This window comes from Phyllobates terribilis, unplaced genomic scaffold (genome assembly GCF_046119375.1).
Source record: "Phyllobates terribilis strain yellow unplaced genomic scaffold, ASM4611937v1 Scaffold_265__1_contigs__length_2625494, whole genome shotgun sequence".
NCBI classification, from domain to species: Eukaryota; Metazoa; Chordata; class Amphibia; order Anura; family Dendrobatidae; genus Phyllobates; species Phyllobates terribilis.
This window is the reverse complement of record NW_027363025.1, coordinates 1,641,132-1,713,220: the sequence shown is the minus strand read 5'-3', so window position 1 is coordinate 1,713,220 and position 72,089 is coordinate 1,641,132. Positions and strand designations below refer to the sequence as shown.

At 47.9% G+C, this 72,089-nt stretch overlaps 1 protein-coding gene across 1 annotated transcript; it reads right to left on the bottom strand.

Moving 5' to 3' along the window:
- Window positions 1-15,656: 15,656 nt before the first annotated feature.
- LOC141219376 (uncharacterized) lies at window positions 15,657-56,101 on the bottom strand. The gene is made up of 7 exons (XM_073666099.1): window positions 56,037-56,101; window positions 33,575-33,714; window positions 33,266-33,445; window positions 33,070-33,193; window positions 32,889-32,986; window positions 32,602-32,692; window positions 15,657-17,913 (listed from the first exon to the last, which is right to left on the bottom strand). The coding sequence occupies exons 2-7, from the start codon at window positions 33,641-33,643 to the stop codon at window positions 16,385-16,387; spliced, it is 2,091 nt and encodes a 696-aa protein (XP_073522200.1). The 5' UTR covers window positions 33,644-33,714; window positions 56,037-56,101; the 3' UTR covers window positions 15,657-16,384.
- Window positions 56,102-72,089: the final 15,988 nt, after the last annotated feature.

Here is a 72,089-nt window from a genome sequence, read left to right as displayed (position 1 = left end):
AAGTCTTGCATATATACACATGCTGATGGAGTACCGAGTGACCTACCTGCGAGAGGTAGAATAGTTGAATCTCGCTAGACTGCGAGTGGAAAGATAGCATCATCTGAGCAGCAGAAGATGGCAGCCATCTAGAAATGGTGAGACCAGACAGAGAAAGGGCCCCCTAAATAACAGAACAGCTACAGCTGAAGTTAGGGACCTTTCAAGATGTCCTGAGAGTAGTGGGCGTGGGTTTAGAGGTAGTGAGACCTCCAGTAACTCAGGTTTGAGAGGCCCATACAAACGACCCAATAGAGTATGGGACAGTACGGAGTCTAACCGGACCTTAGATACCAGGGCGTGTGAGTCGCACTGCTGTATGGACTGCTGGGAGCGGGGGAGGTCTGACAAGGTTACGACCCGGAAAGGTGACTTGACGAAGTCAGTGACAATGACAGATGGTAGGTCCCCAAGGAATGGGTTAATGTCGATGACTAATGTTCCAGGGGCTGAGCAGCGCAATTGTCAAGTACATGGTCTCTGTGTGAACTGTGGGTTATAAGGCGATTGTGTATATTATGTGTTCAACCCCACAAGTTTGAACAGAGGAGGGGGATATGTAATGCAGCGGCTTGCGGCATTACTGTAATGGTCCAGGGTGTATTTTGGCTGACCATGTACCTCCCCCAGGTGACTGGTCACATGACTGTGACATCGCACAGGTCCTGTGCACACAGAAGGTCTGATCACATGACTGTGACATCAGCACAGGTTCTGTGTGTGCACTAGAGGATAATAAAACCCTGGTAGATTTGAGACAGAGGTGAAAGGCGTGAGGCCTGTTCCCATGTGGGACACCGCTAGAGTGTGAGGCCTAGTGAAGGCTGGTGAAGCCTGAAAGGCAGAGGCTGGATCCTTATGTGTAAGCGATGCCAGTAGCCTTGGAGGGCAAGCGGCTTGGAAGACAAGAGTCCTGGAAGGCAGAGGCTGGATGTTGTTAGGTGTGTAAACATACCAGTAGCCTTTGAAGGTACGAGGGCTGAAGACCCCCATCTGGGAAGCTGTAAAGCCACAGCTGTGTCAGAACAAACCTGAAGCAGCTAAAACCTGGCAAAGGTAAAAACACTGATTGATGTGGACATTGATATTGTTACCTTGCTGAAGGCTGTATCTGGAGCCAAGTGGACATATCTGTCACTGGAAAGGCTCTTTGACATTATATGCGTAATATGTTGGCGAGCCACTGAGATGGACTCAGTGATAAGCAGTAGTGAAGTGTAATAAAACTGCTGGATTGTGAAATACCGGAAAGGTGTTGCCTGTTGTGCTTTAATTGACCCGGTGAAGCGAGTGTCCCCCAGCATGATGACTAGCGCTGCCTTACAACTTGCACACGTCTGGCTCATCCTTGGGTACAATTTCAAGATACCTGAAGGTGCCTCGTTCATCTGTACAAACAAATATACGCAAGTACAAACAAGATGGGAATGTCCAGCCATCATACCGCTCAGAAAGGAGACGGGTTCTGTGTCCCAGAGATGAACAAGCTTTGGTCCGACATGTACATATCAACCCAAGCAAAAGACCTTGTGAAGATGATGGCGGAAGCTGGTAAGATTGTGTCAACATCCACAGTGAAACGAGTACTATATCAACATGGGCTGAAAGGCCACTCTGCCAGGAAGAGGCCATTACTCCAAAAGAAAAATAAACAAGCCGGATTAATGTTTGCAAATGCACACAGGAACAAAAACCTTCATTTTTGGAGACCTCCTTTGGTCTGATGAAACTAAAATTCAACTTTTTGGGCATAATGGCTATTGTTACGTTAGGAGGAAAAAGGGAGAAGCTTGGAAGCCTAAGAACACCATCCCAACTGTGAAACATAGGGGGGGCAGCATCATGTTGTGGGGTTGTTTTGCTGCAGGAGGGACTGGTGCACTTCACAAAATAGATGGCTTCATTAGCAAAGAAAATTATGTGGCAATACTGAAGCAACATCTCAAGGCATCAGCCCGGAAGTTAAAGCTTGGGCGGAAATAGGTCTTCCAAATGGACAATGACCCGAAGCATACTGCCAAAATGGTTACAAAGTGGCTTAAGGATAACAAAGTCAATGTTTTGGAGTGGCCATCACAAAGCCCTGATCTCAATCCTATTGAAAATTTATGGGCAAAGCTGAAAAGGCAGGCGAAAGCAAGGCGACCTACAAACCTGGATCAGTTACATCAGTTTTGTCAGGAGGAATGGGCCCAAATTCCAACCAACTATTGTGATAAGCTTTTGGAAAGATATACCAAATGTTTGACCCAAATCATTCAGTTTAAGGGCAATGGTACCAAATACTAATGAAATGTATGTAAACTTTTGACTTTGCAGTAAGTAATAAAAATGCCTTAAAAACATTCTCTCTCTCTCATTATTCTGGCATTTGGCAAATAAAAAAATGATGGTAATCCTAATTGACCTACAACGGCAAAGGTTTATTTTGATTTCATGCCAGATATTGAGAAAAACATGCATATGTGTCTTTTTATATAGTGTATGTAAACTTCTGATTTCAACTGTATATATTGTATCATGTGCCCCCAAAAATCTGCACTTTATTCCTCGTTGGTTTTGAGTTAGTTACTCAAATCTATACCCTTGATGTCAATACAATGCAGTTTTTTATTCTAAGGCCCCGGTCCCACTATCAGTATTCGGTCAGTATTTTTTCTCAGGAATGGGGGATAAATGCAGAATTGGTGCACTTGTTTCTATTATAACTTTTCTCTGATTGTTCCTCACCTGATTTTGGCTCCCACTACTGAGAAAAAATACTGACCGAATACTGACCAAATACTGATAGTGGGGCCGTGGCCTAAGATCGCTAGTGTTTCTACACTGTGTTCCAAATTATTATGCAAATAATATTTTCTCAGATTTTCCCAAATTACCTATATGAATTGCAGTCATTGTAATTTTACAGTCAAATAACTATTAGAGTACAATTGAAAGGTTTTTTGTACAAACTGCCTATGATAACAGTATATTTAGAAAAATAAAAAACTCAAACTGCACTCAAAATGCATGTTCCAAATTATTATGCACAGCAGAGTTTTCAACCTTTTCATTTTAATAAAGAACAAAAAAATGGTCATTTTTGAAATTATAAGCATTAGCAGGTTATTACAAACTGAAATCAAACAGTTTTCAACTCAAAACTTTATTCTAGGTGATGTTACATTTGCACATAGGACCCCTTGTTCGAAAGGAGCTTCTGAACTCTCTCGTCCATTGAATTTGTCAGGTTTTGGATGGTTTCTGCTTTAATTGTTTTGCATGAGGACAGAATACCCTCCCAGAGCTGTTGCTTAGATGTGAACTGCCTCCCGCCATCATAGACACTCCTTTTGATGATGCTCCAGAGGTTCTCAATGGGGTTGAGGTCAGGGGAGCTTGGGGGCCACACCATAAGTTTGTCCCCTTTTATGCCCATAGCAGCCAGAGATGCAGATGTGTTATGTGCAGCATGAGACGGGGCATTATCATGCATGAAATGATCTCGATGGTCCAGATGGATGGAGTGGAGGATGGCTGGTTGATGGACACCCCATGCAAAAACGGCTACGGCGCTAACAAGGAGGAGGTGGAGTAATGTTTTGGGCTGGAATCATGGGGAGAGAGATTGTCGGCCCTTTTAGGATCCCTGAAGGGGTAAAGATGAACTCCATAATGTGTGTTGAGTTTCTGAAACAGCACTTCCTTCCATGGTTCAAGAAGAAGAACCGTGCATTCCGCAGCAAGATCATTTTCATGCATGGTAATGCCCCGTCTCATGCTGCACATAACACATCTGCATCTCTGGCTGCTATGGGCATAAAAGGGGACAAACTTATGATGCGGCACCCATGCTTCCCTGACCTCAACCCCATTGAGAACCTCTGGAGCATCATCAAAAGGAGTGTCTATGATGGCGGGAGGCAGTTCACATCTAAGCAACAGCTCTGGGAGGGTATTCTGTCCTCATGCAAAACAATTGAAGCAGAAACCATCCAAAACCTGACAAATTCAATGGACGAGAGAGTTCAGAAGCTCCCTTCATACAAGATGTCCTATGTGCAAATGTAACATCACCTAGAATAAAGTTTTGAGTTGAAAACTGTTTGATTTCAGTTTGTAATAACCTGCTAATGCTTATAATTTCAAAAATGACCATTTTTTGGTTCTTTATTAAAATGAAAAGGTTGAAAACTCTGCTGTGCATAATAATTTGGAACATGCATTTTGAGTGCAGTTTGAGTTTTTATTTTTTTAAAAATATACTGTTATCATAGGCAGTTTGTACAAAAACCTTTCAATTGTACTCTAATAGTTATTTGACTGGAAAATTACAATGACTACAATTCATATAGGTAATTTGGGAAAATCTGAGAAAATATTATTTGCATAATAATTTGGAACACAGTGTAGTTAGGTAAGGATGAGGTTGCTTTATTATTTAACTTTCATTGCAGGGGACATTGGCTTCAGCTGGAATGGGCATTATGGTAAGTAGGGTTTAATTTAGAACAATAAAAGGTGTCTGTTTATTTAAAATAAAATATTTTATTCATGATGTTGTTGTAGTTATATCACATTTCACTTTCACTATGGTATTAGTAATGGGGGCATCTTATAGACGCCTCTCCATTACTAACCTGGGCTTGATGTCAGCTGGCCTTATAAGCTGACATCAACCCCAGCCCTATAACCCCACTGCCACCGATACAGGGCAGTGGGCAGAGAGGAGGCTAAGTGCCAGAATTGGTGCATCCTATGGATGCGCCACCTCTGGGGCGGCTGAGGGCTGCTGTTTCTAGCCTCGGAAGGGGCCAATATTCATGGCCCCTTCCTAGGCTATTAATATCAGTCCCCAACTGTCTGCATAGCCTTTGCTAGCTGTTAAAATAGGGGACCCCAAGTCATTTTTTGGGGGTCCCCCATTTTAATAGCCTGTAAAGGCTAAGTATTCAGCTGGGGGGCTGATATTAGTAGCCTGGGAAGCTCCGTGGGTATTACCCCCTTCCCAGTCTTTAAACATCTGCCCCAGCCGTCTGCTTAACCTCTGCTAGACTATAAAATTACGGGGAACCCACACCAATTTTTTTTTTAATAAATCCTTTAATTTAACAATAAATGACAAGTACAGTAACCAACACTGTCATTGTACTAATTATATACATGACTGACACCTTTTTATCTATCTATTCTATGTGTATAGCTATTCTTTCTATTCTAAATTGTCGGGTACCGATGTATTGTAACTGTATGTGGCTGATGAATTGCCGGCTTTTAAAGAGACGGGTGCGTGAAAATCGAATGGCACTTGCATGGTTCGAGTGCTGTGCAATTTTTTTCACGCACTCATTGACTTGTATTGGCGAGTCTCGTCCGAGATACGTGGCAAATCGCAGCATTCTGTGAATCAGCCCGATTTCAGCTCAGAAAAAAAATCGCAGATGAGATGTCACTCATTCATTAACATTGGTCCGAGTGCAATTCAATTTTTTATTGCTCTTTCCCAAATAAGGCAGAGAGGGAAAGCGCGTGGTGGATCCTGGGCTGTCATGTGCGGTGAAACCCCGACCACAGTTCATCAATCAAGCGGGAGCGTCACTTGCTCACGTCCGACTGCAGCCGGAACTTGACGTGACATCAGTGGATATCGGAGCCGGCTGCAGCCGGGGTCACGTGATGGCTGGTGAGCGGCCAGCAATAGCGCCGCTCACAGGCAATAAAGAACAAGCAAGGTATTTACAAAGAGACTTGTTGGCACAATTTAAATCCATGGAGGCATTGATAATAGTAGTGGACAACCTCTTAAAGCCCTGGGGGGAGGTCAAAAGGTATCTTTTGGTAGATAGTGACTGGACCAAAAGAGTTGCTACCCGCAGACGTAGGAAGGCTCCTGTCTTTAGGGTGGGGGATTTTGTGTGGTTGTCCTAAAAAAATCAGCGCTTAAAGATCACATCTAGAAAGTTTGCACCTAAATTTGTAGGTCCTTATAAAATTATTAACATTTTAAATCCTGTGATATTTAAGTTCCTATTGCCTGGAAAATCAATAATTCTTTCCATTCTTCTCTTTTAAAAAAAAATTGAGGGGACCTGAAGACATAATTGAGGTGTATTTGGAAGGGTATTGGGAGTATGAAGTAAGGCGAATTCTTGGTTCCAGGTGGGTCAGGTACCGTCTGCATTATCTCGTCAAGTGGAAAGATTATGGTCCTTAAGATAATTCCTAAGTTAATTTGGGGTGTTATGGATAAATTTATGTATGATTATGGAAGTTATATGAAAATGGAACTCCATACTTTTATGTATTAAGAATTGCAGACAATCCAAAATGCCCTCCTCCTGCCCGTACCACATTGTACCAATAACCTCATAATGATCAAACATCCACATACTACGTGGAACATGGAATTATGGAAAATCCCTAATGATTATTGACTAACATATTAATCTGATAATAAGAGCTTGCTAATGATCTTTATTACTTTTAGGGAAATTACAGAATAATAAAAGATAAGTGACCATATTGATTGACCTTTGAACCTTACGTGCAAGACGGACTTAATTGATTTAATTGAGAGTCAGCTTGACTTAATTGTTTACATATTAAAATAATGACCCATTAGCGACAGATGTCAGCCATAATTATGAGATAAGGCAATGAGGTAATGTGTGGAAAGGTCCCTGATTTTTCCTATAAAAAGCCTCTTTGAGGCACTTCTTAGTGTTCATTTGTGATTTCTCTGACCGTATAGATCCTATATACAATTTGACGGCAGACAACCAAGACGAGAACACACACATTTTGTGTGCCCCTAACAGGGGGATCTTCATGCAATCAGATAGACAGATTATTGGGTGGGGCTGGGGAAAACCCAGCAGTCATGGTACACGTTGGTACCAATGACAAAGTTAGAGGGAGGTGAAAAGTCTTTAAAAATGATTACAGGGAATTAGGAGAGAAGCTGAAGTACAGGTGGTGTTTTCAGAAATACTGCTGATTCCATTACGTCACTAGAAAGTCAGCGGGAACTTAAGGAGATAATTGTCAGGAAGAAAGGGTTTGGGTCCATGGAGAACTGCGCTGACTTCTCTGTCAGCTACAGGCTCTACGATAGGGACAGGCTGCACCTCAATGGGGAAAATGCAGATGTGCTGGGGGAAAAAATGATCAGATAGATGGAGGAGCTTTCAAATAGGATCTGGGGGTAGCTGGGTAGCTGTGCAAATAAGGGGATAGAGTAGACAGAGAGTGAGACATTCAAGGAAAGTAAGGAGGCGAGTAGCAGTAATAAATGTGCTAATAGTATTAAATATCCGCAGGCAAATGAAAGAAGTCTTGAAAACAAAATGAATGAATCAGAGACTCTTAGGTCAGCCACAGATTACAGAAACCTGGTTGGATGAAAGCCATGACTGGGTGACAAACAGAGGGTTACACTACATTCAAACGGATAGGAAAGAAAAATAGGTAGACGGGTGGGTATTTTTGTTAAAACCAACTTAAGACCTCAAGCTCAATGACGACATGGGGGGCAGCTTCGACAATGTACAGCACACATGCCCAACTCTTGGTGATTATATTTGACCCACGACACCAGAACCACACCTATGTGGGGCCATTATTCTGCATGGAGGACTTTGTGGGGCCGATTTTACTGTATGGAAAGCTATGTGGGGTCAATCATACTGTATGGAGGACTATGTGGGGCCCATTATTCTGTATGGAGGACTATGTGGGGCCCATTATACTGTGTACTGTGTAGCATCGGCGTCTCTGCCCCCTGCCAGGCTGAGACGCCGTCCCACTCACCTCCGTGCTCCCCGCGCTCCCCGCTCTGTGTTCTCCAGCGCTCCCCGCTCTGTGTTCTCCAGCGCTCCTCTTCCTACTGCCGGCGCGCGCAGCTCCCCGGGCACTGTGCTTAGGGCGCGTGCGCTTTCTCCATCTTAAAGGGGCCGGGCGCACCGTCCTAAGGAGTCCCCGGCCAATAGCTGTGGGTCCTCCCATATATTAGGCACCTCCTCCAAGATGGAGGTGCTCGAGCAAAAGTTGTTGCACAGTGTTTCTTACCTCTGCTTCAGCCCTCAGGTCCCGCTGCTAGCCTTACTACCTGTCCTGCCTGCCAGCCTGTTACCTGCCTGTTGCTTGCCGTACCTGCCAGCCCGCTCACCTGGGAGCACTTGCCTGTTACCGGCCAGTTACCTGCCTGTTACTTGCCGTACCTGCCGGCCCGCTCACCTGGGAGCACTTGCCTGTTACCTGCCAGCCCGCTCACCTGGGAGCACTTGCCTGTTACCTGCCGTGTCTGCCAACCCGCTCACCTGGGAGCGCTTGCCTGTTACCTGCCGGTTACCTGCCTGTCACTTGCTGTGACCACCTGACAGCCTACCTAGAGGCCCCTGCCCGTCACCTGCCGTATCCACCCGTCAGCCTACCTGGAGGCTCCTGCCTGTCACTTGACGTGACCATCTGACAGCCTACCTAGAGGCTCCCGCCTTCCGCCTGCTGTCTCTGACTGTTCATCTACCCAGATCTCTAGTCAGCCTGCCTGCTGTGCTCATCTGCTGTACCGGTCAGTCCCAGCTATCTGACCCGTAGGAGTCACCTGCTCTCTTACAAGGTCGTCCCAAGAGTAGGACCCGATCCCTCTGCTCGGTCCCTCCCAGGTCACGGAGTCGTTAGCCGCCGTTCGACCTGGGTCGGGCCGAGTTGATACTTAGTTACGCCCCTCTGGGTCCCTCCTTGCACCACAGCACAGAGGTTCCACCACCCGGATCCGTAACAGTTTGCTCGGGCCATGGAACCCGGTGGTCCCCAAGCCCCCTCGCTCTCTGACCTGTACCAGGAGGTTTCTCGTCAGAGATCCCAACAGTAAACCATCCTGAACTTCCTGCGGAGTGTCAACTCCCGCCTGGACACACTGACTGTTCCACCTGCGTCCGCCTCGAGTCGTGCGACTCCCGCTCTGGCAGCGCCGCTGCCCACCAATACCATGGCATCCAACCCAGGTCCCCGGCTTTCTGCACCTCCTCGTTTTGGAGGTGACCCCGCTCTTGCTCGGGGTTTCATAAATCAGTGAACCCTGCACTTTGAACTTTTGGCACACCAGTTTCCCTCCGACCGTGCCAAGGTGGCGTTCATCATGTCTCACCTCACTGGAGAAGCACTGGAATGGCTAAATCACCTGTGGGAGAGAGGGGATCCCCTGGTGTCCGATCTATCATCTTTCCTCGTTGCTTTCCGGAAAGTCTTCGATGAACCAGGACGAAAATCCTCTACTGCCTCCTCTCGGCTTCGTATCCGCCAAGGGAGTCTCACCGTGGGCCAATATGCCATATGGTTCCGTACCCTCGCTTCTGAGCTTGCCTGGGACATCGAGGCCCTTGTGTCCATCTTCTGGGAGGGCCTTTCCGGTTGGATTAAGGACGAGTTAGCTGGACGGGACATTCCTACCACCCTGGATGACCTGGTGTCGCTAGCTACCCGGATTGACATCCGTTTCCAGGAACGTGCTAAAGAGACTACCCGGGAGCGAAGATTTCCTCGTCTTGCTCCTACTTTCCAGAGACCTGTCTCTCAATTAGCCACTCCCCGGGCACGCTAGCCCGACCCTATGCAGGTCGACCAGGCCAAGATGGTCGAATCTCGCCAAGAGTCAAGCCGAGCCGAGGGGAGCTGTTTCTACTGTGGCAGTAAGAAGCACTTCATCCGTTCCTGCCCGGTGAGGCCGGGAAACGTCAGTGTCTAGGACCGCTCGGAGAGGTCATCCTAGGCAAAAGTAAACCCTCTCCTTCCCTGACTTTGTCTGTCTCCATCTCCTGGGGAGAGAACCGCTACTTTGAACTTGCACACCTAGATTCCGGAGCTGCTGGGAACCTCATTTCCCAGTCCCTGGTAGAGAAATATCACATTCCCACCAAACCTCTGGCTGAACCATTGGCAGTCGCCGCTGTGGATGGAAAACTTCTCCCGGTGACCATCCTGCTCGTCACTGAGCCTATAACCCTGCAGGTGGGAATGCTGCACTCTGAGAGGATCTCCTTCCATGTGCTTTCCGGTCTCTCTCACTCCCTATTGCTAGGCCTACCCTGGCTTCAGAGACATGAACCCGTGCTGAATTGGCACTCCGGCGAAGTTCTCCGTTGGGGGCAGGATTGCCATAAGACCTGCCTGGTCCCAGTTCGCCCTCCACTCACTCTGGCTAATCTACCCGGCACCTTACTGGTCCTATGCAGATGTCTTCGACAAAAAGGAAGCAGAGACACTGCCACCTCATAGGCCATATGATTGCCCAATCGACCTGGTACCCATAGCCACTCCACCCCGTGGGCGTATTTACCCATTGTCGTCGGCCGAAACCCGGGCCATGTTGGAGTACATTGAGGAGAATCTGGCTAGGGGATTCATCCGGAAATCTACCTCCCCGGCTGGAGCCGGATTCTTCTTTGTCAAGAAGAAGGATGGCTCGCTACGCCCCTGTATTGACTATAGAGGACTCAATCAGATCACGGTCAAAAACAAATACCCCTTGCCGCTCATCTCCGAGTTGTTTGACCGCCTTAAGGGCGCCCGGATCTTTTCCAAGCTGGATCTACGTGGGGCGCATAACCTGGTCCGAATCCGTCAAGGAGACGAGTGGAAGATGGCATTCAATACCCGGGACGGTCACTATGAATACCGTGTGATGCCCTTCGGTCTCTGCAATGCTCCCGCCGTCTTCCAAGAATTGGTCAACGACATCTTCCGTGATCTTCTTTACTCTTGCGTGGTAGTGTACCTGGACGATATCTTGGTCTTCTCTCCGGATCTTCCCACACACCGGAGGGATGTTAGTCAGGTCCTGCTTAGGCTCAGGCAGAATCACCTCTATGCAAAATACGAGAAGTGCCTCTTCGAGCAGACCTCTCTTCCATTCCTGGGCTATGTTATCTCCCAGACAGGCCTACGAATGGATCCCGAGAAGCTCTCTGCTGTCCTAAAGTGGCCCCGTCCCGAGGGGTTGAAGGCGATTCAGCGATTCCTGGGCTTCGCCAACTACTATCGTCTCTTCATCCCGCACTTCTCTTCCCGGACTGCTCCCATATCTGCGCTCACCCGTAAGGGAGCAAATCGCAAGGTATGGTCGCCCGAAGCTGAGGAGGCCTTCCTTTCCTTAAAGGAAGCCTTCTCCTCTGCCGCAGTACTGCACTGTCCGGACTGCAACAAACAGTTCTACCTGGAGGTTGATGCTTCCTCCTCCGGAGCCGGAGCGGTGCTCACCCAAAAGTCTTCATCCGGGAGAATGGTAACCTGCGGCTTCTTCTCCAAATTCTTCCCCTCGTCTGAGCGCAACTACTCCATTGGAGACCGAGAACTGTTAGCCGTTAAATTGGCGCTGGAGGAGTGGCGTTACCTGCTTGAAGGGGCTCTATACCCGGTGATCATCTATACCAGAGGTCCCCAACCTTTTTTGCACCAGGGACCGGCTTTAAGTAAGACCAGTTTTCCATGGCCCGGTGGGGGTGGGGGCGGGGCTTTGGTCATATGGGGGTGGGGTTATGGAGGGGTGGAGCTGTATGGGGAGGATGCTGGCGGGACCTCGGTGTACAGCGCTGCTAAGTAGCAGCATTGTACATTGAGCGTCAGTGTATACAGCGCTGCTGCTTAGCAGCGCTCCACACTGAACACCGGTACCGGGAGCCGCGTCACTGAAGCCAGTCTGCTGCCCCAGCACGCCCCACATAACATGTTCTGCCGGGGGCTTGTCAGTGAGGAGAGCCTGCCGCCCCACCCAGTCAGGAACACACCATGCTGTGCAGGAGGGCCGCGTCACTAAGACCCGCCCAACGCCCCACCCCGTCCTGCATAATGTTCTCTGCCGGGAGCTGCGAGCTGCCACGGCTATGGCAGAAAACATTATAAATCCACACAGAGCGAGCTCTGACCAAGGCGCAGGGCCGCGGAGCTAGCTGTCAGCGGCGCCGCGGACCGGCTGAAAAACCCCAACGGCCCGGTCCTGGTCCGCGGACCGGCGGTTGGGGACCTCTGATCTATACGGATCACAAAAACCTGGCATATCTCCAGAATGCCCAAAGACTCAATCCGCGTCAGGCCCCGTGGTCTTTGTTCTTCGCCCGCTTCGACATCGTCCTACATTTCCGCCCGGCGGACAAGAATGTCAAAGCCGACGCCTTGTCCCGATCCTTCCTGTCCTCCGATCAAGAGGAGGAGCCTATGCACATCATCGACCCCTCCAAAGTGATGAATGTGGCCCCCTTGGATCTGACTCGTCTTCCACCCCGTAAGACATTTGTAGCAGTACCAGATCATGAGAAGGTTCTTCACTGGGGTCATTCATCTAAACTAGCCGGCCATGCTGGCCAAAATAAGACCTTCCTGCTCATTACCCGGCATTACTGGTGGCCTACCCTGCGCAAGGATGTGGTAGACTTCGTCTCGGCCTGTCCGTCCTGTGCCCACAACAAAGTTCCCAGACATCTTCCAGCCGGTCGCCTCCTGCCTCTTCCCATACCTGCTGCCCCGTGGCAGCACATTGCCATGGACTTTATTACTGATCTCCCTGTTTCTGCCGGTTGTACAGTCATCTGGTGGTCGCCGACCGCTTCTCTAAAATGGCCCACTTCATCCCTCTGCCTGGTCTCCCGTCTGCATCCGAGCTGGCCAAGGATTTCTTCCGTCATATCTTCCGTCTCCATGGCCTACCCCTCCACATTGTGTCGGATCGAGGGGTTCAGTTCACCTCTCGTTTTTGGAGAGCTACCTGTAAGCTGCTGGATGTCACCCTGGATTTCTCCTCCGCCTACCATCCACAGTCCAATGGCCAAGTGGAGCGAATCAACCAAATCCTTACCAGCTACCTCCGGCACTTTGTTAACGCTCACCATACCGATTGGGTGGAGCACCTACCATGGGCCGAATTCTCCTACAACAACCATGAGAGCGAATCTACTTCTAAATCCCCGTTCTTCGTGGTCTACGGTCAACTTCCTCGGATTCCGTTTCCCATCTCTGCCTCGGTGGACAACCCTGCCGCAGAGGCTCGTCAGCGAATTCTCCTCCATTTGGGAAAACACCAGGTCCGCACTTCTTCAGTCATCCGAGCGGATGAAGAAACATGCTGACAAGAGACGTCTGGATCCGCCTCAATTCCGCCCGGGAGATAAAGTCTGGCTCTCTTCCAAACATGTCCAACTCAAAATACCCTCCTATAAGTTGGGCCCTCAGTTCATCGGTCCATTTGAAGTTCTCAAACAAATCAATCCAGTGGCCTACAAGTTAAAACTCCCGGCCACCTTACGGATTCCCAACTCCTTCCATGTATCTCTCCTCAAACCAGTTGTGTTTAACTCTTTTTCCAACAATCCAGGTACTCCTCCTGCTCCGGTTTCCGCTGAGGACGTTTTTGAGGTAGAGAACATTCTGGCCACTAAGAGGGTAAGAGGAAAGACCCTTTTTCTTGTGGATTGTAAGGGGTTTGGCCCAGAGGAGAGAACTTGGGAACCCAGGGAGAACATTCATGCCCCGCTTCTCCTTGGAAAATTCCTTTCTGGCCTAAAAAAGGGGGGGGGGGTACTGTAGCATCGGCGTCTCTGCCCCCTGCCAGGCAGAGATGCCGTCCCACTCACCTCCGGGCTCCCCGCTGTGTTCTTCAGCGCTCCTCTTCCTGCTGCCGGCGCGCGCAGCTCCCCGGGCACTGTGCTTAGGGCGTGCGCACGCTCCCTCCCTCTTAAAGGGGCCGCGCGCGCCGTCCTAAGGAGTCCCCAGCCAATAGCCGTGGGTCCTCCTATATATTAGGCACCTCCTCCAAGATGGAGGTGCCCGAGCAAAAGTTGTTGCACAGTGTTTCTTACCTCTGCTTCAGCCCTCAGGTCCCGCTGCTAGCCTGACTACCTGTTGCTTGCCGTACCTGCCAGCCCACTCACCTGGGAGCACTTGTCTGTTACCTGCCAGTTACTTGCCGTACCTGCCAGCCCACTCACCTGGGAGCACTTGCCTGTTACCTGCCAGCCCTCTCACCTGGGAGACTTGCCTGTTACCTGCCAACCCGCTCACCTGGGAGCGCTTACCTGTTACCTGCCGGTTACCTGCCTGTCACTTGCCGTGACCACCGGACAGCCTACCTAGAGGCCCCTGCCCGTCACCTGCCATGACCACCCATCAGCCTACCTGGAGGCTCCTGCCTGTCACTTGCCGTGACCACCTGACAGCCTACCTAGAGGCTCCCGCCTTCTGCCTGCTGTCTCTGACTGTTCATCTACCCGGATCTCTCGTCAGCCTGTCTGCTGTGCTCATCTGCTGTACCGGTCAGTCCCAGCTATCTGACCCGTGGGAGTCACCTGCTCTCTTACAAGGTCGTCCCCAGAGTAGCACCGGGTCCCTCTGCTCAGTCCCTCCCAGGCCACGGAGTCGTTAGCCGCCGTTCGACCTGGGTCGGGCCGAGTTGATACTTAGTTACGCCCCTCTGGGTCCCTCCTTGCACCGCAGCACAGAGGTTCCACCACCCAGATCCGTAACATACTGGTTGGTCCACGACTTTGTCCAAGTTTTTCATTTTGGCCCGCTGCATGTTTTGAGCTTTACATCCCTGATGTAAAATCAGTATGGATAATGTACATGGAAATGGCAATAATGGAAAGCTGCTAATTGGACTTTGCTACAAGCCTCCTAATATAGCTGAACATGAAGAGGATGATATGCTGCAACATATTAAAAAGGCAACAAAAATAAGTCATGGTCAAAAGTGTTGGCTCCCTTGAAATTGTTCCAGAAAATGAAGTAATTCTCCCAGAAAATTATTGCAATTACATGTTTTGTTATACACGTTTATTTCCTTTGTGTGTATTGGAACAACACAAGAAAACGGAAAAAAAAGGCAAATTTGAACATAATTTCACATAAAATAGCTCCGACAAAATTGTTGGCACCTTGCCAAAATTGTGGGTAAACAACTTTGTTTCAAGCATGTGAAGCTTCTTCAAATGCAATTGTGGCAAGTAACAGGTGTGGGCAATATGAAAATCTTAACTAAAACCAAATAAGAAAGGGAGAAGTTGATTCAATCTTTGCATTGTGTGCATATATGTTCCACACTAAGCATGGAGAAAACAGAAAAAGGAGAAGAGAACTGTCTGAGGACTTGAGAACCAAAATTGTTGAAAAATATCAATAATTTCAAAGTTATAAGTCCGTCTTTAGAGATCGGTATGTTCCTTCGTCCAAGGTGCGCAGCATAATCAATAAATTTACAACCCATAGAGTCAAATATGGTGGAGGTTCAAAGGTGTTTTGGGGTTGTTTTGCTGCCTCTGACTGTGTGCAAGGCATCATGAAATCTGATGTGTCAGAAAGCTGGGTTTGCGTCCTAGGTCATGGGTCTTCCAGCATGACAATGACCCCAAGCACTTCAAGAAGCACCCATAAAATGGATGGAAACAAAGAGCTGGAGAGTTCTGTCCTGCAATGAGTCTGGATCTAAATCCCATTGAACACCTGTGGAGAGATCTTAAAATTGCTGTATGGAGAAAAATAATAAAATTTGAGAGTCTTCAGTGGTTGATACCATCTTTTCAGTTAGTCATTAGTCAGTAAGCTTTCGAGACTACTCAGGTTTTTCATCAGACATAGTACAACACAAAATCTGAAGAGCCACATATTTATATGTAACAGGGCACAGGAATAATGCAATAGATAACACAAGTGACGTGAAGCAGAACTATCAGTTTCGGAAAGGGAAAAGCAGTTGTGGCCATAAATATGTGTGGACACAAGTAGATCTATTCTTTTTTTCTTTTTTTGTGTGGCGGTGAGAATTCATCCTTGTTTTAAGTTTTTGCCTTGTCTCCCCTACATACAGACCCCCAGTTGGACATTTGCTACATATAATTAAGTACATTACATTAGTTGTGATGCAGCTGAAAGTACCTGCGATCTTGTGGTCCTGATGTGAGTTGGGAATCTTTATCTTGTCCATGGTCATTATAAATGGACGGGTTTTACATATACAGTTGGTGAGGATGAATTTTGTAAGTTTCACCACAAAGGTGAAAACTATCCTCCCGGTCAGTTTGCTTTCCCTCCCAGTACCTTTTCATTCTAACAATGTTAGGTTTCTGGGAGATTATACTTGTTCCTTTTATTTTTGGTTCTCCTTAGCTTGCCTTCTTTGCCCTATATGAATGTGTTTTTGATTCTCATTCAGGGTTTTCGTATTTTACTTTATACTTTCCTTTCCCCTTGTTGATAGTGTGTTGCGGCCTCCCCTCTGGTTCCTCAGGAGGTATGAGAAACTCCTCAACGACTTATTAGGGAGTTAGATCTGAGGTGGCGATTTTAGTTGTGCAACTAGAGCCTTTCTTGTCTGTACAGACTAGTTGGGTGTAGTTGCGGCATTCTCCCCTGTGTGGGTTCTCCGGTGGTTATCAAGGGTATCTTTCTGTTTAAAACATTTTCCATATTCTGAACATGGAAAAGGCTTCTCCCCTGTGTGGGTTCTCTGGTGCTTAAGAAAACTAGATTTCTGGTTAAAACATTTTCCACATTCTGAACATGGAAAAGGCTTCTCTCCTGTGTGAGTTCTCTGATGTTTGATAAGAGTAGATTTCTCTGTAAAACATTTTCCACATTCTGAACATGAAAAAGGCTTCTCCCCTGTGTGAGTTTTGTGATGTTTGATAAGATTTGATTTCTCTGTAAAATATTTCCCACATTCTGAACATGAAAATGGCTTCTCTCCTGTGTGAGTTCTCTGATGGTTGTTAAGAGTTGATTTCTCTGTAAAACATTTTCCACATTCTGAACATGGAAAAGGCTTGTCTCCTGTGTGAGTTTTGTGATGTTTGATAAGATTTGATTTCTTTGCAAAACATTTCCCACATTCTGAACATGAAAAAGGCTTCTCCCCTGTGTGAGTTCTCTGATGTATATTAAGATATGATTTCTGTACAAAACATTTGCCACAATCTGAACATGAAAAAGGCTTCTCCCCTGTGTGAGTTCTCTGATGTATATTAAGATATGATTTCTGTACAAAACATTTGCCACAATCTGAACATGAAAAAGGCTTCTCCACTGTGTGGGTTCTCTGATGCTTAAGAAAACTAGATTTCTGGTTAAAACATTTTCCACATTCTGAACATGGAAAAGCCTTCTCCCCTGTGCGAGTTCTCTGATGTTTGATAAGAGTAGATTTCTCTGTAAAACATTTCCCACATTCTGAACATGAAAAAGGCTTCTCCCCTGTGTGAGTTTTGTGATGTTTGATAAGATTTGATTTCACTGTAAAATATTTCCCACATTCTGAACATGAAAATGGCTTCTCTCCTGTGTGTGTTCTCTGATGGTTGATAAGAGTTGATTTCTCTGTAAAACATTTTCCACATTCTGAACATGGAAAAGGCTTGTCCCCTGTGTGAGTTCTCTGATGCATATTAAGATATGATTTCTGTACAAAACATTTCCCATAATCTGAACATGAAAAAGGCTTCTTCCCTGTGTGGGTTCTCTGGTGCTTAAGAAAACTAGATTTCTGGTTAAAACATCTCCCACACTTGGAACAAGAAAATCTATTCTCTGCTGTGTGAATTTTTTGATGTTTAAGAAAAGACTTTTTGAGAGGAAAACTATTTCTATATTCTAAATGTGAAAATGGCTTCTTTGCATTAGGAGCAGTTTGTTCTTTAATGCTTATTTTGTGACTTTGATTTTCCTTAGTAGTCGGTAATGAATCAGAAGACAGGACGTGTTTCAAAGGATCAGATGACAGATCTTTGCTGTGAAGGGATGATGGTAAATCTGGAGAAATGTCATTCATTTCAATTGTATCCTGTGGGATTTCGAGATCATCTGATTTAAAAATTGAAGATGTCAGCTGTTCCTCTGATCTCCTGATACAGTCATCTGCCAAGAATAAAACCAATTATTATTTTTTAATAAAAAATCCTTGAATTTTATATTTTTGAACATTTCTACTTAAACGGTCTGTAAAAAAGGCAAGTTATATTCACTTATTCACCAGGACAATGACCATCTAATAGAAAATCTCATAGGATGAACCAGTAGAGCGTGGTGTTCAACTGTTTGTTCATTCTGCCTCCCAAATATGGAGTAAAAGGTGCAGGCTCTGTCCAGCCACTAAGATTAGGGTTGCTGGGACCTGTAGTACCATCCAGTCTGGCAGTATGGGTGTGTGTTCTGTCCAGCTGGATTAATCCGCTCCCTGCTTCAGCAATTTGGAAAGCACCACACACTACTAAAGCTGGAAGCATATTGCCGGAAGCTGCCAGATACAGCCTTGTTCGCCTCTGGTTCAGTCCTCTGTGCTCAGCTCCCGGCTTGTGTATTTGTTCCCTGTTGTGACCTCGGCCCGTTTACTGACTACTCTTGTGTCTTCTGATTTTGTATTTTCTCTGCCCTCTTCTGACCCGGCTACCTGACTATTCTTCTTCCCATCTCACTCCACCAAATAGCAGGTAACACCGTGGCTCAAGCCTAGGGGTCTCTGTGTAGGTTCAGATCCATGTAGAGGGGTTAAAGGGTGATGAGCAAAGTAATTTGTGAAATCTGTAAACAGGGTAGATAGTGACAAGCCTGTTCATGGTAGCCATCTTTTGAGCATTCCTAATAGCTAAATGTCACTCCTTACCTTCTTAACCTGCCATGTGCCCAAACAGTACTGTACAACCGTATATAGGACATTGTCAGAGTCAAAAGAAGTTGGAAAATAATTTGTAAGGTCCATTTGTTTCGTATTATCCTTTGTAAAGGATTCCAAAATTATCACCACATAAAGTGACACACGTCAGATTTGAAAAATGGGGCCTAATTAGGAACACAAAACTGGCTGCAGGTAGGGGTTAAAGCAGAGGATTACTGAAGTCAAAAACTGTGACTATACACAATAACACATCTACTGAAATGATCAAACTGAACAGTCTTCATCAGTAAAAATGAGTAACCAGTGGTGAAACCTCTCTGGGGTATTTGGAGTATGGGGCTCGGTGGCTGTTAGCAATCTAAACTATCATAAGGGACAATATTTTCTATCAGATGAGTTTCAAAAAGAAAAAATAGACATTCAAAGTGAACTTTTTATAATAGTGCAGAGCTGAGGTGTTTTAAATTTAGATCTTGGGCATCTGGAAGAGGCAATGGAGATCTTTTTGAAAGACTACCAGGGAGTAGAGATGAGCGTTGTTCTACTCGAACTGTTCGCCAATCTCAAATTCGAGCTGTTTTGGGCGGTGTTCGAGCCGTTCGGCGAACACGAACAATTTGAGAAAAATTCGGCTGTTCGAGGTTATGTTCGATAACTGTTCGTGCACCAAAATCATAACTGGATTTTTTCTCAGTAATGATGAAAATTAATGTTAATACGCAGCTTGAGTGTACAGCGGGGTGGGGGGAGGGGCAGGGGATGGATCTCTGCAGGAACAATGAAGATCTCCATTTTTTTTTTCTCTTTCCCGCATTTACAGTGGGGAGGTGCAATCTGTCAGCCTATCAGCAGCGCACACACGGAGCGAAGTGCTTTTTTTCACACAAGCAAGGGCATGTGTCATTGGCAGTGTATGTCACATGTCCTTGCCCTATAAGACCAAGCCATTTTCCCCGTCACCACCATTTTCTCACTGCTGCAGCTGCGTGTTAGACGGCACTGCTGTTGCTGTCTGCGCTATACCTTGTTAATTTCAAGCCAATTTTCGCACAAATCTACAGATAGCTTGGGAGTAGGGAATAGTTGTGATTGCAGTCCTTTTAAGGACTAGGTTACAGCATTTCCTACGACTTTTATCAGGCAGGTCTGTGCTCTTAAATAGATAGATTGTGGGAGTAAAGACTAATTGTAATTGGAGTCCTTTTCAGGACTAGGTTACATCAGTTCCTATCAGTTTTTGCCAGGCAGGTCTGTGCAAGTTTTTTTCACAGCATTTGGCTGAATCTAGCAAAGCTAATCCTTTTTGGCCTATTGCAGAGTGTGTTAGTCAGTGGAGTAGCCTATCTGTGTTGCAAGATATACCACCTGTGTATAGAATACCAATTTTTTTACTGCACCTAGTGAAGTAAAATCTTTTGGGCATAGCATCATTCTATTAGTCCATCTATACTGACCTCCATCAGGTTGCAAATTGAATATAATTTTTTTCTGCATCTAGCTCTGAAAAAATATTGGGCTTCTAGCTGTGTGTGGGACTTGTTCTATTAATCCATCTATACAGACCTCCATCAGGTTGCAAACTGAATATATTTTTTTCTGCATCTACCTCTGAAAAAATATTGGGTTTCTAGCTGTGTGTGGGACTTGTTGTATTAGTCCATCTATACTGACCTCCATCAGGTTGCAAACTGAATATATTTTTTTCTGCATCTACCTCTGAAAAAATATTGGGCTTCTAGCTGTGTGTGGGACTTGTTCTATTAATCCATCTATACAGACCTCCATCAGGTTGCAAATTGAATATAATTTTTTTCTGCATCTAACCCAGCCAATAGTTTTGGCCTAATACCACAGTTTGGCCACTCAGCTCTGCTCGGTTCCCATCCATTGTTTTTTTGTGCAAACAACTCCAGAGTTGTTAATTAGTTAACCACAAAAATGAGTGGAAAAAGGCCTGCTGCTGGTGGAAAGGGGAATAGGCGTGTTGGGAAGGGGAAAAAAGGTTGTGTCCGTGGGGTAGGTGTTAAAGCAACAGTAACATCTGCAGAAGAAAGACCATCTTCCAGCCAAACTAAAATGTCTACTTCTTTTAGCGGACAATGTGATAAGATCCCTTTCTTACGGCCACGCCAATCGCTACAAATTCCAGATGAGGCACAAAAACAGCAGGTGCTTCAACGGATATCAAGTGCTCCTTTAAGTGGGCTCTCCTCCACATCAACTTCAACATCACAAATACTCCAGTCCTCAAAGGTGTCACCCCAATCGCACTTGCTTCCTCACAGCTCCCAAATCTCCAGCTGCCCGTCTGAGTATGAGGTAGAACAGATGGTTGAGTCTGCAGAGCTGTTTACTCATACTATAGCTTGGGAATCAGAGGTCGACTCCAGCGCTTCTGTGAATCCAGACGAGGAAATGATCTGCACTGATGCCCAGAATCTTTATGAGTCAGATCCAGGACCAGACGCAGAAGGTTCTGACCATAATGTAGACCCTCATTCCCAAACTGTAACTCCTGTTGGTGGAGACAATGAGGAAGACGATGATAAGACTCAAATACCTGATTGGAGCGACAACTTTAGTTTTTTGTCAGGGCAGGAACAGGTTGGCTCTGAGGACGACGGGTGTGATAAAGCACAGGGTGATGATGATGAGGTTGGAGATCCCACTTACTGTCAACCCACAGTCAGCCAAGAGATGAGGTCAGCAGAGGAGGTGGAGGAAGATGCTAGTGACGACGAGGTCAGGTTGCGCCTTCCTGGACAGAGACGTAGTACTGGAAGCACGTCAACAACTGCATCCTCAAACACAACTCTGCCTCTCACCACAAGTCGTGGTGGCTCTTCAGGTCGCATGGGTGCTAAGCCTTGCATAGCCTGGGCATTTTTTCAGATCGATAAAGATGACCCAACTCGTGTTATCTGTAACATTTGTCAGCAAAAGCTAAGTAGAGGCCAAAAAATACATAGTTTGAGTACTTCATGCATGAACCGGCACATGGACATGAAGCATAAGTTGCAGTGGGAAGCTCAGTGTGCTACAATGTGGCCTAGCCGGCCGGGCCAACCACCGTCTGCCATATCTTGTGCATCCGCGGCCTCTTCATCCTCTGTGACTGGGGGGACAGCAGTCACACCTGTTTTGGGGCGCAGACCTGCCACCTCTTTACCCGCAACAGCCAGCGTGATTGGCAGGTCATCATTTTCTTTGGAGGTGGTAACACCAGCTGGTGTTGAGCGCTGTCCGACATCGATAGCACCACCTTTGGATCAAGGCAACCTAACATGTCCGCCTGCATCTTCCTCACAGACCGGCAGTTTGCCGGGGACACCCTTATCAACCCCTTCTAAGCACAATAGCCAGCTCTCGGTCCCTCAGATGTGGACAAGTAAAAGACCATTTCCTCCTAGCCATGAGAAAGCTAAGAGGTTGAATTTCACCATCTGCAAGTTCTTGGCTACAGAAATGCTGCCTTTCCGCCTGGTGGACACAGAGGATTTTCGAGACCTTATGTCCGTCGCAGTGCCCCAGTACCAGATGCCCAGTCGGCACTACTTCTCAAAGAAAGGTGTGCCTGCGCTCCACCAGCATGTCGCACACAACATCACCGCTTCTTTGAGAAACTCTGTGTGTGACAGGGTGCATTTCACCACAGACACTTGGACGAGTAGGCATGGACAGGTGCGTTACATGTCGCTGACTGGGCACTGGGTAACTATGGTGACAGCAGGACAAGGGGCTGCTGTCCAAGTCTTGCCGTCCCCACGAGTTGTGCGTCAATCCTCTTTATGTCAAAGTTCCTCCACTGCTTCTGCCTCCTCAACCTCCTCTCGGTCTTCCACCTGCACCCAAAGCCTGTCTGGTCATGCCACAAGCTTTCTAACTGCGCAGAAGGGATCCTGCACACCTCCTTACTATGCTGGCAGTAGGGCTCAACGTCATCAGGCGGTTTTTACATTGAAATGTCTGGGAAATGTGAGTCACACAGCTGAGGAGTTGTGGTCAGCTCTGGAGAACCAATTTCATGAATGGTTGTCTCCACTGGACCTGAAACCAGGGAAGGCCGTGTGCGACAATGCTGCAAACCTGGGTGCGGCCCTTCGCCGGGGCAATGTCACACACGTGCCTTGTATGGCTCACGTGTTGAACCTGGTTGTCCAGCAATTTTTAGCCCACTATCCCAGACTAGATGGCCTTCTGCAGAGGGCACGGTCGCTGTGTGCTCACTTCCGCCGTTCGCATCCCGCAGCTCAGCGACTTACATCTCTACAGAAGTTGTTGGGCCTGCCACTTCACTGGCTAAAATGCGATGTGCCTACCCGGTGGAATTCAACTCTGCACATGTTGCAGCGACTGTGGCAGCACCGACAAGCCCTGGTGCAATACGTTCTGACGTATAGCCTGGGCCAACGAGATCCAGAGGTGGGGCAAATCACGCTGGAGGAGTGGTCTCAGATCAGGGACCTATGCACCCTTCTGCACAGTTTTGAAATGGCGACGAAGATGTTTAGTGCTGACGATGCCATTATCATCATGACTATTCCGGTGATTTACATGCTGGAGCACATGTTAAACAGAATTCGGAGTCAGGTGGTGGCACAAGAGGAGGTGGAGGAAGTAGAGGAGGAGGAGTTGTATGCGGAAGGGCTAACATCTGCAATGTCCAGACGGTCGGCAGCACCAAGGCGGCAGGCATGTGAGGGTGGGGGAGATGGTTTTACCAGGGCGCATGGTAGCAGCCAAACTAGTGAGGAAGGTGCAGGAGCCCAGGAAGAAGTGGAGGACGAACTGATGGAAGACTCATCAGATGAGGGAGACCTTGATCACATTTCTGTTGTGCGAGGTTGGGGGGAGAGGACAGAGGAAGGAAGCATGATTGTTACCTCGCCACCAACACAACAGGGACTTGGTGCTCCTGGATGCGCAACACACATGAGTGCCTTCTTGCTGCACTACCTGCAACATGACCCTCGAATTGTGAGAATTAGAAATAATCCTGACTACTGGGTTGCCACACTGTTAGATCCCCGGTACAAAAGTAAATTTGCAGAAATTATTCCTGCCATAGAAAGGGATGCACGCATGCAGGAGTATCAGCAGAGACTGATTGTTTTTATACAAATGCACAAAGCATGGGCAACAAACAAGGAGAATTGGAACTACTAATGCAGGAAAAGAAATATGATGTCATTGGAATCACTGAAACTTGGTGGGACGATACACATGATTGGAATAAAAGGCTAAAAGGATACAACTTATTTGCAAGAAACAGACTTGATAAACGAGGAGGAGGTGTCGCATTGTATGTTAGAAAAGCGTATATCTGCACAGAGATTGAAGTTTCAGAGACTGGGAGTTCTGTGGAAACTGTTTGGGTAAGAATACATGGAGAGAACAACGGAAAGGACACCATTGTAGGCATTTACTACAGGCCACCTGGGCAAGCTGAAGATATGGATGAACTCTTTATGTATCAAATGACCAAGTTCTCAAAAAAATATGACGTAGTGGTCATGGGAGATTTCAACTATCCAGACATTTGTTGGGAATCTCTCTCAAGTAAAACTAACAGGTCAAGCAAATTCTTATCCTCTCTTGCTGACAACTTCATCTTCCAAAAGGTAGGGGAGAAAACAAGGGGATCTGCTACTTTGGATCTAATCCTTATAAACACGGATGAAATGGTTGAGGAGGTAAAGGTGGCTGGGACCCTAGGAGGCAGCGATCATGCTATTATAGAATTTTTGATAACTAGAGGAGGAAGACATGTGAAGACTCAAACTTCAAGGTTAGATTTTAGAAAGGCAGATTTTAAGAGACTCAGAAAGAGAATAGGAGGGATCCAACGCCTGGATGTCCTTAAGGACAAAAATGTCCAGGAAGGATGGGAAATTTTTAAAACTGAGATTCTCAAAGCACAATCGTTAACAATCCCGAAAAGTAGGAAGAATGGGAAGCATTTAAGGAAACCAGGATGGATGAACACAGAACTTAAACACATGCTAAAAAGAAAGAAAGAAATGTTTATTAAATGGAAAGAGGGAGGCATATCTAAAGAAGATTATAATGCAGTCTGCAGATCCTGTAGGGCACGTATCAGGTTAGCTAAAGCTGACAATGAATTAAGGCTTGCAAGAGATGTCAAAAGCAACAAAAAAGGATTTTGGGGGTATGTCAAAAGTAAAAGAAAAGTCAAAGATGCTATAGGATTTTTACAGGATGAAAATGGAGAAATGGTAAGAGAGGATGTTGAGAAGGCCGAACTTTTTAATTCCTATTTTGCATCTGTTTTCTCTCAGAAAGAAAATGTATCATCAACTGATCTTCACTGTCGTTTTAAAGGAATAGAAGAATCCAAGTTATCTGTAAACAGAAAGATTGTGAGGGAATATTTAGCTAACATAAATGAGTTCAAGTCTCCAGGTCCAGATGAATTACACCCCAGAGTACTGAAGGAGATCGTAGAAGAAATTTTAGAACCACTCTCCATAATCTTTGAAAATTCTTGGAGAACAGGAGAAGTCCCAGAAGACTGGAGAAGAGCAAATGTTGTTCCTATCTTCAAAAAGGGGAAGAAGGTGGACCCAGGGAACTATAGGCCGGTGAGTCTGACTTCTATACCAGGAAAGATCTTTGAACAAATTATTAAACAACATGTAGGTAAGTACATGGATAAGAATGAAGTGATTAACCAGAGTCAGCATGGGTTTGTAACTAACAAGTCATGTCAGACTAACTTAATTTCCTTCTATGACAGAATCACTGACTGGGTGGATCAGGGAAATGCTGTAGATATAGTATATCTTGACTTCAGCAAAGCATTTGACAAAGTATCTCACACCATCCTTATTGAAAAAATGACCAAGTATGCAATGGACCAGGCAACTGTTAGGTGGATTCATAACTGGCTTAGTGATCGGACTCAAAGGGTGGTTGTAAATGGCTTCACATCCAGCTGGATGAATGTCTCAAGTGGGGTACCACAGGGCTCCGTCCTGGGACCTGTATTGTTCAACATCTTTATCAATGATTTAGATGAAGGAATTGAGGGTAAACTGATTAAATTTGCTGATGACACAAAGCTAGGAGGGATAGCTAATACTAGAGAAGAGAGAGAGAGGATTCAAAAAGACCTAAATAAACTGGAGCAGTGGGCAGCAACCAACAGAATGGTTTTTAACAGGGAAAAATGCAAAGTACTACATCTGGGCAATAAAAATGAAAAAAGCATATACAGAATGGGAGGAATAGAGCTAAGCAACAGTACATGTGAAAAAGACTTAGGTATACTAATAGATCATAGACTGAACATGAGTCAACAGTGTGATGCAGCAGCAAAAAAGGCAAATACAATTCTGGGATGTATTAACAGAAGCATACAGTCTAGATCACGTGAAGTCATTATCGGACTTTACTCCTCTTTGGTCAGACCTCATCTGGAATACTGTGTACAGTTTTGGGCACCACATTTTAAAAAAGACATAGACAAACTGGAGCAAGTTCAGAGAAGAGCGACCAGAATGGTGACTGGTCTGCAAACCATGTCCTATGAGGAACGGTTGCAAGATTTGGGAATGTTTAGCTTGCAAAAAAGAAGACTGAGAGGAGACTTAATAGCTGTCTACAAATATGTCAAGGGCTGTCACATTGTAGAAGGATCATCTTTATTCTCATTTGCACAAGGAAAGACTAGAAGCAATGGGATGAAACTAAATGGGAGGAGACACAGATTAGATATTAGAAAAAACTTTTTGACAGTGAGGGTGATCAATGAGTGGAACAGGCTGCCACGAGAGGTGGTGAGTTCCCCTTCAATGGACGTCTTCAAACAGAGGCTGGACAGACATCTGTTTGAGATGATTTAGTGAATCCTGCTTTGAGCAGGGGGTTGGACCAGATGACCCAGGAGGTCCCTTCCAACTCTACATTCTATGATTCTATGATTCTATGACTGTTGCAGAATCTTACATGTGCTTTTCCACAAAATACCAGTGGTGCACGTAGTGAATCTCACAGTTCCAACTTGCCAACCGTGGGACCGTCAAGTGTTCAGCACTCAAACCGTAACAGAACCACAGTATCTGCTGGTAACATCAATTTTGCGGAATCATTTCACCACTTTTTTAGCCCATCCTTTGCAAGGCCACAGGAGACAAGAAGTCTGACACATAGTCAACGCCTAGAGACGATGGTACAGGAGTATCTCCAAGTAAACATTGAAGCCATGACTGTGTCACTGGACCCTTGCTCTTTTTGGGCTTCCAATCTGGATAAATGGCCGGAGCTAGCCACTTACGCCTTGGAGATCTTGTCATGCCCCGCAGCCAGCGTTCTGTCTGAACGTGTGTTCAGCGCTGCTGGTGGTGTGCTGACAGATAAGCGCACGCGGCTCTCCACTGATAATGTAGACAGACTCACGTTCATAAAGATGAACAAATCATGGATCCGAAATGACTTTTCTACCCCTGTGTCATCCTGGGGAGAGTAAAAGCTTGATGATTGGTTAAAATCACCCTACCAACCGTTTTAAGCTTTCAAATTACTAATCATGTTTATCTGTATCTTGGCTGGAAAATAATTTGGGCTTTGTAGCAGTGTGCAGCACTGATTCTATTAGGCCATCTATACTAAAGCTTCACCAGATTTAAAATGAATAATAATTTTTAGCTGCATCTAGCCCGGAAAATAATTTTGGGGCTCCGAGATGCGCAAGACACATAAGTGCCTTCTTGCTGCACTACCTGCAGCATGACCCTCATATTGTCAGAATTCGAAGTAATCATGACTACTGGGTTGCCACACTCTTAGATCCCCCAAACTTTTCGATCAACCTTTTCATTTTAATAAAGACCAAAAAAATGGTCATTTTTGAAATTATAAGCATTAGCAGGTTGTTAGAAACTGAAATCAAACAGTTTTCAACTCAAAACTTTATTCTAGGTGATGTTACATTTTCACATAGGACCCCTTGTTCGAAAGGAGCTTCTGAACTCTCTCGTCCATTGAATTTGTCAGGTTTTGGATGGTTTCTGCTTCAATTGTTTTGCATGAGGACAGAATACCCTCCCAGAGCTGTTGCTTAGATGTGAACTGCCTCCCGCCATCATAGACACTCCTTTTAATGATGCTCCAAAGGTTCTGAATGGGGTAGAGGTCAGGGGAGCATGGGGGTCACACCATAAGTTTGTCCCCTTTTATGCCCATATCAGCCAGAGATGCAGATGTTTTATGTGCAGCATGAGATGGTGCATTATCATGCAGAAAAATGATCTTGCTGTGAAATACACGGTTCTTCTTCTTGAACCATGGCAGGAAGTGCTGTTTGAGAAAATCCACATACATTATGGAGTTCATCTTTAGCGCCTTCAGGGATCCTAAAGGGGCCGACAATCTCTCTCCCCATGATTCCACCTCCTCCTTGTTGGCGCTGTAGCCGTGTTTGCGTGGGGTGTCCATCAACCAGCCATCCTCCAATCCATCCATCTGGACCATCGAGCGCTGCACGGCACTCATCCGTGAACAAAACAGTTTTGAAATCAGTCTTCATGTAATGTTTGGCCCACTGGAGCCGTTTCTGCTTGTGTGAAGTGGATAGAGGAGGTCGACAGGATGGCGTATGCACAGCTGCAAACCTCTGAAGGACCCTGCATCTTGTTGTTCGGGGGACGTTGGAGGCACAAGCAGCTTCAAAAACTTGTCTGCTGCTATGACAAGGCTTTCTTGCCGCTGCTCTTTCAACCTGACGTAATTGCCTGTAGGAAAGAGTCCTCAATTTGCCCTTATCAGCACGCACACGTGTGTACTGTGAATCAGCTACATACTTCTTGATTGCCAAGACACTTCATCCTGATCATCGCACAATGTTGATTGTAGTCATGCCTTGACCTAAACACTCCACAATTTGTTGCTTCTCAGCAGCCGACACATCCTTTTTCTTTCCCATTTTGGCAGAAAATGTAGGCTGCTTAATAATGTGAGACAGCCTTCTTAAGTAGTCTTGCCTTTCATTGGACACACCTGCCAAACTAATTAGCACAGGTGTCTGCAATTGCTTACAGTGATATAAAGAGCCCTGACACACATCACCATCAATGAGTTTAACTGACAAACAAACAAATTCTTCCCTTATCATTCCTAAACACTTTTTGCATAATAATTTGGAACACAGTGTACATGTGCTTTTCCACAAAACACCAGTGGTTCACGTAGTGAATCTTACAGTTCTAACTTGCCAACCGTGGTCTGTATGGAGTTGTTCAATAAAGGGCCCAAAATTAAGATAACATAGATGGGAGAGGTCTCTATGAATAGGAATTCCTAAGTATTTGATACCCTGTGAGGGCCAGGCAAAGGGAAAGTTGTACTGGATGGAATCCTGTATGGATTTGGGGAGGGAGACATCGAGGGCCTCAGACTTCGCTGCATTGATTTTAAAATTTGACCATGTAACAAAGTGATCTATTTCAGCCATAACAGCATGGATGGATATATGTGATTGAGTGATATATACTAGGACATCATCAGCAAATAGAGAGCACTTGTACTCGGTGCCTCCCACCTCAATCCACCTAATATTGGGGTTATGGCGAATTGATGAGAGCAGGTGCTCCGTCACTAGGATGTATAAGAGAGGGGACAGAGAACATCCCTGCCTTGTCCCATTGGTGATTGTGAAAGGTGATGAAAATGTTCTGACGCGCCCCCTGGGCCTTGGGACACCCGGAGCCGGACCCTTTTTGGTGGATGCTGGTGGTTGTAGTCTCCGTGGCGGCAACCCGGTTCCGTGGCTCAGGGCGGTCAAACCAGTGGCGGAACTATTTATGTGGTTTTGATGTTTAAATGTCCGACTACGCCACCCATGGATTGCGGTCAGAGTGAACCGCCGCTCCAGGGCAGACCGCTGAGGCTGGTGTTGTGGGTGCAGCAGAGCGTAGCATAACTCCCCACGGGAGGAGTATAGCCTCAGGGCAGTGTATGCGGAGGATGGGGGTGATGGTGCAGGGCAGCAGCAGTAACGACACGGAGTCAGTGATGCAGTCCAGGGCCTTTACTCACAGTTCTTATTATCCAGACCACGTCTGCAGGTAACGGCTGCCCACGTCGTACTGTGCTCACCAGGTGAGGGGCTCAGACAACTCCCAGATAACTTTGGAGTGCTTCACAGGACCCCCTTTGTGTGTCCTTTGTCTGGCCTTTCTTACCAACCCTTCTGTCCGGCTGCCTCGGGCCTCCTCTTGGTAAACTTGGCGCCAGTTTCCCTGACCCTATGTGGTGCCTTCCTAGCGGGTGTAGCGAGGGGCTGCGCCACATAAAATGTCACAGCCTCCTGTTTCTAGCTGAGGGTCGTTTCCTGCCTCCACTAGTTTCGGGGACCGGTCTCCCCCTTTGGCCTGACCCCTCCACGCAGGTGGATTCGGGCGTGCGGTGGCGACTCGCCCGTCCACACCCCTGAGATCCCTTCGTTCCTCGTTCCTGGAGCCTTCTCCGCTCCTCTTCCTTCCTTCTGCTTCTTACAGGCCTGGGCCTCTGTTACTAGGCCCGCCTCCGGAGCAGAGCTCATGCAGAGCCCCTGCTCCCTGCCACTTCTGCTCAGACTTCTCTGCACTGAACTAAGATGGTGCCCACCTTTTATACTCCCTTCTCAATGCACCCAGGAACTGCTTCCTCCCTGCTCCTGCACTACAGGGTTCCCCTTCCTCAGTGTTCCCTCCCCCCACTCCAGCCAGGGACAGGGACTGTCGTGCCCATCTCAGGGGCATATTGGTCGCCCTGCCCCACGGCAATGTGGTGTAATGCATGCAGGTGTCGGGTCCTGATCCACACTACATCCTTACCTGAGAGTGAGATATCACACCTCTGGGTGAGGTGCAATACCTCTGTAGCAACCGAGCCCTCAGGGTGCTACAGTTCCATTTATCTTCAGCCTAGGTGACGTATTGCGATACAGGGCCGTGATTTTGGCTATAAAAGGGTACCCTAGACCCCTACCCCAAGCTTTTTAAGAGAATCATATATGGCGTGCCAGGAGACTCTATGGAATGCTTTCTCAGCATCCAACGAGAGTATCTAATTACAAATTTTTAACTGCATCTAGCCCAGGAAATACTTTGTGCCTAGTAGCAGGGTCTGCTAGTCAGCGGATTATCCCGGCTGTTAAGCAAGCTACACCACCTGTAGTTTGGACACTTCATTTTTTCAAAGGAAATGCTTCGGGACCACGGGATACTCAGTGAAGAGCATCAGGAGGCACCCCAAGGCATAGGGGCTGGGACTGGCAGTAGGATGCCTTGCGGTGGACAGCCGAGCTCGATCCTTATAAAAGCTTTTTAACTGCAGCAGCTTTAGTGGACACTACTGGAGCTGGAATTACGCGGCTGCTGGCATGAGACTTGCCCTCCAATAGATCCTTGTAAATGGATTTAAAGTGTATTTATTCAAATTAGAGAGACAATTTAAATTAAAAAGCTTAGAGCTGCCTCCACCACAGGGGGGCTCGCTCGACCCACCAGCGGACAGGCACCAGTATTGGGAGAGGGGGGCTGGCCGTCAGGGTTCACCACGGCTCTGGCACAAACCCGGCGACACGGAGGTGGCACGGGCAGGAGCGGACTGAACGTGTCGGCTTCTCACTTTTTGGATTTTAGAAGGGCATGACATGCCTATATCTGTGTCTCCCCCTCCTTTTACTCCTCCACCTCTTTTATTTTCGCATGACTATATGTACTTGTCACTTTTCCATGTGTTAGTTGTGTCTTCTGAGCAGTTTGTCAGCTTTTGGACACCTTTGAAGGTGTTTTCTATGTGTTTCTATGTGTTTTTGTTTGCCTGCCATTGGTTTTAACGGTGTTCGACGAACAGTTCGACGAACAGTTCGGCGAACACACGGGTGTTCGACGAACCGAACCGAACTCGAACACTACGGGGGTGGCTCAACACTACCAGGGAGTTACAGACTCACATAAGTGAGGCAGGCCGATCCCACCACAATCAAACTATCATACAGAATGAACCTGTAAAAAAAAGAAAGAATATAAAAACATGTAACATCCCCAACAACAACGTATGTATGAAGGGAGAAATCCAACACTAAACTGGAGTAGCACTCATTTATGGTTGACCATTTGGAGCGAACAAGCTGGAACCCCGAACAGGAACCGGAATTCGAAATGCCGAACAAATTCGCCCAATACTATTTATGATGTGGAGTGAATCCATGAAACCAGGGCTGGAGCCACCACATCTCCTGCAGGCGTGAATAAATGTATATTACAGCCATCAGCCACGCACAGCTTAGAGATATATCATGGCACAGGTGTAATGATTTTTATGTAGTTTATCACAATCCTGTTTGAAGTTAGTTGGTTTTAAAAGAAATTGAAAACTCAGGATAAAGGGAAACTCCGCTGTTATTGTACAGAAATTCACACTCAGCCCTCACTGCACATTTAATGTTGTCGATCATAAAAGTGAAGTTCAGTCATAAAGAGCACATTCAGCAGCACAGAAGGGAGAGAAGGTAGATTCATCCAATAAGATATCAGGGATCTAGGAAGCCAACAGCATCATTACACTCCACTTTTTCTTACAGACCCATCATAATATTTTTCTTCAAGTGATTTTCTAACTTGTCAGCACATTCTACACACGCTGTCATTAGGCTTTGTAGTTTACAGATCTGGGCAGGTAACGGTCAGCGTCTCCTAATCCCAGGGAGTAGGTGGATCCTCCAGGTTGTAAGTTCTATAGAAAAGGGCTTTCACAATTACACAAAGTAATTTGAATATTTTCGGACGGAGGAGAATTTTGTGGTCTAGCGGCAAAATGGTGATCACACGATTGTGATATGGCCGGACCACACCACTGATAAAGAAGCCACAGCCGGTGACTGAGAAGAATCTGTGACTTCTCTGTATTTAGTGGTTACTACTCACCTGGGTAGTCATATGTAGGAATCTCCTCTTTACACCACTCATCACCCCTCACATATGTCTCTATAGTATTAATATGGGTCAGATCTTCACCCTGAAACAAATATTATAAAAGTCACAGACAGAAGGAGAAGTCACAAGTTTGATCGGCTCTAATCCTGTTATCTCCACCGTTCTCATAACACAAATATAAAACATAATAATGGTGGATAAAACAAAACTGAAGACATGACCTTTACAGCCGTTTACACATCATAGGGGAAATCTCATGACACCTTCTCTCCATCTACCTGATGATCCTGAGGAACATTGGGATCTTCTTGTTTACAGTCCTGTGGAAGAAGAGGACGTGGACATCTCTCTGGTGTTGTCCTCGTACTGGATAGATCTGGAGGAAACACATACAGGGACTGAATTCATTCTTTACATACAGATAATTATAGGCCGTGTGTATTTAGTGCTGTCTATTACCTGGTGATGTGAGGGACTGGGGAACCTCCATCATGATGTCCCTGTACAGATCTTTGTGTCCTTCTAAATACTCCCACTCCTCCATTGAGAAATAGATGGTGACATCCTGACACCTTACAGGAACCTGACACATACAATGATACCGTCAAGCACCTAATCACTCCATAGCGTTACTGTATAATGTCCCATGATTCACCTCTCCAGTCAGCAGCTCAATCATCTTGTAGGTGAGTTCTAGGATCTTCTGGTCATTGATGCCCTCATGTATCAGGGGGTGAGGTGGAGGCCCTGTGATTGGGCTCAGGGGTCTTCCCCATTCCTCAGACACAGGGTCCTGACAGTGCTCACTAGAGGTCTTCTTCACTACTGTGTAATCCTAGTTATGGAGAGACACATTAATAAATCTCACTACAGACATTTTCAGAGTCCTCACCTCTCCAGTTCTGTTCATCTGTTATTCCCATAGATAAGAATGATGTAATGTGACGTCATCAGAATCTCTCACCTCTCCAGTAATCCGGAAGAGGATCTCTAGGGTGAGGTGTAATATCCTCTCCACCATCTTGTCCATCATTTTCCTGGATAAATCAGGAAAATTTTCTTATATAGACGATCTTCACTGAGAGGATCCGGTATTTTAGAGATCTGAATGAGAAAAAGATAAGCTGATGGATAAGACCATTTTTCTGCAAACGATGATGCGGAATCCAAAATGTACCATGAGTACACTTTATCCCTTAATCTGGAGTTCAGGTCTATTGCCTGTATATTAAAATCTGTGACATTCGATCAGTACCTTCTTAACTGTAAAAATTGGCCCTTGGGTTTTCCTCTTTTTATGGGGATGGTGGTGGTTATCCCACTTCAATAGTTTATTAGTGCTTGAAGGTTTATGGTAGATGAGTGTCTCTAGAGTCCCATTACAATCCTTCTTGATCAGTACATACAGGAAAAGCAACTGGTAAGAATTGGTGTTGGTCTGCTCCTTTAAACAAAATGTACTTTTCAGGTTATCCCCCCAGTACCCTCACTTTTCTTCCCTTCTTTTGAGGCCTACACAGTCAGACTCTACCGGCCCTTCTCCCTGCGAGTGGCAGTTGTGTATCGCCCTCTGGGCCCCTCCCATCAGGTTGTGGATCACTTTGCCACTTGGCTTCCAAACTTTCTATCCTATGACATCCCCCACCCTCATCATGGGAGACTTGTTAACATCCCAATTGGCGATTCCCTCTCCCCATCTGCCACTCATCTTTTATCGCTAACTTGCTCCTTCGGCCTTTCACAGCTTACTAATTCTCCTACACATAAAGATGGAAATATTCTTTGACCTGATCTTCGCCCGGCTCTGTTCAATGCATGACTTTACTACCTCTCCTCTTCCGCGCTCTGATCACAACCTTCTTTCATTCTCTGTCAAGAACTGTCACCCTGCTCAAGACACCCCCACTTTCCACACTTACAGAAATATACATGCCATTAACACCCAGAAATTTATGAAAACGTTGCAATCATCATTGGCCCCAATCTCCTCCATCTCATGCCCTGACTCTGCACTGAAGCATTATAACGAAACATTGCAATGCGCCCCGGATGAAGCTGCACCTCCTACACAGAGAACAACTCGGCACAGATGGCGACAACCCTGGAACACGCTGCAAACACGTTTTCTTCAGCGGTGCGCCAGGTGTGCTGAACGGCTGTGGACAAAATCTAATCTGACCGAAGATTTCCTCCATTATAAATTTATGCTTGAAACTTATAACTCCGCCCTTCACTTCTCCAAAGAAACCTACTTTAACAACCTCATCATCTCATGTTCCAATAATCCTAAACACCTGTTTGACACTTTTCATTCTCTTCTTAATCAAACAGCACAGTCCCCAACCACCAACCTCAGCACTGACGATCTGGCCAATTATTTCAAAGAAAAAATTGACCATATCCGATAGGAAATTTTCTCTCAATCCCCAAATGTTATGCATGCTCCTCCCTCCAACACTGCATCTTGCTCATTTTCTGACTTCGAACCAGTCACGGAAGAAGAAGTGAAAAGGCTCCTTTCTTCCTCTCGCTCTACCACCTGCACCAGTGACCCTATTCCCTCACATCTCCTTCAGTCCCTTTCTCCAGCTGTCACCACTCACCTAACTAAAATATTCAACCTCTACCTCTCATCTTGTATTTTTCCCTCCGTTTTTAAACACGCCAGCATACATCCATTACTTAAAAAAACATCCCTCGACCAGAACTGTGCTGTTAACTACAGACCTGTTTCCAATCTTCCCTTTATCTCTAAACACCTGGAATGACTGATCCACTCCTGTCTAATCCGCTATCTCTCAGATAACTCCCTTCTTGACCCTTTACAATCTGGTTTCCGCTCTTTACATTCTACTGAAACTGCACTCACTAAAGTTTCTAATGATCTACTAACAGACAAATCTAATGGTCACTACTCCCTGCTGATTCTCCTGGATCTCTCTGCAGCATTTGACACTGTGGATCTACCTCTCTGACCGCTCCTTCACTGTGTCTTTTGCTGGCTTTTCTTCTTCTCCCCTTCCCCTTATTGTCGGGGTTCCTCAAGGATCAGTCCTAGACGCTCTTCTTTTCTACTTATATACCGCTCCTATTGGACAAACAATCAGCAGATTCGGTTTTCAGTACCATCTCTATGCTGATGACACCCAATTATACACCTCTTCTCCGGACATCACCCCTGCATTATTACAAAATACCAGTGATTGTCTTTCAGCTGTCTCTAACACTATTTCCTCCCTCTATCTAAAATTGAATCTGTCAAGAACTGAACTACTCGTATTTCCTCCCTCCACTAACCTACCTGTACCCAATATTGCCATTTCTGTTTGTGGCTCCATCATTACTCGCCAGCAACATGCCCGCTGTCTTGCGGTCATACTTGATTCAGACCTTTCGTTCACTCCTCACATCAAATCACTTGCTCGCTCGTGTCTTCTACACCTCAAAAACATCTCTAGAATCAGAAATTTTCTTACCTTTGACTCGGTAAAAACTCTTACTGTAGCTCTTATTCATTCTCGTCTGGACTATTGCAACTCTTTACTTATCAGTCTCCCTCTTTCTAAACTTTCCCCTCTCCAATCCGTCCTGAACGCAGCTGTCAGGGTCATATTCCTCACCAACCAATACAACGATGTATCTTCCCTGTGCCAGTCATTTAACTGATGGCCCATCCAATACAGAGTTCAATATAAACTTATTGCTCTTACCCACAAACCTATCCACGATTCAGCACCGCCCTACATCTCCTCCCTCGTCTCAGTCTACCACCCTACCAGTGCCCTCCGTTCTGCTAATGACTTAAAACTAAAATCCTCCATAATCCGATTCTCCCACTCCCGTCTCCAAGATTTCTCGCATGCTGCACCAATTCTTTGGAATTCACTACCCAGGAATATTTGATTAATTCCCAATACCCACAGTTTTAAGCGTGCCATAAAAACCCATTTCTTTAAACTAGCCTATCACCTCAACACACTTATCTAACTGTCCCAGTTTTGGCCCATATTAAAATTTTCTTCAAAATCATGCTCATACCATCCATGCACTGAATAGCCTCTGTCTGTACTGTACACATACTGGCTGGCGACCAGTTCATGTAGTGTTATGTACTTACCCTATTTAGTATATTAAGGCGGTATTATACAATATATGTACATTTTACCTTTTGTGTCTCCCCTATTTCCTTATAGACTGTAAGCTTGTGAGCAGGGCCCTCACTCCTTTTAATATCTGAGTTATGCTTATTCTGTAAAGTCTGTATTGTCTGTATAAGTCCTCCCTAAAATTGTAAAGTGCTGTGGAATATGTTGGCGCTATAAAAATAAAAATTATTATAATTAAATTCAGATGTAAATCTAAGGCCCACTCTATTGATGTTGAGTTCCCTGACAAATTCAAAAGATTGTTCACTCGTCCCTGACCAGATGATAAAAATGTAGTAAATATATCTGTACCATACCCCAATATTTGGATGCCACCACTTATCATCATCCCTGAATATTGTGGATTCCTCCCACCAGCACAGGAAAAGGTTAACATATGAGGGGGCACAGGGGCTCCCCATCGCAGTACCCCTGAGCTGGTGGAAGTACTTCCTGTCAAAAAGAAAGACATTATGAGTAAGAGTGAATTTTAGAAGATCCTCCATGAAGTCATTATGTCTGCTACACTCTATTGATCTCGATTTCAAGAAATGTCTTACTCCTCTGATACCGTCCTCATGCGGAATATTACTGTACAAAGCCTCGATATCTAGTAAGGCCTGCTCCCCTACATGCCTGTATACATGCTCGAGGGTCTACATTGAGGGGAGCAGGCAAAGGGAAAACCAATCCCAGAGGGAATATTCCAACTGTAAAACCTCAGGCGGTAGTGGGGGAACATTATACTGTGGGGGGCATCATACATCCTGCATAATGGGGGCATTATACTGTGTGGAGGCATCATACATCCTGCATAAGGGGCATAATGGGGGCAATAAACTGTGTGGGGGCATCATACATCCTGCATAAGGGGCATAATGGGGGCATTACACTGTGTGGGGGCATACTACATACTGCATAAGGGGCATAATGGGGGCATTACACTGTGTGGGGGGCATCATACATCCTGCATAAGGGGCATAATGGGGGCATTACACTGTGTGGGGGCATCATACATACTGTATAAGGGGCACAATGGGGGCATTACACTGTGTGGGGGCATCATACATACTGCATAAGGGGCATAATGGGGGCATCACACTGTGTGGGGGCATCATACATACTGCATAAGGGGCATAATGGGGGCATTACACTGTGTGGGGGCATCATACATCCTGCATGAGGAGCATAATGGGGGCATTACACTGTGTGGGGGCATCATACATCCTGCATAAGGTGCATAATGGGGGCATTACACTGTGTGGGGGCATCATACATAAAGCATAAGGGGCATAATGGGGGCATTACACTGTGTGGGGGCATCATACATAAAGCATAAGGGGCATAATGGGGGCATTACACTGTGTGGGGGCATCATACATCCTTTATAATGGGCATACTGGGGGCATTACACTGTGTGGGGGCATCATACATACTGCATAAGGTGCATAATGGGGGCAATACACTGTGTGGGGGCATCATACATACTGCATAAGGGGCATAATGGGGGCATTACACTGTGGGGGGCATCATACATCCTGCATAAGGTGCATAATGGGGGGCATTACACTGTGTGGGGGCATCATACATACTGCATAAGGGGCATAATGGGGGGCATTACACGGTGTGGGGGCATCATACATACTGCATAAGGGGCATAATGGGGGGCATTACACGGTGTGGGGGCATCATACATACTGCATAAGGGGCATAATGGGGGGCATTACACGGTGTGGGGGCATCATACATCCTGCATAAGGGGCATAATGGGGGCATTACACATCCTGCATAAGGGGCATAATGGGGGCATTACACTGTGGGGGCATCATACATCCTGCATAAGGGGCATAATGGGGGCATTACACTGTGTGGGGGGCATCATACATACTGCATAAGGGGCATAATGGGGGCATTACACTGTGTGGGGGCATCATACATCCTGCATAAAGGGCATAATGGGGGCATTACACTGTGCGGGGGGCATCATACATACTGCATAAGGGGCATAATGGGGGCATTACACTGTGTGGTGGGCATCATACATACTGCATAAGGGGCATAATGGGGGCATTACACTGTGTGGGGGGCATCATACATACTGCATAAGGGGCATAATGGGGGCATCATACATCCAGCATAAGGGGTATAATGGGGGCATTACACTGTGTGGGGGCATCATACATACTGCATAAGGGGCATAATGGGGGCATTACACTGTGTGGGGGCATCATACATACTGTATAAGGGGCATAATGGGGGCATTACACTGAGTGGGGGCATCATACATACTGCATAAGGGGCATAATGGCGGCATTACACTGTGTGGGGGCATCATACATACTGCATAAGGGGCATAATGGGGGCATTACACTGTGTGGGGGCATCATACATCCTGCATAAGGAGCATAATGGGGGCATTACACTGTGTGGGCATCATACATCCTGCATAAGGGGCATAATGGGGACATTACACTGTGTGGGGGCATCATACATAAAGCATAAGGGGCATTACACTGTGTGGGGGCATCATACATAAAGCATAAGGGGCATAATGGGGGCATTACACTGTGTGGGGGCATTATACATCCTTTATAATGGGCATACTGGGGGCATTACACTGTGTGGGGGCATCATACATACTGCATAAGGTGCATAATGGGGGCATTACACTGTGTGGGGGCATCATACATACTGCATAAGGGGCATAATGGGGGCATTACACTGTGGGGGGCATCATACATCCTGCATAAGGGGCATAATGGGGGCATCATACATCCTTTATAAGGGGCATAATGGGGGCATTACACTGTGTGGGGCATCATACATACTGCATAAGGTGCATAATGGGGGGCATTACACTGTGTGGGGGCATTATACATACTGCATAAGGGGCATAATGGGGGGCATTACACAGTGTGGGGGCATCATACATCCTGCATAAGGGGCATAATGGGGGCATTACACTGTGGGGGCATCATACATCCTGCATAAGGGGCATAATGGGGGCATTACACTGTGGGGGCATCATACATCCTGCATAAGGGGCATAATGGGGGCATCATACATACTGCATAAGGGGCATAATGGGGGCATTACACTGTGTGGGGGCATCATACATACTGCATAAGGGGCATTACACTGTGTGGGGGGCATCATACATACTGCATAAAGGGCATAATGGGGGCATTACACTGTGTGGGGGCATCATACATCCTGCATAAAGGGCATAATGGAGGCATTACGCTGTGTGTGGGGCATCATACATACTGCATAAGGGGCATAATGGGGGCATTACACTGTGTGGGGGGCATCATACATCCTGCATAAGGGGCATAATGGGGGCATTACACTGTGTGGGGGCATCATACATACTGTATAAGGGGCACAATGGGGGCATTACACTGTGTGGGGGCATCATACATACTGCATAAGGGGCATAATGGGGGCATTACACTGTGTGAGGGCATCATACATACTGCATAAGGGGCATAATGGGGGCATTACACTGTGTGGGGGCATCATACATCCTGCATGAGGAGCATAATGGGGGCATTACACTGTGTGGGGGCATCATACATCCTGCATAAGGTGCATAATGGGGGCATTACACTGTGTGGGGGCATCATACATAAAGCATAAGGGGCATAATGGGGGCATTACACTGTGTGGGGGCATCATACATAAAGCATAAGGGGCATAATGGGGGCATTACACTGTGTGGGGGCATCATACATCCTTTATAATGGGCATACTGGGGGCATTACACTGTGTGGGGGCATCATACATACTGCATAAGGTGCATAATGGGGGCAATACACTGTGTGGGGGCATCATACATACTGCATAAGGGGCATAATGGGGGCATTACACTGTGGGGGGCATCATACATCCTGCATAAGGTGCATAATGGGGGGCATTACACTGTGTGGGGGCATCATACATACTGCATAAGGGGCATAATGGGGGGCATTACACGGTGTGGGGGCATCATACATACTGCATAAGGGGCATAATGGGGGGCATTACACGGTGTGGGGGCATCATACATCCTGCATAAGGGGCATAATGGGGGCATTACACATCCTGCATAAGGGGCATAATGGGGGCATTACACTGTGGGGGCATCATACATCCTGCATAAGGGGCATAATGGGGGCATTACACTGTGTGGGGGGCATCATACATACTGCATAAGGGGCATAATGGGGGCATTACACTGTGTGGGGGCATCATACATACTGCATAAGGGGCATAATGGGGGCATTACACTGTGTGGGGGGCATCATACATACTGCATAAGGGGCATAATGGGGGCATTACACTGTGTGGGGGCATCATACATCCTGCATAAAGGGCATAATGGGGGCATTACACTGTGTGGGGGGCATCATACATACTGCATAAGGGGCATAATGGGGGCATTACACTGTGTGGGGGCATCATACATCCTTTATAATGGGCATACTGGGGGCATTACACTGTGTGGGGGCATCATACATACTGCATAAGGTGCATAATGGGGGCAATACACTGTGTGGGGGCATCATACATACTGCATAAGGGGCATAATGGGGGCATTACACTGTGGGGGGCATCATACATCCTGCATAAGGTGCATAATGGGGGGCATTACACTGTGTGGGGGCATCATACATACTGCATAAGGGGCATAATGGGGGGCATTACACGGTGTGGGGGCATCATACATACTGCATAAGGGGCATAATGGGGGGCATTACACGGTGTGGGGGCATCATACATCCTGCATAAGGGGCATAATGGGGGCATTACACATCCTGCATAAGGGGCATAATGGGGGCATTACACTGTGGGGGCATCATACATCCTGCATAAGGGGCATAATGGGGGCATTACACTGTGTGGGGGGCATCATACATACTGCATAAGGGGCATAATGGGGGCATTACACTGTGTGGGGGCATCATACATACTGCATAAGGGGCATAATGGGGGCATTACACTGTGTGGGGGGCATCATACATACTGCATAAGGGGCATAATGGGGGCATTACACTGTGTGGGGGCATCATACATCCTGCATAAAGGGCATAATGGGGGCATTACACTGTGTGGGGGGCATCATACATACTGCATAAGGGGCATAATGGGGGCATTACACTGTGTGGTGGGCATCATACATACTGCATAAGGGGCATAATGGGGGCATTACACTGTGTGGGGAGCATCATACATACTGCATAAGGGGCATAATGGGGGCATCATACATCCAGCATAAGGGGTATAATGGGGGCATTACACTGTGTGGGGGCATCATACATACTGCATAAGGGGCATAATGGGGGCATTACACTGTGTGGGGGCATCATACATACTGTATAAGGGGCATAATGGGGGCATTACACTGAGTGGGGGCATCATACATACTGCATAAGGGGCATAATGGGGGCATTACACTGTGTGGGGGCATCATACATACTGCATAAGGGGCATAATGGGGGCATTACACTGTGTGGGGGCATCATACATACTGCATAAGGGGCATAATGGGGGCATTACACTGTGTGGGGGCATCATACATCCTGCATAAGGAGCATAATGGGGGCATTACACTGTGTGGGCATCATACATCCTGCATAAGGGGCATAATGGGGACATTACACTGTGTGGGGGCATCATACATAAAGCATAAGGGGCATTACACTGTGTGGGGGCATCATACATAAAGCATAAGGGGCATAATGGGGGCATTACACTGTGTGGGGGCATTATACATCCTTTATAATGGGCATACTGGGGGCATTACACTGTGTGGGGGCATCATACATACTGCATAAGGTGCATAATGGGGGCATTACACTGTGTGGGGGCATCATACATACTGCATAAGGGGCATAATGGGGGCATTACACTGTGGGGGGCATCATACATCCTGCATAAGGGGCATAATGGGGGCATCATACATCCTTTATAAGGGGCATAATGGGGGCATTACACTGTGTGGGGCATCATACATACTGCATAAGGTGCATAATGGGGGGCATTACACTGTGTGGGGGCATCATACATACTGCATAAGGGGCATAATGGGGGGCATTACACAGTGTGGGGGCATCATACATCCTGCATAAGGGGCATAATGGGGGCATTACACTGTGGGGGCATCATACATCCTGCATAAGGGGCATAATGGGGGCATCATACATACTGCATAAGGGGCATAATGGGGGCATTACACTGTGTGGGGGCATCATACATACTGCATAAGGGGCATTACACTGTGTGGGGGGCATCATACATACTGCATAAAGGGCATAATGGGGGCATTACACTGTGTGGGGGCATCATACATCCTGCATAAAGGGCATAATGGGGGCATTACACTGTGTGTGGGGCATCATACATACTGCATAAGGGGCATAATGGGGGCATTACACTGTGTGGGGGGCATCATACATACTGCATAAGGGGCATAATGGGGGCATTACACTGTGTGGGGGGCATCATACATACGGCATAAGGGGCATAATGGGGGCATTACACTGTGTGGGGGGCATCATACATACTGCATAAGGGGCATAATGGGGGCATTACACTGTGTGGGGGCATCATACATCCTGCATAAGGGGCATAATGGGGGCATTACACTGTGTGGGGGGCATCATACATACTGCATAAGGGGCATAATGGGGGCATTACACTGTGTGGGGGGCATCATACATACTGCATAAGGGGCATAATGGGGGCATTACACTGTGTGGGGGCATCATACATCCTGCATAAGGGGTATAATGGGGGCATTACACTGTGTGGGGGCATCATACATCCTGCATAAGGGGCATAATGGGGGCATTACACTGTGTGGGGGCATCATACATCCTGCATAAGGGGCATAATGGGGGCATTACACTGTGGGGGCATCATACATACTGCATAAGGGGCATAATGGGGGCATTACACTGTGTGGGGGCATCATACATACTGCATAAGGGGCATTGCACTGTGTGGGGGGCATCATACATACTGCATAAGGGGCATAATGGGGGCATTACACTGTGTGGGGGCATCATACATACTGCATAAGGGGCATAATGGGGGCATTACACTGTGTGGGGGGCATCATACATACTGCATAAGGGGCATAATGGGGGCATTACACTGTGTGGGGGCATCATACATCCTGCATAAGGGGCATAATGGGGGCATTACACTGTGTGGGGGGCATCATACATACTGCATAAGGGGCATAATGGGGGCATTACACTGTGTGGGGGCATCATACATCCTGCATAAGGGGCATAATGGGGGCATTACACTGTGTGGGGGGCATCATACATACTGCATAAGGGGCATAATGGGGGCATTACATTGTGTGGGGGGCATCATACATACTGCATAAGGGGCATAATGGGGGCATTACACTGTGTGGGGGCATCATACATCCTGCATAAGGGGTATAATGGGGGCATTACACTGTGTGGGGGCATCATACATCCTGCATAAGGGGCATAATGGGGGCATTACACTGTGTGGGGGCATCATACATCCTGCTTAAGGGGCATAATGGGGGCATTACACTGTGTGGGGGCATCATACATCCTGCATAAGGGGCATAATGGGGGCATTACACTGTGTGGGGGCATCATACATCCTGCATAAGGGGCATAATGGGGGCATTACACTGTGTGGGGGCATCATACATCCTGCTTAAGGGGCATAATGGGGGCATTACACTGTGTGGGGGCATCATACATCCTGCATAAGGGGCATAATGGGGGCATTACACTGTGTGGGGGCATCATACATCCTGCATAAGGGGTAAAATGGGGGCATTACACTGTGTGGGGGCATCATACATCCTGCATAAGGGGCATAATGGGGGCATTACACTGTGTGGGGGCATCATACATCCTGCATAAGGGGCATAATGGGGGCATTACACTGTGTGGGGGCATCATACATCCTGCTTAAGGGGCATAATGGGGGCATTACACTGTGTGGGGGCATCATACATCCTGCTTAAGGGGCACAATGGGGGCATTACACTGTGTGGGGGCATCATACATCCTGCATAAGGCGCATAATGGGGGCATTACACTGTGTGGGGCATCATACATCCTGCATAAGGGGCATAATGGGGCATTACACTGTGTGGGGGCATCATACATCCTGCATAAGGGGCATAATGGGGGCATTACACTGTGTGGGGGCATCATACATCCTGCTTAAGGGGCATAATGGGGGCATTACACTGTGTGGGGGCATCATACATCCTGCATAAGGGGCATAATGGGGGCATTACACTGTGTGGGGGCATCATACATCCTGCATAAGGGGTAAAATGGGGGCATTACACTGTGTGGGGGCATCATACATCCTGCATAAGGGGCATAATGGGGGCATTACACTGTGTGGGGGCATCATACATCCTGCTTAAGGGGCATAATGGGGGCATTACACTGTGTGGGGGCATCATACATCCTGCATAAGGGGCATAATGGGGGCATTACACTGTGTGGGGGCATCATACATCCTGCATAAGGGGTATAATGGGGGCATTACACTGTGTGGGGGCATCATACATCCTGCATAAGGGGCATAATGGGGGCATTACACTGTGTGGGGGCATCATACATCCTGCATAAGGGGCATAATGGGGGCATTACACTGTGGGGGCATCATACATACTGCATAAGGGGCATAATGGGGGCATTACACTGTGTGGGGGCATCATACATACTGCATAAGGGGCATTGCACTGTGTGGGTGGCATCATACATACTGCATAAGGGGCATAATGGGGGCATTACACTGTGTGGGGGCATCATACATACTGCATAAGGGGCATAATGTGGGCATTACACTGTGTGGGGGGCATCATACATACTGCATAAGGGGCATAATGTGGGCATTACACTGTGTGGGGGGCATCATACATACTGCATAAGGGGCATAATGGGGGCATTACACTGTGTGGGGGCATCATACATCCTGCATAAGGGGCATAATGGGGGCATTACACTGTGTGGGGGGCATCATACATACTGCATAAGGGGCATAATGGGGGCATTACACTGTGTGGGGGCATCATACATCCTGCATAAGGGGCATAATGGGGGCATTACACTGTGTGGGGGGCATCATACATACTGCATAAGGGGCATAATGGGGGCATTACATTGTGTGGGGGGCATCATACATACTGCATAAGGGGCATAATGGGGGCATTACACTGTGTGGGGGCATCATACATCCTGCATAAGGGGTATAATGGGGGCATTACACTGTGTGGGGGCATCATACATCCTGCATAAGGGGCATAATGGGGGCATTACACTGTGTGGGGGCATCATACATCCTGCTTAAGGGGCATAATGGGGGCATTACACTGTGTGGGGGCATCATACATCCTGCATAAGGGGCATAATGGGGGCATTACACTGTGTGGGGGCATCATACATCCTGCATAAGGGGCATAATGGGGGCATTACACTGTGTGGGGGCATCATACATCCTGCTTAAGGGGCATAATGGGGGCATTACACTGTGTGGGGGCATCATACATCCTGCATAAGGGGCATAATGGGGGCATTACACTGTGTGGGGGCATCATACATCCTGCATAAGGGGTAAAATGGGGGCATTACACTGTGTGGGGGCATCATACATCCTGCATAAGGGGCATAATGGGGGCATTACACTGTGTGGGGGCATCATACATCCTGCATAAGGGGCATAATGGGGGCATTACACTGTGTGGGGGCATCATACATCCTGCTTAAGGGGCATAATGGGGGCATTACACTGTGTGGGGGCATCATACATCCTGCTTAAGGGGCACAATGGGGGCATTACACTGTGTGGGGGCATCATACATCCTGCATAAGGCGCATAATGGGGGCATTACACTGTGTGGGGCATCATACATCCTGCATAAGGGGCATAATGGGGCATTACACTGTGTGGGGGCATCATACATCCTGCATAAGGGGCATAATGGGGGCATTACACTGTGTGGGGGCATCATACATCCTGCTTAAGGGGCATAATGGGGGCATTACACTGTGTGGGGGCATCATACATCCTGCATAAGGGGCATAATGGGGGCATTACACTGTGTGGGGGCATCATACATCCTGCATAAGGGGTAAAATGGGGGCATTACACTGTGTGGGGGCATCATACATCCTGCATAAGGGGCATAATGGGGGCATTACACTGTGTGGGGGCATCATACATCCTGCTTAAGGGGCATAATGGGGGCATTACACTGTGTGGGGGCATCATACATCCTGCATAAGGGGCATAATGGGGGCATTACACTGTGTGGGGGCATCATACATCCTGCATAAGGGGTAAAATGGGGGCATTACACTGTGTGGGGGCATCATACATCCTGCATAAGGGGCATAATGGGGGCATTACACTGTGTGGGGGCATCATACATCCTGCATAAGGGGCATAATGGGGGCATTACACTGTGTGGGGGCATCATACATCCTGCTTAAGGGGCATAATGGGGGCATTACACTGTGTGGGGGCATCATACATCCTGCTTAAGGGGCATAATGGGGGCATTACACTGTGTGGGGGCATCATACATCCTGCATAAGGCGCATAATGGGGGCATTACACTGTGTGGGGCATCATACATCCTGCATAAGGGGCATAATGGGGCATTACACTGTGTGGGGGCATCATACATCCTGCATAAGGGGCATAATGGGGGCATTACACTGTGTGGGGGCATCATACATCCTGCTTAAGGGGCATAATGGGGGCATTACACTGTGTGGGGGCATCATACATCCTGCATAAGGGGCATAATGGGGGCATTACACTGTGTGGGGGCATCATACATCCTGCATAAGGGGTAAAATGGGGGCATTACACTGTGTGGGGGCATCATACATCCTGCATAAGGGGCATAATGGGGGCATTACACTGTGTGGGGGCATCATACATCCTGCATAAGGGGCATAATGGGGGCATTACACTGTGTGGGGGCATCATACATCCTGCTTAAGGGGCATAATGGGGGCATTACACTGTGTGGGGGCATCATACATCCTGCTTAAGGGGCATAATGGGGGCATTACACTGTGTGGGGGCATCATACATCCTGCATAAGGCGCATAATGGGGGCATTACACTGTGTGGGGCATCATACATCCTGCATAAGGGGCATAATGGGGCATTACACTGTGTGGGGGCATCATACATACTGCATAAGGGGCATAATGGGGGCATTACACTGTGGGGCCAGTAAAGGGGTCCTGTACTATGAGAACAATACGTTTCCTCCCTTCCTGTCTCCATAGTTGGGCCGTATGTATCTGACGCGCCCCTGGGCCTGTGTCGCGCTGCGGTGCGCACGCGGGCGCTTACCCGGAGCCGGATCCGTGGAGGGTTGTAATCTCGTGGCGGTGACCCGGTCCGTGCCCAGGGAGTCAAACTAGACGGCAGTCTATTAGTAGTAAATAGTTGATGACTACGCCACCCGTTGAGTGCAGCCAGGAAGCTGCTGCTGCAGGGCAGACCGCTGAGGCCGGTGGTAGGATTGTGCAGCGTGATAGTATAACCCCCAACGGGAGGGGTATGGCCTCAGGGCAGCCGACGTGGATGATGGGGGTAGCAGGAACCACTCAGAGACGGTACGGTGTAGTTCAGGGTCTTTACTGGTAACAACGACAGACCCTCCCGGAGTACTTGCTAGCAAACGGGGCCTGGTCAGTCTTTGAGCAGATGGGATCTCCCCTGGCCAGGCGTAGTTGTAGGCCTCCCAAACTGACTGTACTCTTCTGGCTACCTTGCTAGAAGCTGATGTAAGTAGCCCACGTCCCTGAGTGTACCGTGTGGTGCTCACCCGTATGGCCGGTGACTCGGGGCCTTCTAATGGCTTCCGCTCCACGATGGCGGTGCTGGTCCCACGCGTGTGACCGTGCCTTCGGGCTTCTGGGCCAGAGGACCTGAAATCCCCTGCCCGACAGATTCTGCTGCTGGGTAGGAGTTAGTCCCCACAGCCTCGGACTCCGGGTCCGGTAAAGAATCTTCTTAGTCAGGGCGAGCTCTGTAGCTGCCAGCCCCTGACTCCTTGTAACTCTGCTGTTTCCTATGCTGCTTCTCTTCTCCACTTTCCTTGTCTGACTCACCCTGCCTCAGCCCCGGGTTTATACAGGGGAAGTTCTTCCCCTCCCAAGACTGGGCAGGAGGTGTGGCATGCACAGGATCCCTGACCAAAGGACCTCCCACCTGCTCTCAGACATAATATCTCTATCACTGTGGCAACCAGACCCCTGGGGTGTCACATTTCCCCCTAGTGAAATTTAGTACTCCGGGACTAAACACATTTAGAAAAACATAACAAAGTATAACAATAACAATACTATAAGAAAAACATATAAGATGGTTACGGCGTGTCCGCAACCGGATGCAGTCTTTGAAGAAAAGCAAAGGTGTCCATTTCACCAACACAGGGAGACGTAACCAGGTAGGGGTCTGTCCTACCCCGAGTCCTTAACAGTCTCTAGTCCATCCTGGGTTACGCTCCAACTATATACAAGGATTCCCGGTAAATCCACCAAGGTTTCCTAAAAATAACTAGAAACACAAAATTATACACAAGCAACAAGACACAGAAAAACATAAATAAAACAATTTATACACTTTAAATTCTCCAGCGTGCGGGTAACTGGCCTCTAGTGGCCCGAGTGGACCTACGGAGCTGACTGTCTGGCCCTGAACTACAGGGTATAGGAGCTGTCAAGGGTAAACTGGGCAGCTGTCTACCGGCTCTTTGTCTCACTAGGGGTACGGCAGGCTCACTATAAGCAGAGGGTTGATTCTCCTGTTCTGCTTGTGTGGAGTCTTCTGCCTCCTGGACCGGCTGTTCTTCCAGCTCTACCCGTTGCTCCGTAGGTTCTTGGGATGATGGTTGGAGGAAGGTGAGTACGGGTACCACAACTGCACCATTGACTTGAGTCCAAGACTGAGGAAAGTCCCCGAGCACGGTACTAACCATATCTTCCCTTTCTTCCACGGGTCGATGGTCTTCTTGTTCCTCTTCAGGGTTCCTCAGTTGTTCGGGACACTTCTTCAGGTGGTCCCGGGATACCATGGCTGTGGTTTCCCCTCCGTCTTTACTGATGGTACAGACCTTCGGGTTCTCGTGGCTTGAGGGCAGTACGGTGTACGGGTCCTTCTCCCACTGGTCGTCCAACTTGTGGAGCCGTCTCTTCCTCTTCAAGACCTGCTCTCCGGGTACCAGGGGAACAGCGGGAGCATACTGGTTGTAAGTTTTCTCTTGTCTTTCCCTAGCCTGACAGAGACTTCGCTCCACGCTCTCCTGTACTCTCCGGTACTGCTGCTGCCTCTCTGTGTCCCAGTCTGTTTCTGGTGAAGTGTCCTCGGGGGTCAGGACTCCCATTTCCAGGTCAACAGGTAACTTACCAGGTCTTGCCCTCATTAGGTAAGCCGGGGTACAGTTGGTGGAACCTACCGGGATGTGGTTGTATAGGTCCACCAGATCGGGCAACTTTTCAGGCCACAGACTGCGTTCTTCCAGGGGCAACGTTTTTAGAAGATCCATTACCACCTGGTTCATTTTTTCACAAAGTCCATTAGTCTGCGGATGGTAGGGTGTCGTCCTTATCTTCCGGCAGCCATACAGATTGCAGAATTCCTGAAAGACCTCCGCTTCAAAGGCAGGTCCCTGGTCCGTCAGCACTTGGTCCGGGTACCCGTGTGGACGGCAGAAGTGCTGCTGGAAGGCTCTAGCTGCTGTTTGAGCCGTTAAGTCCTTGACGGGGACGACAACCAAGAACCGGGAGTAATGATCCACGATGGTTAACGCGTAGACGTAGCCACTTCTGCTTGGGGTCAGTTTTACATGATCCAAGGCTACCAGTTCCAACGGTTGCCGGGTGACGATGGACTGCAGGGGAGTCTTCTGGCTGGCTCGGTCCTTCCTTCTCAGGTTGCACGGGCCACAATCTCTGCACCACTTCTCGATGGTTCCCCTCATGCCTACCCAGTGGAACCGCTCGCGCAGCAGGAACTCCAGCTTCTTCCACCCGAAGTGTCCAGCTCCGTCGTGGTATGCCTCCATCACCATGGCTGCGTCTCTTCGTGGCACCACTACTTGCCAGAGTAATTCATGCGTCCGGGAGTTAACCATTCTGCGGCACAACTTCCCTTTGTAAAGGAACAGTCGACTCTTCTCTGCCCATAGTTGTTTGGCTTCCTCCGGAGCGTCTGGTTCAAGGCGAGCCTCCGGCCGAGTCAGCATCTCCTTCACCAGTCGGACGGCAGGGTCGCTGTCTTGCGTTTCCGCCCAGTTGTAGTGAGGTAAGGGGTTCAACGTAGCAGCCTGCTTACTCCTTACCCGGTGGGAATACTGGATAGTCCCATGACGGTGGAACGCAGGGAGTTCAATCTCTTCCAGTCCCTCCGGATCTTCTCCTTCGTCCGGCAGGTTGGGCATCCTGGACAGGGCGTCCGCGTTAGTATTGGAGCGCCCTGCCCGGTATTTGATTATGAACTCGTAGTTGGACAGACGGGCCATCCACCTCTGCTCCAGGGCACCGAGTCTTGCCGTGTCCAGGTGTGTCAACGGGTTGTTATCCGTGTACACGGTGAACCGGGAAGAAGCAAGGTAATGCTTAAAGCGCTCAGTTACTGCCCATACCACGGCCAGGAACTCTAGCTTGAATGAGCTATAATTCTCGGGGTTCCTTTCAGTGGGTCGCAGTTTTCGGCTGGCGTAGGCGATTACTCGTTCTTTCCCCTGCTGGATCTGGGACAGTACGGCTCCTAGCCCGATGTTACTGGCGTCGGTGTAGAGGATAAAGGGCTGGCTATAATCCGGGTACGCCAGGATTTCGTCCCCCGTGAGGGCCATCTTCAGCTGGCGGAAGGACTCTTCTTCCAGCTCTTCCCATTTGAAGGGCGGCTTCTGGTTCTTGGCCTTCCGGGACTGGCCTATCAGGAGGTCCTGCATAGGTGCTGCCTTTTTGGTGAAACCGGGAATAAACCTTCGGTAGTAGCCTACCAACCCGAGGAACTGCCGCACTTCTTTTACGCTGGAGGGGCTTGGCCATCCCTTAATTGCGGTGATCTTATCGGGGTCGGGAGCCACTCCGTCAGCGCTCACCACGTGTCCCAGGTACTGCACCTTTGGTTTCAGGAGGTGACACTTGGAGGGTTTCACCTTTAGGCCGTAACTCGCCAGAGCCTCGAACACTTCCGCCAGGTGTTTCAGGTGGTCCTCATACGTCTTGGAATATACGATGATATCGTCCAGGTACAACAGGACCGTCTCGAAGTTTCTGTGGCCCAGACAACACTCCATTAGGCGTTGGAAGGTTCCTGGTGCGTTGCAGAGTCCGAACGGCATGCAGGTGAACTCGCTAAGTCCCATCGGGGTGGTGAATGCGGTCTTCTCCCGGTCCGCCTCTGCTACAGGAACCTGCCAGTACCCGCTAGTGAGATCCAAGGTAGAGAAGAAGTTAGCAGATCTTAAAGCAGCCAATGACTCCTCTATCCTTGGTAAGGGGTACGCATCCTTGTGTGTGATACGGTTGATTTTCCGGTAATCTACACACATCCTCATGGTGTTGTCTTTCTTTTTGACTAAAACTAATGGGGCTGCCCAGGGGCTACAACTATCCCGGATTACCCCAGCCTCCTTCATATCTCTAAGCATCCCCTTGGCGTGTTGGTAATGTGCAGGGGGTACGGGTCGATACCTCTCTTTTATGGGAGGATGATCTCCCGTGGGGATGCGATGTTCTACCCCCTTGACTCGCCCGAAGTCTAACGGGTGTTTACTAAACACTCTCTCATACTCTTGAACCACCCGATAGACTCCTTGTTTCTGATGTGAGGGAGTGGAGTCAGTACCCAAATGTAGTTGCTGACACCAGTCCTCCATGTCTTTCTTAGAGCCGTTACCTTCCTCCGGGTGAGATGGAGGCAAGGGTTCCACAGATTGTATAGAACTTTGATTAGTGGTATATAATTTGGCTAGCGTGGCATACCGGGGCAGGTACACTTCCCTCTCCCCGATATTTATTATGCGAATGGGCACCCTCCCATGGCGTACATTGACCACCCCCCGTGCTGTCAAAATGGTGGGCCTACTGTCTGAGTAAACTGGTTCTACCATTGCCTGGTAATCTCTACCTCTCAGACCAATAGCTGCCCGGCACCAAATCATCATTTCACTTTTTGGGGGCATGGCAATAGGAAAAGGGTCACACATTCTTACGCTACCACTCACCGCCCGAGAGTTCCACTTGTTGCCGTTGCATCAGTGCCCGGATCTCTTTCTGGAGCACCCGCTGCTCGCCGGAGCTGGCATTCTTGGCAACCTGCTGTAAAAGGAAAATCACCTCTGCAAGACAATTTTCAATTACATTAGTTCCTAGAGTTATTTTTGGGTGACTCTCATGTTTATCGATATCTACAATGATCAGTCCCTGTGCGGCCAGTTCGACTCTACCAATTTTGATGGTCACCTCTTTAAATCCGATCTGTGGCACGGGCTGACCATTGCTGGCGATGATACTCAAGTCGTCGTCGGGGTAGCGGGTAATATCCGAGTCATTCCAGTACTGCTTGAAGAGCACGTACGGGATGGTGGTGACCTGTGACCCGGTGTCCAGTAGGGCACTCATGGGAATGCCATCCAGTACCACAGGCAAGACTGGACGTCCTCCCACATATCTGTCGCGCCAGTTCGATGGGCCTGGTGATCTTTTTCCTGGGGGTTGGCCCTCTACCCCAGGTTGTGCCCGTTTAAAGAACAGTACCTTGCCATATGTCCGGGTTGATTGCAGCGGCGGCAGATGGGTCGTCCGTCCTCACTGTATCGGTCACTGGGTCTTCCTCTGGCCGGTGGGGTCCTCCTTGGTCGACGCCACGGGATGTCCTCCGGTCCGGATGCCAGCTGGATCTTCCCTGGGGTGGAAACCTGTAAAGACTGCACAGTTCGGGTTAGCGCAGCAACGCTCTTAGCTAGCTCTTGAACCTGATGGTGTAGGTCTGGAGCCGGGTCATTGTCCAAAGCCTGCGCATCAGCTCCCACAGGCCCTGCTGACAAGGGCGCCGCCTCCTGGTAGTAAGTGGTAGTGGGGCGTCTGTGGGTCACAACGCCACCTGGTGCCGGTTCTCGGAGCACCCGGATGGCTCTGTCCTTGAACTGTGCAAAGTCCAGATGGGGATCCTGTAAGGCCATTGCCCGCAACTGGGTTCGGTGGGCATTGCAATATAAACCCTCTATAAATTGTTCAGTCAACAGCCTGTCCTCGTTTCCCACCCCATCAGGGTCGGTCTGCTTTATGGCCCTCAGGGCCTCTTGTAGGTTTAGTGCATAGTCCCTTATACTCTCATGCGCTCGCTGCTTGCACCCGTAGAATCTAAGCTTAATCTCGGCTGAGGTGCGGGTATCAAAGGTGTCCTTCAGCCGGGTTAGTATCCCTGCGACAGTCTTCCTCCCAGGTGGCCAGGATTTTACTTCCCTTTTGGCTGCCCCGGTTAGTTGGGCCACCAGGATGCTCACTTTTTGCTCTTCTGTGAGGGGGTACACCTGGAAGAGGCTATCCAGCTTTTCTCTAAAGTCATGCAGGGTATGTGACTCCCCTGAGTACTGGGGTAGCCAAGCTGCTCCCGGGATATAGGGCATGGTGAAGGGCATAACTGCAGCAGCGGTAGCGCTGGCGGGGGTTGAGGCAGTGAAGCTCTCCTCCGTATCCGACATCTTCCTCCCCCCTAGCGGACCGTGGCCTACCTTGCGATGATCCTCTTCCGTAGGCCGCGGCTCCGCAGTGGATCGTCAGGGTTGAGGACCTTCCGTCGCGCTCCTGTGACGTCGGCGTCTGCTGGGCTCCTTCCAGGACCTTACGCAACGTCCGGACGTGAGGCGGGGCTTCAGTTCTCGCGCGCTTTCGGAGTCCACGCCCCTCTTCTTCCCGCGCGGCGTCCTCAAGATGGCGTCCAATGGCGGGAAAACTCCACGGATGGCGGGAAGAAGGTCGAAGATGGCGCCGGATGGCGGGAAAACTTCGCGGATGGCGGGAAGAAGGTAGAAGATGGCGCCGGATGGCGGGAAACCTTCACCACTGGTAAGTTTGAACAGTCTTTGCTTTTCAGGCACGCAGTACCCGGTGGTTGCGGGCACGATATCCTGCCGACTACGCCAAAGTTGACGCGCCCCTGGGCCTGTGTCGCGCTGCGGTGCGCACGCGGGCGCTTACCCGGAGCCGGATCCGTGGAGGGTTGTAATCTCGTGGCGGTGACCCGGTCCGTGCCCAGGGAGTCAAACTAGACGGCAGTCTATTAGTAGTAAATAGTTGATGACTACGCCACCCGTTGAGTGCAGCCAGGAAGCTGCTGCTGCAGGGCAGACCGCTGAGGCCGGTGGTAGGATTGTGCAGCGTGATAGTATAACCCCCAACGGGAGGGGTATGGCCTCAGGGCAGCCGACGTGGATGATGGGGGTAGCAGGAACCACTCAGAGACGGTACGGTGTAGTTCAGGGTCTTTACTGGTAACAACGACAGACCCTCCCGGAGTACTTGCTAGCAAACGGGGCCTGGTCAGTCTTTGAGCAGATGGGATCTCCCCTGGCCAGGCGTAGTTGTAGGCCTCCCAAACTGACTGTACTCTTCTGGCTACCTTGCTAGAAGCTGATGTAAGTAGCCCACGTCCCTGAGTGTACCGTGTGGTGCTCACCCGTATGGCCGGTGACTCGGGGCCTTCTAATGGCTTCCGCTCCACGATGGCGGTGCTGGTCCCACGCGTGTGACCGTGCCTTCGGGCTTCTGGGCCAGAGGACCTGAAATCCCCTGCCCGACAGATTCTGCTGCTGGGTAGGAGTTAGTCCCCACAGCCTCGGACTCCGGGTCCGGTAAAGAATCTTCTTAGTCAGGGCGAGCTCTGTAGCTGCCAGCCCCTGACTCCTTGTAACTCTGCTGTTTCCTATGCTGCTTCTCTTCTCCACTTTCCTTGTCTGACTCACCCTGCCTCAGCCCCGGGTTTATACAGGGGAAGTTCTTCCCCTCCCAAGACTGGGCAGGAGGTGTGGCATGCACAGGATCCCTGACCAAAGGACCTCCCACCTGCTCTCAGACATAATATCTCTATCACTGTGGCAACCAGACCCCTGGGGTGTCACATATCTATTACAGGAAACAGAACAAAAACCTTATGATTCGTATAAAGGGGCAACACAAGACCCCAAAAGAGTCTCCGTGCTGAAGGGGTTAATGCCCCCTGCGCCCAGTAATGGGGGTCTCCACATACCTCCACCTGCAGAGCCGCCGCCACATATATGGCTGCTCTGTGCGCACAGGAGCTGTGATGAGGTCACAGGAGGGGAGGAGTCAGGGGTCACATGATCAGGGGCCTCAGTGGATGCAGGACTCTGCTGTGCTGGTTGTCATGGTGCTGGATGAGCTGAAGTTTATGTGTGGGGTCAGGAGGGGTTTACAGTGTGGATGTAGCAGAGCCGCGTGTGTACGAGGTGTACGGAGCAGAGCCGTGTGTGTACGAGGTGTACGGAGCGGAGCCGCGCGTGTACGAGGTGTACGGAGCGGAGCCGCGTGTGTACGAGGTGTACGGAGCAGAGCCGCGTGTGTACGAGGTGTACGGAGCAGAGCAGCGTGTGTACGAGGTGTATGGAGCGGAGCAGCGTGTGTACGAGGTGTACGGAGCAGAGCCGCGCGTGTACGAGGTGTACGGAGCAGAGCCGCGCGTGTACGAGGTGTACGGAGCAGAGCCGCGCGTGTACGAGGTGTACGGAGCAGAGCCGCGCGTGTACGAGGTGTATGGAGCAGAGCCGCGTGTGTACGAGGTGTACGGAGCAGAGCCGTGTGTGTACGAGGTGTACGGAGCAGAGCCGCGTGTGTACGAGGTGTACGGAGCGGAGCCGCGTGTGTACGAGGTTTACGGAGCGGAGCCGCCCGTGTACGAGGCGTGCGGAGCCGCGCGTGTACGAGGCATGCGGAGCGGAGCCGGGCGTGTACGAGGCGCATGGAGCGGAGCCGCGCGTGTACGAGGCGTACGCAGCGGAGCCGCGCGTGTACGAGGCGTACGCAGCGGAGCCGCGCGTGTACGAGGCGTACGGAGCGGAGCCGCGCGTGTACGAGGCGTACGGAGCGGAGCCGCGCGTGTACGAGGTGTACTGAGCGGAGCCGCGCGTGTACGGAGCGGAGCCGCGCGTGTACGAGGCGTGCGGAGCGGAGCCGGGCGTGTACGAGGCGCGTGGAGCGAAGCCGCGTGTGTACGAGGCGTACGGAGCAGAGCCGAATGTGTACGAGGCGTACGGAGCAGAGCCGTGTGTGTACGAGGTGCACTGAGCAGAGCCGCGTGTGTACGAGGCGTACGGAGCAGAGCTGCGTGTGTACGAGGTGTACGGAGCGGAGTCGTGTGTACGAGGTGTACGGAGCAGAGCCGCGTGTGTACGGAGCAGAGCCGCGTGTGTACGAGGTGTACGGAGCGGAGCCGCGTGTGTACGAGGCGTATGGAGCAGAGCCGCGTGTGTACGAGGCGTATGGAGCAGAGCCGCGTGTGTACGAGGCGTATGGAGCAGAGCCGCGTGTGTACGAGGCGTATGGAGCAGAGCCGCGTGTGTACGAGGCGTATGGAGCAGAGCCGCGTGTGTACGAGGCGTATGGAGCAGAGCCGCGTGTGTACGAGGCGTACGGAGCAGAGCCGCGTGTGTACGAGGCGTACGGAGCGGAGCCTTGTGTACGAGGTGTACGAAGCGGAGCCGGGCGTGTACGAGGCGTGCGGAGCGGAGCCGGGTGTGTACGAGGCGTGCGGAGCGGAGCCGGGTGTGTACGAGGCGTGCGGAGCTGCGCATGTACGAGGCGTGCGGAGCGGAGCCGGGCGTGTACGAGGCGCACGGAGTGGAGCTGCGTGTGTACGAGGCGTACGGAGCAGAGCCGCGTGTGTACGAGGCGTACGGAGCAGAGCCGGGCGTGTACGAGGCGCACGGAGTGGAGCCGCGTGTGTTCGAGGTGTACGGAGCAGAGCCGCATGTGTACGAGGCGTGCGGAGCGGAGCCGGGCCTGTACGAGGCGTACGGAGCGGAGCCAGGCGTGTACGGAGCGGAGCCGCACGTGTATGAGGCGTACGGAGCGGAGCCTGGCGTGTACGAGGCGTGCGGAGCGGAGCCGTACGTGTACGAGGTGTACGGAGCGGAGCCAGGCGTGTACGAGGCGTGCGGAGCGGAGCCGCACGTGTATGAGGCGTATGGAGCGGAGCCGTACGTGTACGAGGTGTACGGAGCGGAGCCAGGCGTGTACGAGGCGTGCGGAGCGGAGCCGCGCATGTACGGGGTGTACGGAGCAGAGTTGTGTGTACGAGGTGTACGGAGCGGAGCCACGCGTGTACGAGGCCTGCGGAGCCGCGCGTGTACGTGGAGTGCGGAGCGGAGCCGGGCGTGTACGAGGCGTACGGAGCGGAGCCGGGTGTGTACGAGGTGTATGGAGCGGAGCTGGGCGTGTACGAGGCATGCGGAGCGGAGCCGGGCGTGTACGAGGTGTGCGGAGCGGATGCTGCCCCTCTCCATGAGCGATCACAGCAGCACGGCATGAGATGTTTTTGTACTACACAGACTGTCCTGACAGAACACAGCTCGTCAGCACATAGCCCCGACCTCAAGCGACAGCCGGACAGTCCCATTGGATCTGGGACGGTTGGGAGGTTTCTGTATATAAGTTGTGTGTGATAATTGTAGAATTATTAATGTCTTAGTATAAAAGGATGTACCTGAGTGTTTGTGCCGGGGTCCACATGCATGGAGGGGTTGAGGCGGTGCTGGCTGTATTATGCAGACGGCATCTGCCTGTAACAGTAGTAACCAGAAACTACTAGAAACTCTGCACCAAAATGAAGCAAATCCTTATTCTGGGACCTTCGCCTTGTACGTAACACCCCCGGATCCGGTACAAGCCGGGCAGATGTTCTCATTCATGTCATTTTCTGCTTAAGGTTCTGCGGTTTTCTGGCCAACTATAAAAAAGAAAAAGCGTAAAACAATATTTGTTGCTGCTGCATTGACATAAGTACAATCTTTCATTATATATAAATCTATTACACGTTGGGTCAATGCTGTAAAGGACAGTAAAGTGCCATGGTTGTGGTTGTGGTTTTTGGGTCAGTCTACTTCCCTCCCAAAAATGCAATCAGAAATTTGTAACTACTGATCTCTCCACAAGAAAAAGCCGACAACTCCATCAATGGGATCATTCTATAAAATTAGGTCTTCGCAAGATGAAAATGGTCTCACAAACCACATTTTTTTTTAAATGTTCATAAAAAAAAACCAAACAAACAATAATAACCTTACTTTGATTTTTTTCCCCATTTTTCAATACTTTATGTGGTAAATTGAATGTTGTCATTCCTAACAACAACTAGTCCCACAAAACACAAGCCCTCCGTCTATGTGAATGAAAAAACAAAGTTATATTTTTTGGGAAAAAGGGGAGGAAAAAAAACAAAAAATTGCTCTTGTCAGAATAATGTAATTGCTATATATATATATTTTTAAAATTGAATAATTTTACCCCAAAATTGTGATCTCTTATAATATTATCATTCTTCATGCGAGATTAATCATTAGTCTGTAGATAAATCCAAACATCTGGAAGATGTAGAACAATATATCTGTGACTCTCTTCTGCCGGGATAAGCGCCTCCTTTCTGTCCTTTCTGTGATGGAGAAAACGCTTGAAAGATTCAGAAAGTCCGATGAGTTTTTGGAGCTTCTTGTAAAGGGTCTTAATGACGACCTGGGAAAGAAACCACCAGAAACAAAGGATCCAACCAGGTAAGTTCTAATGATCCCATCTGATAAAATGATCAGCTTTATTTCCATGGGATTGTTCTGTAGAAGAGATGGGACCTGCAGCGTTTTGATCCTGAACTTCACTATGTATAGATGTAGCAAAGCTTAATGTGACAATTCACACAGCGCATTGATAAACTGTCTCAGAAGGTTAGCTCTCATAACAGAATTAACATCACTTATAGTGGAACTAAACTTACAATTTGTTTTCAGAATTGTGAAAATTCTGGCACTTTGCAAAGCACTTCATTAGTTTCTTTGGCGTCATATCCATAAAATGATGATGATATTAAAGTGGCCTCCAGACCCTGCTTTTCCCCAGTGCAGGAGCGTTGCTGGGGTCCTAAGAGATCAGGGACCCCAGCCCCAAAGTACATGTTTCCCCATATAACCTCCCTGCCACTTAAAAGAGGATTTATACATATATAATTACAGTATACCACTGTTACTAATCTAAAATACACTATACAAAGACCAATATTCCCAAAATTACTACTATACAAGGCCAAAATGATCCTGCTACACAATGTCCTCTACCATCACCACCACACAGTGAGTCCATATATGAAAGAAAACCCCGCAGGGTAAAAGACCATCAAAGGAGTCCAGGGAGTATAAAATCTATCATATCTATTCAACAATAGAAAAATAGGATGATGGGGGAAGGGACACAACACATATGTGATTGTTAGACATGTAAGCAAAAAAAAGCAAGGCACGCAAGGAAGGGGCCATTCCAGGTATAATGGCTGTCTATAGTATCATCTTGGGTGTACTAAAATATCCCAAAATAGACACCGCATATATTCCACTGGGGGGAACAGTCATCATATGCAGCTGCATCTCACTAAATTAGAATGTCATCAAAAAGTTAATTTATTTCAGTTCTTCAATACAAAAAGTGAAACTCCTATATTATATAGAGTCATTACAGACAGAGAGATCTATTTCAAGTGTTTATTTCTGTTAATGTTGACGATTATGGCTTACAGCCAATGAAAACACAAAAGTCATTATCTCAGTAAATTAGAATAATTAACAAAATACACCTGCAACGGCTTCCTAAGTGTTTAAAAATGTCCCATAGTCTGTTTCAGTAGGCTCCACAATCATGGGGAAGACTGCTGACTTGACAAATGCCAAGAAGGCAGTCATTGACACCATCCACAAGGTCCCAGTGAAGAGGCCACAATCCAAGCTGCTTGAGGTCTAGTGTGAAGTCTCCACAATCAGTGATGGTTTGGGGAGCCATGTCATCTGCTGGTGTAGGTCCACTGTGTTTTATCAACACCAAAGTCAGCGCAGCCGTCTACCAGGAAATTTTACAGCACTTCATGCTTTCCTCTGCCGACAAGCTTTTTGGAGATGGAAATTTCATTCTCCAGCAGGACTTGGCCCCTGTCCACACTGCTAAAAGTACCAATACCTGGTTTACAAACAACAGTATCACTCTGCTTAATTGGTCAGCAAACTCACATGACCTTAACCCCATAGAGAATCTATTATAGAGAATCTATGGGGTATTGTCAAGAGGAAGATAAGAGACACCAAACCCAACAAAGCAGACGAGGTGAAGGCTGCTATCAAAGCATCCTGGGCTTCCATAACACCTCAGCAGTGCCACAGGCTGATCGCCTCCATGCTACGCCGCATTGATGCAGTAATTGATGCAAAAGGAGCCCTGACCAAGTATTGCGTGCATTTACTGAACATACATTTCAGTAGGACAACATTTCGGATTTTAAAAACATTTTTCAAGCTGATGTTATAAAGTATTTTAATTTACTGAGATAATGACTTTTGTGATTTCATTGGCTGTAAGCCATAATCAGTGGCGTACCGCCAATGGTGGCAGGCCACACCACTGCTATGGGGCCCGTGAGCCTCGGGGGGAGCGAGGAGGATAGGTGAGTATTGGGGGGGTGGGAGGTTGCGGCGGAGGAGCGGGCACACGCAGTAGCGGCTGCTGTAGCTACCACGTGTGCCCGCTGCTAAAGGGACATGAATATTTCCTCTTCTCCACTTCCATGGGCGTGGAGAAGAGGGAATATTCATTCTCTTTAGTAGCGGGCACGGAGGAGCTCTGAGCCGTGGCTCCTGCTTACAGTGCCCGCTACTAAAGAGAATGCATATTCACGCTTGTCAACGCTCATAGTCCCGGCATGGAGAGGAGTGAATATGCCGGCAGCAGCAGCAGCAGCTCACCTCGGCAACTGAGAGCGCGCGCTACTCAGATACCAACATGAGCTGCTGGCAGACAGAACACAGCAGCTCTGGAGCAGAGGTGAGGAAGGAAAGTGAGTATAAGTGTTTATTTTTTGTGTGTGCAGTGATGGGGGGTGAGGAGGCCATACATACCAGAATTGGGGGATGAAGGGGGCCACACATACCAGGATTGGGGGATGAGGGGGGCCACACATACCAGGATTGGGGGATGAGGGGGCCACACATACCAGGATTGGGGGATGAGGGGGCCATGCATACCAGGATTGGAGGATGAGAGGGGCCACACATACCAGGATTGGGGGATGAGGAGGCCACACATACCAGGATTGGGGGGATGAGGAGGCCACACATACCAAGATTGGGGGATGAGGAGGCCACAGATACCAAGATTGGGGGATGAGGAGGCCATACATACCAGGATTGGGGGATGAGGAGGCCACACATACCAGGATTGGGGGATGAGGGGGCCACGCATACCAGGATTGGGGGATGAGGGGGGGCACGCATACCAGGATTGGGGGATGAGGGGTGCCATGATGCATACCAGGATTGGGGATGAGGGGGGCCATATATACCAGGAATGGGAGATGAAGAGGCCATGCATACCAGGATTGGGGGATGAAGAGGCCATACATACCAGGATTGGGGGATGAGGAGACCATTCATATTAGGATTGGGGGATTAGGAGACCATGCATACCAGGATTGGGGGATGAGGGGTGGCCATGCATGCCAGGATTGGGGGATGAGTGGTGCTATGCATACCAGGATTGGTGGATGAGGGGTGGCCATGCATACCAGGATTGGGGGATGAGGGGGGGGGCATGCATACCAGGATTTGGGGATGAGGGGTGCCATATGTATCAGGATTTGGGGATGAGGAGTGCCATACATACCAGGATTGGTGATGAGGGAGCCATACATACCAGGATGGTGAAATTTTCCAGTAGCTGCTGCCTTTCCTACCCTAGGCTTATACTCAACTCAATACGTTTTCCCAGTTTTTTTGTGGTAAAATTAGGGGCCTCGGCTTATACTCGGGTCGTCTTATTTAAAACATACGGTATTTTAAAATCAGTGAGTACGTGGTGCCCATAATACTGCAGGACTGTGTGGTGCATTATACTATATGGGGGCTGCATTTTACCCTTTGGGGTGTGAAATATACTGTATGGAGGACTATAGGGAGTGCATTATATTCTATCGAGGACCATGGGAAGTTCATTATACTATATGGAGGATTATGGGGGGTGCATTATACTATATGGAGGATTTTGGAGGGTGCATTATACTATATGGAGGATTATGGGTGGCATATTATACTATATGGAAGTCTATGTGGGGCCATTATGATATTTTGTGGGCTATGTGGGGGGCCGTTATACTGTATGAAAGCAATTATACGGTGTGAAGGTTTGTGTGGGGTCCATCATACTGTTTGGAGGGCTGTGTGGGGTCCATCATACTGTTTGGAGGGCTGTGTGGGGCCATTATACTGTTTGGAGGGCTAGTGTGGGCCGTTATACTGTATGTAGGCCCATTATACTGTATGGAGGGTTGTCTGGGAGTCACAGTTGGGGGAATCATACTGTGTTAGGGTCACCATACTTTGCCTTGGGAGTTGAAGTGGGGTACAATAAGGTCATTATACTGTTCATGTAGAGGCTAATGTGGAGGAATGCACCATGGGGGTATCATACTGTGTTTGGGGGGCACTTTTAGGGTATCATACTTCATGGGGGCAATGAAAGAGGGATCTAGGACTTCAGTAGGAGGAAAATTAGAAAAGCGAAGTAAAGGCTGGAAAGTTGTGAGATCGGCTCTTCTGTGACACAGACAAATATTTCTTTATTTTTTTGGTGGGTGGGTCCAATTAGAGCTTCTGCTATGGGGTCTCATGATTTCTATGTGCGCCCCTGGCCATAATCATCAACATTAATAGAAATAAACACTTGAAATAGATCACTTTGATTGTAATGACTTTATATAATATAGGAGTTTCATTTTCAGCATTGAAGAACTAAAATAAATAAACTTTTTGATGATATTCTAATTTAGTGAGATGCACCCGTATATATAAGGGGTGTGGGTGCCATCATACTATAAGGGGCTATGGGAGTCATCATGCTATATATAAGGGGCAGTGGGGCCATCATATTATATAAAATGGGGAGTGGGTGCCAGAATACAGTTTATAAGGGGCTGTGGGGCCATCATACAGTATAAAGGGAGCTGTAGGGGCCATAATATAGTGTACAAGTGGGTGTGGGGGCCATCATACAGTATATATTGGGCTGCGGGGGCCATCATACAGTACTGTATATATGGGGCTGTGAGGGCCATTATACAGGATATAGGGAGTTGTAGGGACCATCATGCCAGTTATAAGGAGTTGTAGAGACCATCATACAGTGCATAGGGAGCTGTGGGGACCATCATACAGTGCATAGGGAGCTGTGGAGACCATCATACAGTGCATAGGGAGCTGTGGGGACCATTATGCAGTACATAGGGAGCTGTGGGGACCATCAGACAATGCATAGGGAGCTGTGGGGACCATTATGCAGTGCGTAGGGAGCTGTGGAGACCATCATACAGGGCATAGGGAGCTGTGGGGACCATCATACAGTGCATAGGGAGCTGTGGGGACCATTATGCAGTGTATAGGGAGCTGTGGGGATCATTATGCAGTGCATAGGGAGCTGTGGGGACCATTATGCAGTGCATAGGGAGATGTCGGGACCATCATACAAGGCATAGGGAGCTGTGGGGACCATTATGCAGTGCGTAGGGAGCTGTGGGGACCATTATGCATTGCATAGGGAGCTGTGGGGACCATTATGCAGTGCATAGGGAGTTGTGGGGACCATCATACAGAGCGTAGGGAGCTGTGGGGACTATCATACAGTACATAAGGAGCTGTGGGGACCATCATACAGTGTATAAGGAGCCGTGGGGACCATCATACAGTATATAAGGAGCCGTGGGGACCATCAGACAATGCATAGGGAGCTGTGGAGGCCATCATACAGTGCCTAAGGAGCTGTGGGGACCATCATACAGTGCATAGGGAGATGTGGGGACCATCATACAGGGCAAAGGGAGCTGTGGGGACCATTATGCAGTGCATAGGGAGCTGTGGGGACCATCATACCGAGCGTAGGGAGCTGCGGGGACCATCATACAGTACATAAGGAGCCGTGGGGACCATCATACAGTGCATAAGGAGCACCAGGGACCATCATACAGTGCGTAGAGAGCTATGAGGACCATCATACAATGCATAGGGAGCTGTGGAGACCATCATACAATGCATAGGGAGCTGTGAAGACCATCATACAGTGCATAGGGCACTGTGGGGACCATCATACAGAGCATAGGGAGCTGTGGGGACCATCATACAGTGCATAGGGAGCTGTGGGGACCATCATTCTGAGCGTAAGGAGCTGTGGGGACTATGATACAGTGCATATGGAACTGTGGGTACCATCATACAGGGCATAGGGAGCTGTGTGGACCATTATGCAGTGCATACGGAGCTGTGGGGACCATCATACAGTGCATAGGGAGCTATGGGGACCATCATGCAGTGTATAGTGATCTGTGGGGACCATCATACAGTGTGTAGTGAGCTGTGGGACTATCATACAATATACAGGGTGCTATGGGGGCACTCAGGACATTATTTCTTTTAAATGGGTGCATCATCAGAAATTTCTTCTTTCACCACCCCGAAATCATCGTCCATAGACTTGAAGAAGAACTTTGTAGTTTGATTGTGGCTTTAAGGGGGCATTATTACTTAAAGGGGATACTCAACGGTATTTGTTGCTTGGAGGGAACACATCAGATATTGAAACTTTCATAAGGGCATATCTGGCATTATTACTTGCTAGGTAGCACAGTGGGGTCTTTACTACTGTCTATGGGACGCTATTATTTTTATAGGTCCCCTCTATCTGGCACACAGTCTTTGTAGCATTAATTGGTGGAGGGTAATCATAGTAATGACATAATTTTTGAAGTATTGAGGTTCCTATTCCACGTCGGAGGAGCAGGCAGCATGGGGAGGTTGTGCAGGGTGGGAATAGATGGGGACGGTGCTGGAAATGTGAGAAGTCAGATGGTCTCTGTACAGTGTGTTTTTTTATGTAGAGGCAATGGTCATATCATAATACTATGTACTCACTGTGTAGTGTTGATGGTAGAGGGCATTGTGTAGCGGGATTATTATTGCCTTGTATAGAAGTAATTTTGCGAATATTGGTCTTTCAGTTGTGTATTTTAGGTTAGCAACAATGGTGTACTGTAATTATATATGTATAGGTTCTCTTTTAAGTGACGGGGAGGTTGTATGGGGAAACACCTACTTTGGGGCTTTGACCCCTGATCTTTTAGGACCCTAGCAACGTCCCGGCATACAAGGGATATCGGGCACAAATTGTTCTGGAGGTTTCCTTTACAGTATGAAGCATTTTCCACACAGTATCCTTAACCTGGTGTTACTGTATTACTGCTGTTCCAAGTGGCAAGCACATGGTTCTCTTAGAGACAGGACCCTTGTTTAAACCCAAGTAGACTTGAATTGGAAAGGCCACTGGTCTGGACCAGGACTCTGGTTGTGGACGGTGATGGCGGCATGCATGGTTTCTATGTACGTGTCTGTGTGTAGTCAGAAAAGAATCTCAGTGGTGGCCTAATAACTGCAAGGAGCGACGGAGGTGTTGGAGAAAGGTAAACGAGTGGCTGCAGAACGGTTGGTAAATGTGGCCACTTCATGGGAATATTGGCCACTGATGACTGAGGCCTCCCTCCTGGTTTGGTCCTGGAGCCCCCCGGCCACTTGTTGAACATCTTTCCTGTTTTTTACTGTTACACAAGCCCCTGTGTCTCCTGTATTCTGCGGCTGCGTCCCGTTCTTCAGTCTTCTCTCTGTAGCATGGTGTGTATGACGTCCTGGATACAATGTTACTGCTCCATCACAGACTGAACCCCAGAACAATTGTCATGGAATTTGGTACCAGAGTTCTCTCTGTGTATGGAGCCCCCATATTTTGTGATTACTCTTATCATTCTCACTGTGTAAGGTGAAATCCAGGAAAAAAACACACAAAGCAATATATATATATAATTAATTTTTTTATTGAAATAGCAATAAGCAACATTGTAATGAAAATATTACTGGTCCTTTAAGAAATTAAACTATGGTCACAGTCACTCTCAGATTGGCCCCGGTGGAGACCACAAAACGAGCTGCGGTCATTGGGGACCACCTGAGAGTCATTGGGACCCAAAGATCCAGAAGAAGGCAAAGAAACCCCCCCAAAAGAATTCTGATTCAGGGGGGAAAAAAATTCCTTCCTGACCCCATTTCTGGCGATCGGATATTTCCCTGGATCTCGTGTATCCTGCTGCATATTGCTGTATATAACATAGGCTTACGTCATGTGAACAATGGCCAAATAGCTGTTGGCTGAGAACTCGTCCTGTATGATAAAATCTGCGATGGAGGTTCCTAATACGGCTTTCAACGAAGATGTGACATCATCCAAATGTGTATAAGAACTAGCGAGTGATGAAGGAGACAATGGCTGGTAGGTAATAAGTCATTACCTGTCTGCCAATATCTTCTTCTGGAAGACTTCAAGATATCATGTATTACATATTACATATTATTCTGAAAGAGCACCATGTAATACCACATGTGTCCTGAAGAGGCCGCTATGTCCAGCAAAGCACAGCTGATTGCTGAGGGTGTTCACTGCCGGACCCCCGACTATCAACTGATCGCCTGCAAGTCCTCATTTGGGGACAGGAGTTGTTCACACTTGGCATATTTTGTGATTCATGAGGGGAGGACAGTAGCCGGATATAGACTTTTTCTATAAAGTCAGATTAAAGGGGTTTTCAGGAATGTTTTTATGTAGGAGGTTCCCAGTGGTAGAGAAAACACACAGAGCTTTACTTTCTCCTGCTGCTCCAGCTCTGGATCTTCAGCGCTTCCTGTGCTCTATTGTGACAGGCTGCAGCGGTGATGGCTCAACTTCAGCACACATCATTGCTGCAGCCAATCACTGAGCTTAGAAGCTCTGTCAGCATGGCCCACTGAGCCAAGTGATTGGCTGCAGAGCTGCAGTCATGATGTCACCCTTGCAGCCAGTGACTAAAGATCAGCGGCAGCGGTGAAGTGCTGGAGCTGGAGCAGGAGGTAGTAAAGCTTCATCTCTTCTACTTAAGTGACGATTTATAGGATTTATATTTAACACTAGAACTACTGATGGAGTCATTTTGACTCCTTTCGTTTTTTATTTCTCTTCTGTGACTACATTTTTCAGAATTCCGGCTTGAAACTCGGTGACTTTTCCTCAAATATGATGTGAAAAAAGATTTTGTGAGAATAAATAATTTTGGTGAAAAATTTGCGCGTTTTTTTCAAAATTTACCAAGAACTACTGAAGGGAGTCATTTTGACTCCCTACTATATTTTGAGGTCCTTTTGTCACTAAATGTTGCTATAAAGTTTTGTGCATAATTTTTTCACTCTGTCTTATTTACCCTGATGTTCATATAGATGTAGTTCAATTTACATGTCAACTTTTCACATTTTCCTTGTGTTTTACCTGCTTGTATTACTGTGTAATGTGTATTGACACATATAAAGAACTGTACGCTTGCAGAAGCATGCAGGAACAATAATTTACAGTTTACTCTATCTGATGAGGAGCTAGATGCATTCATTGCGATATTCTATGCTCGTGGAATATCTGGCACGAACCGTCACTCGATTAGCAGTATTTGGTGTAATGACTGGGGAATACCGTTTTGCAAAGCGACAATGTCTAGGGACCGCTTTGTTGAAATTATGAGGTTTCTCAGATTTGATGAGAAATCTACTCGATCGGAGAGACTGTAAACGGACAAGTTTGCTCTATTTTCTACTGTGTGGGACAGGTTTATTGAAAATTGTATTGCGTGTTACAAACCTGGCCCATACATAACGGTGGATGAGCAACTTTTCCCAAGCAAAACTAGGTGTCCATTCACGCAGTACATGCCTTCCAAACCAGATAAATATGGCCACAAATATTGGCTAGCTGTTGATAAGAGGAGCAAATATCTGGCAAATGGCTTCCCTTATCTAGGCAAAGATGACACACGCCGTGCTGAGGACCGTTTAGCTGACCATGTGGTAATGAAGTTATTGGACCCGTTTTTGAAAAAAGGTCGCAATGTTACAACCGATAATTATTTTACTTCAGTAAAATTAGCTAAACAGCTAAAAAGCAAAGGAACAACCATTGTGGGAACACTGAACAAGATAAGGCGAGAAGTGCCTAAAGAAATAAAATCCATGAAAGAGGAATTGTACAACACTAAAGTGTTTAGAAATGAAGACAATTTTACACTTACAGTAGATCAAGGAAAGCCCAACAAAAATGTTGTTATTTTGAGTTCCGTCCATCCAGATGTTGTTGTTGCGTCTGATTCCGCTAAAAAAACTCCAGAAATGGTAAAGTTTTACAATGAAACAAAATATGGAGTAGATGTAGTGGATCAGATGGCACGAAAATATACCACACGAACATGCACAAGGAGATGGCCTGTTCATGCATTTGAAAATGCCTTAGACTTTGCGGGTATAAATGCATGGATAATATTCAAGGAGATTACCCACCAAAAAATGTCACGCAAGGCATTTTTGCAAACGCTTGTGAGAGAGTTGAGTGGTCCTTATGTCACAGATAGGGAAAAGGGTTCCACGTCCCAAGTTTCTACATGCTCAGAAGTGATGGTTCAAACAAAATTTTGCCAGATCAAAGAAAAGTGCAAGAAAAATAGATCTGTCGGAAATTGTAAGACTTGTGGTAAGTCTTTGTGTGGGCAATGTACTGCCATAAATCAAAGGCAATGCCTAAAATGCGAAACACCAAATGTTTAGAAGGTGAATTCTGCGCCATATTTTCATTTTTATGCTCCTCCACCTACATTTTCTCTGCTTTTTGTTCTTCAGTTGTTGTTTATATGTGTGCACTTGAATAAAAAAAAATGTTTGAAAAACGTCTATTATAATTATTGTTATTTTCTGTAGAAAAATAAGAAAAGCAGAAAAAAAACATTCAAAAGCATTACTGTTGGATCTCACAATAATAATACATTACAAAAAATATAATTATTAATAAATAACCACAAATGAAACTCTAAAAATAAACGAAAACAAGCAAGGAGTCAAAATGACTCCTTTCAGTAGTTCTAGGCGGGGTCACGAGTCCAGTAGTCCTAGTGTTAAGTGATGAAAAATAATTTGCTTGTGTCGCCACTTTCCGAGATCCGAAAGCCGCGGCGTTTTCATGTTTCGGGAATGGGGCTGCGTGAGGGCTGGTTTTTTGCACCACAAACTGATGGTTATATTGATATCATTTTGGGGTATATACAATGTTTTGATTGTCTGTTATTATATATTTTTTTCTTGTTGCAACGGCTGAAAATCTGTAATTCTGGCATTTTATTTAATGTTCTAGTTACGCCGTTTACTAAATGGATTAATTTATTTTATATTTTGATGGATCTGACTTTTACAAACGCAGCGATACCAAATATGTGTATTTTTTAAATGTTTTATATTTCTTAATTTTTAATGGGGGGAAAACTGGGATGATTTGAACTTTTATACTTTTTTCATTTTTTTTTACTTTTCACTGTATTTGTTCGTCTCTTTAGGGGGCTTGAACCTGCAATCATCTGATTGCTTGTGCTATATACAGCATTGCTATATATAGCAGAAATCACGGTCTCCTATGAACACTAGCAACAGGCTGGCTGTCACAGGAATCCAGTGATGACAGACACAGGGATCTTCAGTGATCAAGTCACGAGTGCGCCAATGAAGAGATGGAATGGTGCACCCCCTGCTGGCTCACATTAAATGCCGCTGTCACAGACTGATAGCAAGATTTAATAGGCTAACTGTCGTGGGCAGAGCTCCGCTCAACCTGCGACTGTTAGAGGCATATGATTGCTGAATAACACAGCCATCATCTGCCGAGAAAGATGCAGACTCGGCGTGTGAGCCTGCAAGAAATGCGGGGAGCAGAATTATGACGGATATAGTCCTACATAAGTTAAGATGCATTTCTTAGTTAAAGAGTGACCGTCATTAACTGTATTTTCTAGACTATATGACGCACTTTTTAACAACAAAAAATCTTGCTCAGTATTGTGTGCGTCCTATAGACCAGAAGCAGCGTCCTATCAAGTATGCTTATCATGTGTCTGGCAACTGCCGGAGCAGATTTCAGCTGATCGTGGGGGTGCCAGGTGTCAGACCCTCCGATCTCATACTGAGGAGCTATCTTACAGGTAGGTCATCAATTCTTAAGTCCCAAATAACCCTTTAAGGGGACTGGGAATGAAATCACCACCAAGGCACCAACAGAATAATAAATATGTCCTTGTATAAACTGTTGGTTCATTATAAGCTCATTGTCTACACAATGCAGAAATGAATGATTTATACAGGGGCATCTTTATAAACTCATTACACAGTGATATTTCACAATGATGGTGGTTTAGGGGCCTGAAATGAAGTGATGGTTTACCTTTAATACATCCATGAACATTCACACACATACACACTCACCTCAACACACACATACATACACACACAGACACAAATACACACTCACCTCTATACACATACAATAAACACACGTGTACACACCCCTTCAGTGCTGCAGTGCTCGGTAGACAAACACACAGACCAGGGACACACAAACCATCACACAGCCACCCCGTTATTGATGGGGTCACAGACACACACATCTTCAGTGCTGGGGTCACAGACACACATCCCTTTGGTGCTGAGGTCACACAAACAGACACAAACACACACCTTCAGTGCTGGAGCCACACACACAGCCCTTCAGTGCTGCATTTCAGGGGACATGAACATGTGTGCCAAACACACGTGCACACACCCCTTCAGTGTTGCAGTGATGAGGAAACAAGCACACACCCCATTAGTGCAGGGACACGCAAACCATCACACAGCCTCCCCGTTATTGATGGGGCCATAGAGACACACATCTTTATTGGTGGAGTCACAGACACACATCCCTTTGGTGCTGAGGTCACACAAACAGACACAGACACACACCTTCAGTGCTGGGGCCACACACACAGCCCTTCAGTGCTGCATTTCAGGGGACATGTACACGTGTGCCAAACACGCGAGCTCAAACCCCTTCAGTGCTGCAGTGTTGAGGAAACAAGCACACA

What these genes read in the sequence shown, in the direction of transcription:
- LOC141219376 (XM_073666099.1), bottom strand. Translation starts at nt 33,643, where the DNA reads ATGATGGACAAGATGGTGGAGAGGATATTACACCTCACCCTAGAGATC. An exon ending in CCAGTCCCTCACATCACCAG is followed by an intron (nt 32,987 to 33,069) that starts GTAATAGACAGC and finishes TGTTTCCTCCAG; the next exon opens with ATCTATCCAGTACGAGGACA. An exon ending in TCCTACATATGACTACCCAG is followed by an intron (nt 17,914 to 32,601) that starts GTGAGTAGTAAC and finishes TATTCTTGGCAG; the next exon opens with ATGACTGTATCAGGAGATCA.